This window comes from Echeneis naucrates, chromosome 23, assembly GCF_900963305.1.
Source record: "Echeneis naucrates chromosome 23, fEcheNa1.1, whole genome shotgun sequence".
Taxonomy (NCBI): Eukaryota; Metazoa; Chordata; class Actinopteri; order Carangiformes; family Echeneidae; genus Echeneis; species Echeneis naucrates.
The window spans coordinates 14,590,220-14,654,979 of record NC_042533.1 but is presented as its reverse complement, the minus strand read 5'-3'; the positions used below and the strand labels follow the sequence as shown (position 1 = coordinate 14,654,979).

Sequence of the window (64,760 nt, the reverse complement as noted above, 5' to 3'; positions counted from 1 at the left end):
AAGATGTTAATGCTAAGCTAAATTTAGCTAGCTAGCTGCTACACCAGTCATTGACAGTCACCTCTCTGGAGGTCTCGGCGGACTGAAGGTTCGTGAGTGTTGCACCCGTTTTTATACGGCACAATCATTCTGGAATTCAGTTGCTACGACTGAGCAGCTTCGTTTTATTTTTCATATCATTTGTTTAATTTTTGCATTATCTTGTGTTCATTACGTTTTGTGTCTGTTTTTCAATACATACATATTTTAAGATGTGTTTAGTAATGTTTAGTAATGACCCACCAATTTATTAATGACTTGAAAGACTTGTTTAGGTTGTAACTGTCTAGTTAGAACCAGATGCTAGAGAAATCAATCAAAAAGGTGCCAGCAGTGCCATGTAGCTGCCCTATAAATATATTTGGGCACGTGGCATAATGTCACTTCATGTTTTGGTAAACCCTCAGTGAGTGATTTGTTATTTCTTCCCTTGTCTGCGCATGCGCGCCACAGGCTCAAGTTCGTTAATGAGCGGGTCTTTCTACCGCACTGGCCTGAACATTCCCCTTTTAGGAGGTGGCCTTGTGGGCAGTGTGTGACGTAGTCAGCATGTAGCCATGTTGTTGTGAATAAAGCCCCGGTCCATGCGTTCAACTACACCTCCTCTCCTCTTCTGTGTGTGCGAAATTAGCCGGGACTGCTAGTAACCAGCGTCAATGAGCCAAGCTAAGGTGAAACGAGACTTAGCTTTTTAACCAGCTATTCCATACTACATAGCCGTAACTACAAGGAACTACAAAGCTGTGGAAGTAACAGCAGGCTCTGTGTAGAAATTACTGATTCTTTTAAGACTCATAACTATGGGTCCATGGATCTTTCATTCATTATTCATGTGGTTACAGCAGTATCATGGCCAATGCTGTTATTACTGGTGAGAGGAGCTATCTGACATTAGCACGAAAGTTAACTTTAGCTATGTAGCTATGGGATGGATGTTTAATTAGCCTTTCCGTTGGAACAAATTCATACACTGTGGCTCTTCAATGACCAGGTAGGCTAAAGTGAATAGCCATCATAGAATGAGAATATTTAACTGATAGGCAGGGCGCAAATGAAGTAATCAGTAATATCATCTTCAGAAGGCTATGGCCCAAAAAGGGTGCTCAATAGTTTAACAAAAGCAAACTTGTGTATTATATGCCAAGTGAAGAAAACTATGTCACTCTTCAGTGTATGAAAGCTGTGCTTTTTAAGTCATTACTCAAATGACACACTGGTTCCAATGAACGAAATGAACAAATGACTTGAAAAAAGATTTATTCATATTACTGAAAAAGATTAAGAGACCTTTCCATCTCTGTAACTCTCTCTCTCCCAGTCTCATCTATGTACACTTTCCACCACCCCGCTCTCCCTCTTTTTCACCCGGCCCTCACACTCCAGCCACACACACATATACACACCATGCACTTATGCAACAGTTTTGCCCTTTTTAATGAGATGAATGTTGGTGTTATGTTCCTATTCATATGTCCTCAACTTAAAAGTTGATGGACAACATTAATTGCCAACAATATGTAATATTAAAAATGAACCTGAGATATATTTCAGCTTCCTGTATTTTTTTTCTCAAGACAGATTTTATTTCATCTTATATGGCCTTCAGATATTAAAGGCAGAGTGATTTTGGTAAGACTTGTTTAGATTTGTCATACATGTCATGTCGTTTGCAATAACATTTGCATAAAATAGCTAATTTGCATTTAATTTTAATGGCTCAAAGAATGTCAGGCAGAATGGTTGGCTCTCACGCATGTTCACCTCATCCAATCTGTCAAAAAAGTTAGGACACCTTTGGCCTAGACCAACAAGCTGATGGGCGCAGGCAATGTCAGCTATATCAAGATGACGTTGTCTTTGAACCTTTTTGTTTTCTTTGTTTGTTTTTTCACTCATCAAATTAAGTATGCGGTTCACAACCACTAAAACTACACGTGGCCAAAAACCATTCCAATCTAGTGAGGTACCTCCAGAGGCCGAGCTCCTGATTCTTTTTGTTGTCCTCAGGTGACCTCACCTATGAAGCCTCGCCCTTCTCCACTTCTGATTGGCAGCTTCCAGTCCAGCAGGAAGGCTTGGCATGTATTTGAAACTCTGCCCTGTATTTCCCCTCCCGCACAACACAACCTCAGAACATATGGGTACCTTGAGGAAAGGGCTCCTAACGCTTGTTAATGCTTTAGGGCTCATCACACTTGCCCCCAGGTCCCAGAGCTCCTGTCCCCAGAGTGGCTGGAAAGTATTTGACCCCTGTTGGAATTAAGGTAACTTATCACTAAAAGCACCTCATGCTTATTAAGTTGAAATATACTTCTTTTTCCAACAGCCATTATTGAATGTGTTCATGTACAATGTCTAGAATTGAATAAATATATCAAAAACAGCAGGAAACAGTGAAGCTACATATAGACAGGAATACAGCTCATTCATTCAGTCTCAACAGAGTCATCACAACAGCAATGTGTCTGGTTCTATAAAATTTATATAGAATTTATTAGTCTATATAAAATTATACTTAATAATACTGCATTATGAAGTATAACACAACTTTCCTGCTGAGTAATAATGATAGTCATAAAAGAAAAACTGTTTTTCTAAGTGTCAAAAACCAATTTAAGATCCAATTATTTAGTTAATTGACAGTCCACAGTGCAGATCAAAATGCAAATACATCCAGGGTATTAAAATACAAATATAACATGTTCAACTAGGATTAAAGTATTAAAAAAAAGACTCTCAGACTGATGAGTCATTGACACATGATGAATAAACAGAACAATAAACAGGAATTGCCCTGAATACAGTCAGTCTGAGGAGAGAGAAAGTAGTTTTAGCCAGGCAGATTGGAAAAAAAGACTACAGTACAGTGCATAGATACAAGACAAACATTTGGGGAGAAAAATGAATGAATATTGCTAAAAGAGCAGAAGTTACTTCAAAGTACAATGTTTGAAGGACTAAGAATATAAAAACATGTCTGACTTGTTTTTGATTTGCTGGAATTCCCCGTCATCAGGTTCAATTTGGTTTCAGTTTCTAGTATTACCACTCTGCTGTTATGGCTCACTCCACTGACATCAGCAAACATGGATACAATATTAAAATACAAAAAAATGGCTTAGAAAGGGCACTTACTTCCCAATTGCGTGCCTTTTTGCATTCTCGCTCAAGGGATCATTCAGTGAGCACTCTCATACAGAAAGGTTACTCAAACTCCAATAGGTGAAAGAAACATAAACAACAGACGATAACATGAATACAAAATGATTGGTAATTTCCAACATGTGAGCATGCTACGGGAATTTGACTCCAGTTTAACAATCCTCTCTAGTACTGACATAATTATTGAGATAAAGGAACTTTAAATAAAGAAGTAGTGCAAAAATTTTCAATATAGAAAATTAGGCAGAAATAGACTATATACAAGAGTTATGAGGAGGAGTATACAGAGTATACGATACACCATGACGGTTGTCTTCCCTGGTCAGCTGCTCTGTGTGTTTATACAATACATGGTAAAAGAAATAGAAAGCCAATGCAAAAACGAACAATCAATTCTGACTGATGTATGTATCAGTAATAATCATAAACTGATAACTTGCTGCTGTAACACAATAATTTTCTAGCTTGGGATCAATAAAGTAAATCTATCCATCTATCTATAGAACAAAATCACGAGAGAGACACAATGACATAAACAGAAGAGCACACCACAGGAAGAAGCTGGAGAAGAAAAAGAGAGGGTGGGAAGGTCAAAACAATCATAAGGGCGACAGACAGTGGGCCATGATACTAATAAACTGTAGGGGCTGAATGGACCACCCAGCCGTGGGGGTGTTGATCACAAATGAATGAATTCCGAGCCTGATCGCACAGGTCTTTCTGTGGTTTCTGAGAAATGCTGGAGATTCAGGGAAATACCAAAAATCGTCCCCATTGCACTGGGAGCCAAACCTATTTGGCCATGTTTTACCCAGTTACACCGTAACGGAAATTAACGATTGGCTGGCGTCAGGCAGTGGGCGGGCCTAGCGCCCTCGATTTAGAGCTGCTCCCTCATACTTTCACTTTAGCTTTGCTCACGGACTGCGACGGAGATACGTCTAACCGAGCACCTCACAAACAAAAAGTTCATCAACAATGAATTCGCTGCTGTGTCTTTTTATCGTGGCAGCTGCTTACAGCGCAGTGAACGCCAAAGAAAGTAAGTACTGATTTTCCACTAATTGCACTGATTTCTAATCCAGTTTAACGAAGAATAGCTGAAGTCTTGTCTTTAACAAAGATTTGTTTATGGATGAATGATTAAGCTTTATTTTTCTGAACAGTATTTACAATGTAAGACAAACATTCTGAAATTTTGTGAGAAAAACGAAATAAAACGTGCTGGGTTTTTTGTTTTTTTTTTTTTTTTTCATTTGGTGGAACTCCCCTTATTATTTTGTTTCGATTTCCTGTAATGTCATCTCTCCTGTGACAGCGCCCTCCTTTGGCAACAGTGTGATAAACATTGACTCAGGATCAACCTATAAAGTCTCAGTGACATAAATGTTTAAACAGTCACAAAGGAGCAATTAAACTATTATTCTGTCACCTGATGTTAAACGGGGAGGACACTCTCTGTGTTTGTGCAACAGTTTCACTTTTGTTTAAATGTGCAAATTCATTATTTTTTAGTTCGAACAAGCAGGTAAAATAAAGCTGTTTCAAAACAAGTATAAAGTAAAAAAATCTATATTTTAATGTACGTCTTTTTTCGTTTGTTTGTTTTATTTAGTTTTATCCAAGAAGTTGCATCAGTTAAAATGGCTTGATGTAATTTCCCTATTCATGTATTTTTTATTTTTTATTTTTTTAGGCCCACCCAAGGTTCAGGTGTACAGCTATCAACCAGGAGAGTATGGGAAGGAAAACACTCTGATCTGCCATGTGAGCGGATTCCACCCTCCTGACATCACCATCGAGCTGCTGAAGGATGAAGTGGTGATCCCTAATACCAAGCTGACAGACCTGGCCTTCGAACAGGACTGGCACTTCCATCTGACCAAGAGTGTGTCTTTCACACCCTCAGATGGACAGAAGTACACCTGCAGAGTCACTCACAGGAATATGAGGAAAGACTATGCCTGGGGTGAGTTGAAATCAGCAAGGAAACAAAGATCGTATCAGCATGAGATACAGCCAAATTAGGCAACAAAGACAGGGATAAGAACAATTTCACTCTTTAGAATACATAGAAAGCGCATAGATGTGACGGGTTACTCAAATGCCCTCAAAAGGGTGAATACAGTTCCAGTGTTATCACCATGATTCAAGAAAAAATACTTCCTTGTAGGTCTGCAGCAATTATAGGTATCATGTGGCAGGTCAAGAAAAGCAATGTCAAAAATGTTAATGAACGTGGAGGCAAGATTTAGAGCCATTAAAAATTAAATTCAAACCTTGTTTTTGTCTTTGTTGTTACAGAGCCAAACATGTAAATGTCAACGAATGCCCAGTTTGGTAAGTTATGTCTTCGCTGTACAGCTACTCCTCCATGCACTGTGAGAGGGGGGGTCGTGTTGGATTTTACCACAGTAGATGCTGATTTGTTGAAGATGCTATAATGTCATTTTCTCTCCCCAGTGTATTTCCTGATGTTTTGGCCTCAGCTCCAGCAGAAATTATTCTTCACATCTTCAATCAAGATCAAGATCACATTTACTTCTAAATTTCTCACTTTACCATAATAGCAATATCTAACCCGGGGGAATGTAAATGTTAAGTAACATTTAAGACAGCAAACATGGGCTGCAGGTCATTTTCTTCTTCTTTTTTTTTTTTTTTTTTTTTCATGTAATTTACAAGTATATTTCTTAGAGTGTTGGCACCTTATTTTCCTTTGATAATTAAATTATGTATATGATGCTGAAGTAATGAAACATTTGTAATATTTTGCATTGCACAGATGCAAATGATGACTTTACAGGTTTTTCTCTACCTAAGTCATACTCTCAATTTGTAATAAATCAGATTGATACATTATTGCGATATAGCATAAATAAAAATGTGTTAAGTAATTTCTGTTTGCCACTCCACAGACATTTGTAAATTCCTTCCTCTAAATAAAATCTTTTAAAAAGTGTTGATGTCTAATTCATTCAAATGCCAACATCTACAGCGCAATTACTGTCGAGATCTTGATCAATCTAGCATTTAAGGGCTTGCTTTTTTAAATAATTGTGTAGACAAGTGAGTCCCTCAAATGTTACCTTCCTCAATGCATTGCAAGTGTGATGGTGCCACTGGGTGATCTAATACTGATCCCATATCTGCCTTATAAAGGATGTGAGGTGTAATTTCTCATATACTGTGAAAGGTACAGTACATTTATAATTTGGGTAAAACGTAGAAAAACAAAACATGTAGAATCAAGCCAATTTCTCTCTGGATATTAGGTGATGGCAATACTAATTGTCCAGCTGGCCGGTCCTCAGCCTGCGTTTGGCCCATATCATATTGATGAATATTGATAAAGTTAGAAGATGAGTATGTACCAATATTGGTCCAGATGCGGATCTACAACCTAACTTTCAATATATGGACAGTGGAAATAAGATAATACTGGGGCAGAAGCAAACAAACGGGCTCAGCAAAGGGCTGTATATACTCTGTATTCTATATTTACTAAAATCGTTTTCAATTAGATGACTACAAATATGCTTACAAATACAAATAAGCTTTTATAGTTACACCTTTCCTTCTACAGCTGAGATTAGGTGAAGGTAAGCATGACATTTTCAATTTAAAAGACAAAAGTTTCAGGCATCCCGTCAGTACACTTATGTAAAGACAACATGGGCGTCGATAGATAACGCTGATGGGAATGAAGAATGAACGCTTGCAGATCGAGTTCAAATGCGCCACTGAGCAACATGTCGGAGTGATTTTTCCTTAGCAGCAGCGTTAGCTTCTCCAATTGGGCATAAAATCTCAATGGGCGGTATTATAATCTTTGTCAACCCGGGGATCTTTTCAGTTGGCTGGGCTAAAACGGTCCCATCGCGGCTGCCCGTTTCACCGCCTGAAGAACCGCCCACCAAACCCGTCCAGGAAGCAGCCGTGACAATAACACACACATTTGCTTTCGATTTGTGATCTGAAGACGTCTTGACGTCTTGTTTTCTTCAAACAAAGACATCCAACCATGGAGATGTGGCAGTTCACCGTTTTCCTGAGTTTGATTGTCGTCGTCGGCTTCTCAGCAGCCAGAGAGCGTAAGTGAACCACCGTATTCTATATACACTGAGAGATTTGCGAATGGCGCTGCGTCACGGCAGGTTCTCCGTTTAAAGACAGGCATGGCCTCTGGCTTCTAACCAACAATCGACTGAAAGCAGACTATATTTGAGTTCATGTCTTCATTAGCTTCTTTCTCTTTGTGTAGTTCCTCCTAAGGTTCAGGTGTACAGCCGTGATCCCGGATTTTACGGCAAACCGAACACCCTCATCTGTCACGCGAGCGGCTTCCACCCTCCAGCAATCTCCATTGACCTGCTCAGTGGCGACACGGTGATCCCTGAAACCAAACAGACTGATTTGGCCTTCGAGGAGAACTGGAGCTACCATCTTACCAAACACGCACCATTCACTCCGAACAAAGGACACCGCTTCGCCTGCAGGGTGACGCACATGGGGAAGACCAAAGTTTACTCATGGGGTTTGTGTCTGACTCTCTCTTTCATACTGACACGACCATCGCTATTTACAGCACTGATATATCAGGTTGTCCAAGGTTTACCCACGATGTCATCATTCAGCGTAGTAAGAAATAAATACAGCACTGTAATATATTACACTACCAGATTGCTATGTCTACCTGAACACACTTATGAATCACAAATATCACTTGCATGTATAGGTCTTTTTATCGCTCAGGTATTAATATTGGACAAAAATCATGATTTTATACAAAGCAAAATCCAGGAAAGCAGTGACACAAGTGTGAGCATCTTTTTTTTTCCTATTACATCAAAAACATAAAAAAGGTGTCAAAGCAAAGGCAGGGTCTGTCGAAGAATCAAACACAAGAAGTGCTTGGTAGCTGTAACTGATGACTGAATGTTTCTGAGCATGGGTGTTCTTTCTCTCTCTCTCTACAGAACCAGATATGTAAGTTCTCCGTTCCACCCTGCCCTAGGTATGTACCATACTCATCAATGTCGTCAATCAATTCAGTAAACAGGTAATCTGTGTAATAACTGAGTGACTTAATACCTTCCTTCTTTGACCACAGTGCTTAGACTCCACCTGAAGAAGACGAATGGAGTTGTCGCAGCAAATATTCATGGCTTGGTTTGAAGTCACAATTAAAAGCCCTAAAATGACTAGTTCACATGAATGGATATGAAAAAAGGACCACAGACTCAACAGCATTGCTGACATATCAGCAAACATTCATATCTCGGAAAAACATTACAATCAAGACATCACTTGCAGAATTTCCCTCCAGGGATTAATGTTGTTAATTAATGATTAATGTAGTGTCTGAAATAAGACAGAAACAGCTTTGTAGCTCAAAAATAATGTGAAAAAAGTTTAAAAAGGAGAAATAAAAAAGAGTTCAGTCTCTTTAGAGGTTAATTTGTGGTTATTTTAAGTGGGTTAGTATGAGGTGGTCAGTTGTTGGTTTGTGTAGATTCAGCTCAGCTCAGAGTTTAGATCAAACAGCTGGTAGTACCAGATAAGGTGAGTGATGAGCTGCTCTTGAGATGGTCATCAGAGAAAACATGTTTTAGAGATTTGAAAATGGACAGAAAAAAGCTCAAATTACTCCTTTTGTTATATTAGGAATATTTTAATAAGATATGTCTTGCCATCAATCAAACCTTTTGTTTTGAAACTTTTTTTTTCCTCATCTGTTGAGCCAGTGTATGACTATGCACACACACTTACACTAATAAAGTGTGAAGCAGTATGGTAACTCAGCAGTTGACAAATTGCAGTTTGAAACAAAAGTGTAGTTTGTCAGCAAGATACAGTAGTGACAATATTCCAAATCTAGCCTCCACTGAAAAAGGTGTTATTTTTTTCTGTGCCTTTAAGTATCTAAAACATGTTTTTCAGATGATACAGGGCCTCCCTGTGGCTTCTCTAAACTGGTTTAAAGGTGAATCTGAGGAAAGTACCTCACACAAGCTCATGTCAAAGTGCCCAACAGCTCAAGGGGATTTTCAGGTCTATCAGGCACAGTAGACACCTTTTTATATTATCATGAATGCTTGCATTGCTGTGTGTCAATGAGGCTTAGTTTAGCGGTTTTCATAATATTGGTCTGGGGAACCCCAAGGGTGCTTGAAGGGGCTCCATGGGGTCCCCAGCAAAGGAATCATATATTTGTACTTTTCCTGGATCCACTATAACATCAATTTATCAGATCAGATTGGGGTTTTTGATCAAATTTTTGTCAGCTTTGGGGTCTTTAATGTCAAAATGTTACTAGTTTAATATATATATATATATATATATATATATATATATATATATATATATATATATATATTAATGAACTATTAATTTGCACTGTTTTCCAATTTAAATGATCTGACATGATTGATAATGTATTACTCTTGCCTCCAAAATGAACTCCCATGTTGTTTCTGCGCTACTATTTATCTCAACACAAACTGTGTGTATATGATGTGTGTATTGTAAATACATTTTATGCTTTTTTGCTTGGGTAATTAAAGTATGGAAAACTCTTAATGTTGAGCTTTTTGAAAAGAAATGTGATATGTCTGTCTGTCTGTCATCATAGGACAGAGTTCCACAAGGAGTTGTAGAACATTGCATGGCCTCAGAGTGTAACTGTCAATGCTGGGAGGATTTCTGGTTGGCCAATCACAAAACAAAACACGAAAACATTTCTGAAAGGTTTGGAACTGTGGTCCTTTCTCGCGATGGAATATAACCTAAATCATATATTTAAAGGGGAAGATGACCAGTCAGCTGACTGGTGATGGGTATACAAAGAGAAGCCTGTGTCATATTTACACTGTGGTCGAAAGAATGGATTAAGATCACAAGGAAAGAATTTCAGAGACAGACATGTCACCAACACAGGAAGAGGAGAACACACATGCAGTAATCAAAGCAAATAGGAACAGGGGCAGTGACGGTTTGAGGGGGAGCAGATGGGCACAATGTCTCAACACGTGTCATGTTATCATGACACGTGTTGTGTGTGAGTGCTTGGTGAACTAGATCCACGTCTCAGACATAGGCTTTTATTTAACACCTACAGTGAGCCTCTGACTTTATACTGCTGCCATGTGCTCATCAGCCATGTAGACAATATAGTGTAGGTCTACAGAACAGCCCCGGTGCACTGAGACTTGGATTCCTCTGAGGAATAGACCTCTGAAAGTGAGCTGTGGTACCTGGACCAATATATTAGACGTGGAAGTTGTGTTGTGGAGCCTCCATGAATCTGGACTTGCTGGTCCAGTTTATCCCACAGATGCTGGACTATATTAAGGATCTGAGGAATTTGGAGCCAAGTCAACACCTTGAACCTCAAAGCATTTCTGAACTATTGTTACAGTGAGGCACTGCTGAAAGTGGCCTGAATCTGGTCTGAACCAGGTTTAAGTCAATACTACTAGTCAAAGTAACATCCATGTTGATGAGCGCGTTCACATAAAAAGGGGCGTTTATGCGTCATTTGACGCCATTTCCGCAGAAAAAATGTCCGATTGCTTCAGCCAAGAGGCGCAGATTATGATAATGGAGAACTATGAGGAGTTCAGACCGATAAAGCAAATCTTCCACGTTCAAGGTGAAAATCCAGTGCAGTTGTTACGTTGATGCTCTTTGAATTTTTCCAAGAGTAAACCGAGTCGTAAACTTGAACTCCAAGCTCATCGATTGGCTCTACCGTTTCTTGCTAACGTGAGATTGGCCGCTCCCGCTGTCACTCCATCTGATGAAAACAGCGCCTGCACTTGCACACCGGCGTTTCCAAGGAGAACAGCGCTGAAACGTAGCAATAGAAAACTAGAAGAACTACTAGAAAACACAGTGAACTGAAAGAGTTTTATTCAAACGTTTATTTTCTTTACATACTTGCTTCTGTCTATGACAGCCTTGTTGCCTCTAGGCTGTAGTGTTGTACATATTTTGAACTTCATATTGTTAGTACCCGTACTCAAGCCAGTTGCCCCCCCCATCGATAGATGGATGGATTCTGGAAGGAGGAAGTGTTGCTGGCTGACTAACGGCTGTAGGTTTGTTTTTTTGTTGTTTTTTTTTTGTACCAGAGTCTGACTGACTCACGGGATTTGGAGACGTCATCTGTCACCACGCCATGTGAAACAGCTGCAGGGAGTTTCCGCATTTGAGCAACAGTTGCTGTTCACCGATGTATCCGTGGCCGTGTGTCACAGAGGCAGCAGACTGCAGATGGACACCTCCACTCTCCTCTACGATGTCCCCCCAATTGTTGTCGACAGCCTGTGCCGAATCCTGGACAGCGGGGGGGACAGCCTGGGATGGCGCGCACTAGGTGAGAATCCACTCATTTAGTTATCATTAACTAACAATCCTTCATCAGATCAACGAAGCTCTATGGAATGTAGAACTTCAGCACTCATTGTTTTGTATGTCATTATTAAATCATTCTAACCGCCCCGTCTACACCTGCTGTAAAGCTCCTTGATGTGACTTTATTATGAGTTGGCTCTATATAAATGAATCTGATTTGATTTGATCTATATGCACGTTCGTTTTAAAACGGCAATGCTGTGGCTATGTCGGTAAAGGCAATGGAAGAATGGCTGAACACCTGTTCATATTTATGTGCCCACACTCCTTTCTATCAACTTTTCCCGGCCTCCAGCCAGCCGGATCCTACCCAGTCAGTTGGAAGTTCGCACGTTGGAGCGCTTGGAGGCTGCAGGCCGGAGTCCAAGCAGGGAACTGCTGTGGACCTGGGCCCAACAAAATGCAAGAGTGAAGGACCTACTAAGGGTGCTGCAGGACATGGGCCATTACAGGGCCTTGCAGCTCTTCCAGAATTCAGCTCAAGGCCCCTTCCCAATGGCTAAAGGCAAGTACAAACTACAACAAGTAGGACTATGACTGTTAACTTATTAAAATACATGAACACAGATTCTGACTGAATGCAGGGCGCTGTTATTTTTAGATAAAGAGAGGCAGAAAAAGGAAGAAATAAAAAAAGAAGAACAACTTAGTTGCCATTTGCACACCTTGCACACTGTCTGGGTACACAGGAATTCTTGTTTAGGAGCTCTGAGTCATGCCAGAAAAAAAGATACATAGAAACGAGCAAATATGTAATAAATAATCAAAACAACAACAACAAAAAGGAAAATAAATAAAAATAAATTAAAAAAAAGGTATAGTAAAAACAAGCTTTGAGAATGAGGTACTCTATATTCCAATAATTCTCAATAATGTATCTCTCTAACTGCTGTGTCGCTGTAACTCGGCGTGTGACAAATAAAACTGCTTAATTTTGTACCTCAAACGTAATAAAAATAATATGATTATACATTAAAAATACACTTAATATACTTGAAGAATACATAAACATACAATTACATTTTGGTTATCCAAGCCTCAGCTGATACAAAGCTATATCTTCACCTTAATGTTAAGGAGGATGTACAGTGAGGTTAATGGGATGGCATAACAAATTACCAGTCATTCAGTTTTCTTCTTGTAGAGGGTTTGGTGATAATTGGAATGATGTGGACCAATTTGTTGGTCACTTGAGGCTGTAACTATACATGAATTCTTACGTAATTAAGGGAAGACCGTTGTTTTGTTGCTTTTATAAAGAGTTTGATTGGATGCTTGGTGTATAAACAAACCAGTGCAGAAAAAAAGATGTTGTTTGGGAACATAGCATTGAAACGTTTGTCTGCTCCCACCATTAAGGTAGTACATATGTAAATAGCTCACAGATAATAACTACAATAACCATAATACACATCATTTCAAAGGGCTTACCAGGAGGATGACAGATGATAGATTTTACTGTCTTCACAGGGTTTGGCTGTGTTGGTGCACAGTGCTGGAAGAACCCACAGCAGTGTGCGAGTTGAAGATAAATCACATTACACAGCTCGCTCTTGGTTCTTCTTGGCCGTGCATGCCTGATGTAAACAAACCACATAGATTTGATCATCATGAGAAATGTTTTTTTTTTTTGTTTGTTTTTTTTTTTTCAGAGTTACCGCTGTGCCCCAATGTCACAGCCGCAGACATTGGAGCTAAAATGGAGGTTAGTGCAACTGTTGAATCTATTCAGCCTTCAGACTATTGGGGGCCTAGCCTACTTATGAGCTGTTAAAGGAATTAATGACCATGCTGTCTGTATCTTTTCTGATTAGGAACTGCCTCAGCCAGAGGTTAGCTTTTCAAGTCAAACTTCAAGCCCCAGTAAGTGAAGTTGACATAAAGTGAGACATGCTACACACCAATAAAGCGTTGTTTTGCTTTGAGTGAATTACTATGATTGGTTTCCAGCCTGTAATTTTGAGTCTTTGTGAGGGACAGTGTGATGTCACACTAATATGTCTGTGTTTCAGTGTCCACTGAAGAAAACCAGTCCCCTTTTATCACCTTCCAAAACATCAAAGAGGGAACCAGAAATTTCCATGAAGAAATGAAAATCTCAGAGGGTCATTTTTCTCACGTCTACAGAGCACAGATTGGAAATAAAACATTTGCAGTCAAGCTTTTTAAACAGGTGATTTTCTCTAGTTTCAAGTCTTCGATATAACATAATTTTTGCTTTTTTAAATTATGGTCTTATTTAGAGGAAAATAGACTGTAAAGAAGGGGATGTATTAGGAGTTGTGGCAACTGTGGGATTGACTGGACCACCCAGTCAGGATAGAGTACAGAGCAGGTCAGATCCAGCCCTCGCTTCTCCTCAGTTCCACCTTCTCCTCCAAATATGGTTCCTTCTGGTTTCAATAAACGAAGATGGCTGAAAGACAAATTCCAAACTGGAGGCTTCCAACAGCAGCTCACAGACACACACACACAACTGTTATCATGTATTGAAGCAAGTCCGTCTAATGTTAAATATTTAAATTGTTTTAGCATGTAGTAAAAGTGAATGTTGTGTTTTTCGGCTGACTGAAATCTTTTCCACATCTTTCTCCAGATAAATAACATGTCCTGGAAGAAGCTGTGGGATATCTTCACTAAAGAAATGGAAGTTCATCATTTGTATGTGCCAACGCCTCATATTCAGAATACGTTGTGTGTCTGACACAGTTTGTCCATTTTTAGTTTGCTATGTGTTACACAGGTATCAACATCCAAACATCTTAGACTTGTTGGGCTGTCTTTCTGATGAGGGCCATTACTGCCTGCTCTATCCTTACCTCCCCCATGGATCACTTTCTGACAAACTACACTGTCAGGTAAGATATTTGATGGCCTATTGCAGTTGTTTATCCTGTGATCTGTCCGTTATGAAGTCATTGTAAAGCAAGTTCCTGTTTGTGTCTTTGTCTCCAAGCCATAGCCCAACATTTTCTAGGTAGTTCTTTCAATATCAGAAAACAGGAAGTACACTTGTGGTTTAAATATGATCGGTGGTTTTGTGTTTGCATGTTTTGGTGATATTTTCGCAATGACAACTATCCCAGTAATATTTTGATGTTCAGTGGCACTTTCCATCTCATTGATAATAAATAGTGACAAAATCTCTTCTGCCTGTTGGATTCAGCTGCCATGAGTTTGTTTTGCCTGTCCTTTGTTAATGAACAACACCTTCTTGGACGATGTGTGATGTCCATCATCTAAGCACACACACATACCTAACTCTCACTTTACCTACATTTTGTCTTCGTGTTTTATGGTCACAATGTCTTCTATGCCACTTAATGTTTGTCATTTATTGTGTTTTTCTCACCATTATAAAAACAAAAAGTTGAAGGAATATAATGCAACTATACATTTGCTTCAATATAACCTTAAAATACAGAGGATTGTGCGGCCTTTAGTCCAACTTTTGGCTATAAGTGCCTGTTCTTGCATTATGTACCTCGGGTTGTGTCTTGAGCAGGTTCTGATATCCTGTGACAGTGTGACAGAGTTCCATGTTTGTGCTGACTAGCATTCATTTTTTTTAGCCTCTTTCCCAGGTTTCCAATTGCTGCACAGGTCATGTGTTGTTCCTGCCTGTGAGGGCTTTTACATCCATTTTCAAGTAGGCTTGATTCTTTCAGTTCTATGAACGTAAATGGTACATTGTCATTGTACAGGATGGAGAGAACCCTCTGTCTTGGCAAGAGCGTCTCGCCATCATCAAGGGTGTTGCAAAAGCCTTGCATCACCTCCATACAGCCCAGCCCTGTCCAGTGATCTGCGGAAACATCTCTAGGTAATAACCACCAAACACACACTCACTTCACTATTAACTCACTCCAGCTCTAGTCTTGGAATGCACAGAAAGTGTGCTCCACCCCAAGGACAAATGCAGATATGTTCAGAAACTTGTCCAAGTCTTAGATTAGTTTCACGTTAACTTAAATGCATTATATTCTTTTTAAAAGGGTTGTACCATTGAATGTATTTTGGGACCTCCACTCTTTGCCATCTTTTTCATCTGTGTTGTATCTCTACTATCTGTGACATTCAGAAGTTGACACACTGTCTGTGTGACCTTTCTCTACAGTGATAGCATACTCTTGGATGATGCCCAGCAGCCCAAGCTGTCTAACTTTGGGTTGGCTCGTCTACGTCCTTATTCAGCCAATCCAAATTGTACCATCACTCTCAATAAAAGTTTCTATAGCAACCCGGGATACCTCCCTGAGGAGTACATCCGAGATGGAAAGCTTTCCTTCAGCCTGGACGTTTACAGCTTTGGAATGGTGATTGCAATTCGATTATTTACAGCTGGGTTTTTACATCATCAGATTGTCATTAGGGGTGAAACTAGAGCAAGAAAGTCATCACTCATCAAAGACTGCCAATGTTCTCCAGCTACTCTTTATCTATGGCTGTGTTTGTGTCCTCCTGTGTTCAGACCTCCCTGTGGTCTTAGATTATGAATCGGGTCTAGGTTCTATATTAATACAGTGAAAGTATCAAAAGGTTATGCTCACACCCTGTATTCAGAAACTGAGCCTTAAAACCAGCTATTTGGACTTCTGGAACTTTTTGATGTCATAAGAAAGCATTTTAAAAAAAATTTATTCAAAGGGACACCTTTCACAGTAAATGTTTATAAATGAGCTGCTGTCAATATAAAATTATGAAAGTTGTGCATCTTTTTCATTCCCATTAAACAGATTTTCTTGGTTTCAGGTCATCATGGAAACAGTAACAGGACGTAGAGTCATAGAGGACTCACCAAAACAAACTCTGCTGGTGAGTCATCACAAGTAGGAACTTTTTATGTAGCCTGCTCTATATGCTACACACACCACTTAAAGCTTTTACACACACACACGTTTTTATTGATTACATAATCTGATATTTTAATTATTTACATTTGCATTTCTCCTTAATGTTTCATTATCTCTGCAAGCTTGTGATCTCGCTGATCTAGACCTCCTGTGAATTCCTGCATCATGAGGGTTAAGATGAGCTCTTTTAAAGAGTTATATATGTTATAAGTGTAGAAGGTTTGCTATAGTGGACAGCGATTCATTAAACATCAGGATTCATGACTCACAGTATCACTACCATCAAGTCACATGAATGTACGGTGAGTTAAACCAATAGACTATGTAGAATACAATGTGATTGTCTGTCATGTTCCTCTTTCAGAGAGATTTGCTTGTCTCTGAGGTGGAAGACAGTGGTGGTGTGGACTCTTGTCTGCAGTTTTTGGATAAGGCGGCCGGGCAGTGGCCGACTGCCTTGGCGCTCAGCCTTCTTTCTCTGGCGTTGGACTGCACTGCCAGTCGCCACCGGCAAAGACCAATCATGGAGGCTGTAAGCATTAATAATCTGGAACAAAACACACTGAGCTCAAAGGTTTTAATCATAAGCATCATGATGGCAGGTATATCCACTCTGCTGCTGGGGCCATTTCAGTAACTGTGGATAAGGTAAATGCTGTCATTCTGTGTCCTCAGGTACTTCAGAAACTGGGCCAGCTACTTCCTCCGCCCCCATGCCCATTTGCAGACCAACCCCACAGTCTGGATAATGGAAGCCCCAGAAACAACCTTCAGAGCCCGGTGTACTCCATACCTGTGGAGCAGGATGAGCAGCAGAGCCTCTGTGCTCCTCCAGCAGAGGAGGGGCCCTCTGAGTGCAGCCAGTCTGAGGTGACCTATCTGAGTGAGGCAGCAGTAGACCTGTACAGCAGTTGGCCTGTGCAGTGCAGCTGCGCGGCTGAGACAGGAAGTTTGGCTTGTGAGGACTGCAGGGCCAACGGCTTCACCGCCTACCACACAGAGAGTCCTCAAGGTAAGGCTTTTTAAGATACTTGGTTCTTTATCACCTGGATATGAGAAAAGACAGATAGTCCACAGATACACAGATTATCCAGATGTAATCCTCATTTGAGCCTTTGTCAGGACTTTCTCTTACTGTATGATCCCGATCAGACCTGGTCAGAATCAGTCATTGCGATCATTTACAAAGTAATCAATTGTTGTGTTGTGTCATTTCAGGTGACTTCAGTGTGGTGGAGAATGAAGCCAAGCAGAGACTGCGGACAAAATTGAGTCTGTATGACAGGAGGTTGGTCAACACAGGGGAGCTGCTCTCTGACATGGGACTACAGTAGAGAATAGGATCCCTCCCCCACACTGTGACACCTAAAACTTTTCTCATTTAGAGGCTGAGGCTAATTACCAAAAATATAAAATAACATTGCCTACTTCAGTATTATAGTAGTATGTTATCAGAAAAGCCCCAGTACATCTTTTAGTTACTACCACCATTTAAAAAGCTAAGATTACAATATTACCAATACTGCTGTTACTACTAATGTGTCATTGAGACTCTTACCCAAATGTAATATATTGAATATATGTAATATATGAACCTATTATAGATTTGAACAATTTCACATATTTAATTCTAAAAACCATCAAACAAACATAAAGAACTTTGCTTTGCTTTGGCCAACTCAACTCTGCTGTGTTTCTCTTTATTGTCGAAGCTAAAATGTGGATAACTGCAACACAAAAACACACCTAAGCAATTGTGTACCTGGCGTGACAGCTTGATGTTTCGCCCCCTTTTCCCCCCTCTAAGGTGAACCACGCACTGTGACTGAGTTGGACAAACTAACAGAGAAAGTTTATTTTGGAATGCTCTACTTTTACTTTACCCCTCCAAACAACACTTTCTTTGAAGTCTGTTGGTAGAGAGGAATAGAAGGTATTTTATTCACTCTGTATGACGCAGTAGTTCTGTGCACAGTATGACACAACTTCAGAAAGGTCAGCCAGGATTTGGGCAATGCTGGAGGGAGTGTGGAAATACGCAGGCAGATCATTTTCACATCTTCTGGGACTGCTCTACTATTAGACTGCTGGTTGGAACCAATAGGAATGTTTTATGCAATAATGGTTTTTGAGATTAAATATGCCTTTTCTACAATACATCTGGGGAATATTTTATCCACAATCAATTCCAGTGAAAGAAATAGAGGCAGTAAAAAAGTAATAATGAGAAGGTGGCTTTCTAAAAAACAAGCAAAAGGGAATTAAAACCATATAAGAAATGTGAAATATGGAAAAGCTAACTTTTTCTCAGTTCTGCCTGGGAAGGGCTTGGGAAGCACCAAACTGCTCGAACTTTGGGCTTGTTTGTTTTGTTTTGGACTTGTGATGGAATTGTTACATGGGAGGATCTATTTCTTTGATGTTGGTACAAAAAGCAGTCTACTGTGAAAATGTATGTTTTTCTTAAAAAAAGGATTAGGAAATGACTATAATGCTGACTTAACCTACTTAAGATTGACACCATCTATAGCTGTAAAAATTATACAAATGTGATTGACTGACCTACTTTGTTGTTATCTTTGGACTAATTTGTTTTTCTACATGTATCAGGGCTTTTTCAGTATTATGTGTGTGTTACATGCTTGAGAGATTTGTATATACGTTTAAGTTTTTATTTTTTTATAGTCAAAATAAAAATCAGAATGACCTTTTGTTGGTCTTTCCTCCACCACACCTCAGTCCTCAGTCCTGACTTTGAGGCCTAACCACCATCTAAACCTCACATAGTGACTCCACATTATGCACTGCCACCTCAGAGGCATAAACACAAGCTACAGCAGTCTGACAAAATGTATTTTAATTAATTTTATTAAAAGTCAGCCAAGGAAATAAATGAAACAAATTAGATATTAAGATTTTTTATAAATCATTCACAGAGAGTCATCTTGGACTTCTGGTTTTCATGTTAAAGTCACACCGCCAATTTAATTCAGGGTTACATCCAAAGTTACTACAACAGACCTGACCCTTCCTAAGGTCACCACATTATGGGTATTACTGTTACTATGATTATGAGAGTATATGTAGGATATTGGTAGTATCAGCATTATGTATATATAATTATATATTTGTCTATATTTCTTTCTCTATCAGTCTGTCTTACTGATATTATCCAAAATTCACTGCCTCATATTCTCTCCCCACTTTTGTAATATCAAATGTCTGCTTCAAATGACTATTTACCCTGTTCACCTTCATCTGATCAACTTAATTAATACTAAAACAAGCAAATGTCATTTTTTACACCACTTTGACGCATCTTCATTATCTTCGCATTTGATGAAGAGAAAGTCAGTGGCACACGCTCCTGACTGGGCTGCAGTATTATACAGTACAGTGAAGTCACCATCAGCGGCAGTGATTGCAACATGCATGTCTGCAATTTTCATTTAAATTAAGCAGGTAAACTTTTGAAATTCATACTAATGAACATGTGTGTATGGACTTTTTGCTGCGTGAATGGAAGACACTAATTACTCCTCATAGCTCCAGACTGTGAGCATGCAGCGGCGCCTTCTCCTGGATGAGGGTGATGAACTCGTGTTTCTCCAGGCAGCCTCTGCACTCTTCTCCCCATGAGGACAAAATTTTCCTCAGCTCCAAAACTCGCAGCTTCTTCAGCCCATTGCTGCTTAGGTCCTTCAGCTGAGGCTCTACAAAGAACAAAATTCAAAGATTAACTTGTGTCCATCCAAAAAAAACACACAGTAATGAAGAATCAAACTCTGTTGTGTATTTTGTGTACCATATCTAAGCTGACAGATCTGGGTGTCTCTGCTGCTGAGGCGCAGACAGATCTTCTCTGCAGGGACATGGGAGGCCAGAGGTCGAGACACTGACGCCGTCACACGTGTTGCTGCATCAAGACTTGCTCCCAGGTAATAACACTGGGATGACACAAAGACACACAACTCAAATCTATAGCTCATGATGAGCAAAGGGAGAACATTGAAACTTGGCAAAGAAAGGCCCCAGGCAGAGGGATCAAACCCACAACCTTGAATATCTAGTTGCAAAACAGCACAACTGTGATGTGTGTAGAAGCTAATGGACACTACCCTGAAAGTGCTGGTGTTAAAGTGCCATGTGCTGCTGTCTGAGGCTATGGCTGGACTTCCTGCCTGGAAGGCTGAAGAGTGTGCGTGTGTGTAAAACAAAATAAACAAGCCCTAAAATAAATAGTCAAACCAATAAATACTCTTCGTGTCCATGTTGTGTACCTGTGCCTTGTGAGTGCTTGCTGCTAAACAGACTCTATTAACAGACTCTATTTATATCACATTAGGACCATGAATGAGCTTTCTTCGCATAGGAAGAAGCAAAATTTTGTTGGGATCTTTGTGTAAAATGGAGCTTGTGTACAGGGATGCTATGTTGAGCTGTGATTCGCTCGTCAGATGCTGAACCATTTAACTGTCTGGTTGAGAGAACTATAGCTCCTTCAAGACAGATTTCTAAGCTCATATCTCATGTGTCCATGTTTGTCCCTGGACTGACGAAGCAACCAGCAAGCAATCACCCTTGACCGTGGACTGCACTGTTGTTCCTCTGAGAGTAAGTGACGAGTGACAAGATTTGAGCAACAGCCACAAGTTCCTCATACAAGTTTCTGAACTTTCCCTCCAGCTATAAGCACCCTTGACATTAATTTTTATACTTTTCAATTTTAGAGCAAGCTTTTAAACTAAACATAAGCCTTCTGAGTCTGTGTGATATACCAGACCAGAAGACCCAGTCTCCACTTGCTCTTTTCTAATGTCTGCATAGGACACAGAGCAACACAGTAATGACTGTGTGTTGATGGCCAAGGATTTTTGCTAATAAACTCACAGATGTCCTAGTGTCAGGAGAGGCGCTTCACCTGGTTGTGTTACTTCATTGTTGTTCTATATATAGGTGTATTGTCATCCTTGCGCAGATAATGGATGGATTGCCAGCCCCACCCCTACTGTGCTGCTCTAGGTGTCTAATCTGATGTTATAAAATAAGACAATCCTTTATTAGTCCCTTTGTGTGGAAATCTCATCTATACCACCTGTACTCTCCTGTCATTGAGAGCCAATAAATCACACTAGAAATGAATCTCTGTTACTGTATCTACACGGCAGAGATTGAGGTTTTGTGTATGCTCTCACCAGCCTTGCCTCTTTCCCCTGGGCCACGCTGCAGGCCTGGACCAGCTCTTCCTCCACCAAGGCTGGAGTGAGCTCACTGTGGGCTGAGTTCAGACTGCCATAGAGTCTGTGGAGAAAGGTCACACACACTGCACACCAGTTCACCGTCAGCTGTTCATCAATCCTGCTTATTTCTGCATTTTCAGTATACATCACATCTGTTAGTGTGTGTGAGCCATGAATATTATTCTAACGCAAACACGTCGGTGATGCACGGCCCGGCCTAGCTCTGAACTATAACTAAGGAAATTAGTGTGAATGAAATTAAATTGAGTATCCTGACATGTTCACTCAGAGCTAAAACAGCATTTAAAGGTTCCATGTTTTACATTATACTTGTGTGTCTTATCTGAAGTGTTGATAACCATAAAAAAACATATGATTGTGTTTTACTGAACCAAAAACCTCACTGTAGTTTTACAGCTCCTCTCTTGGCGTCCTTTGATAGGAACACCAGGTCAGTAAGCCAATCAGAAGAGGCTGTGAGGGCTCTCTCTGTTTGGCTGACTGCTGGTTAGCTGAATCAGATTTCAGGGAAACATGCAGGGAGACCAAATCCTGCAAGGCTGGATTTCAAGGCAATGGGTGGCTTAGAGCGGGTCTGAGGGCAGTGACTACTTTGTTGTGACATCACAAAGTTCCAGAAGTCCAGACAGCTTAGTTTCTGGATACTTGGATACATGCTGTGCTCTGTGGACTAGACCTTTGATATTTTCCCTGTATTAATATAGAACACGGACCTGACTCATAAGACCACATGGCCATCTACCTTTAGACTGTGTAGACCTTTACTATGTCGGATCTCTTGCTGTAACAAGGAATGTTCTGAAATGGTTTAATGCTGATAAATGTAGTGCCTGGTTTGGGGACATTATCTTTCGGACCAAAACAGAGTTTTCTCCATACAATACGTGAAAACATGTGTGAAATAAAAATGTATTCATTTGTTTCTTCATCTCTTCTGGAAATCCCCAGAAATTAAAACCTAACACAAGATCCCCGATTGCAACTCGTGTCATTGCAAATGTTTTCGGCAAACCTCAGAGGTTAGATGGTCCACCGTGAGCGCTTGAAGGGCGGTTGAGGGTTCGACCACAGGCGTGCTGACGTTCGACTAAAGTTTCGGTACCTGAACACAGCAGTCAAACTGTGGGCAGACTGAAAATAACTGTGTTCACACCATGCAGTCTAACCTTCACAGTTGTCTGGTGCAGAAAGCGTGACGCCTCTGAAAAACAGAAGTACCGCAAGAGTCAGGAGCGACATGGCAGCAGTGATCGTTATAATTAGCCTCGGTTCTCTCCAGCTGACAGCCCACTCCCGGGGGGGGGGGCAGGGCACCCATGAGCCCCAGCCCACACTCATCAGAGGAGAGCTAATTCAGGCCCACAACAAAGTCTGATTAATATGATTGTTGCAGAATGTCTGCACTTCAATCAGCATGAAACATTAATCGTCCCAGAGTAGAAGTTTCAATTTTCTATGAACTCGTGTCTCAGTTTTCTCCCTCGGCGAATCGACGCAAAACCTCTCGGTTATAGTTGTATTTTATCTTCTAATGAGCATTGGCAAAACATCGGTAATGTTCATTCATTACACTTCTACAGTACTGGAGTAGACTCTGGGTGAGGGCGGGTTTACCCTGGACAGATCGCCAGTCCATCACAGGGACAGAGAACCAGTCACACTCACACTCAAACCTACAGACAATTTGGAGTGACAAATTTGACAACTAGGAGAAAAAATAGTGTCACCAGTTAACCTAGACACGCATCGTTGGACTGTGGGAGGAAACCCACGCAGACACGCCGGCCTCAGATTCGGGAATTGAACCTGCGACCTTCTTATTGTGGGTGCTAACCACCATCCCGTCGTGATCACATGAAGTGTGAACTTCCCAGTATTTGTCTTTTATTTATTTATTTTTGCCAACGATTAAAAAAAAAAAACCCTCATTGTTTTTATTGTTGGATCATCAGCATGACGTTGTTTTGCTGTTTTGTTGACCGCCTCAATATGTGCATCACTCATTCTTGCATGATGTGAGGTGTGCTCTGGACGGATCATTTCTTGATAAAATACAGATGGATAATGAAATCTCTCAATGTCTCTCAATGCATTTTAGCAACTAAGTTTGTATGTATTTGTTTAAGAAAAAAGACCGAGTTTCATAAAGCTGATCATTTACAGATCTATTGGATATTAAAGGATTTGATTGTTGTTGGCGTTTCCGGTGCGAATCGTGAAGCATACTTCACTACTTCCGCTTGTACTTTCCAGGTGATATTGCAGTGAGACGAAAATTTCCCTTTTAATCATACCTATGACAAAATGGAAGACAACTATATGAGAAATAATTGATTTGCGAGAGCATGCTAACTTAATCTTAACTTAATTTAAGACTACCGAAAAGGAAAATGTATATTTCAGTATTCGAGTTCTGCCAGTTCATTTAGCTTTGGAAGCCTTTGTTGTGAAAAGACCGTCCCGGAAGCTGTTGATGGGAGCCGAACCCGACCACTCACACGAGTGAACAACCCTTTCCAGCACAGTTTCCATCATGGCAGCTATAGGAGTTCACTTCGGATACACATGTGCCTGTGTGGCGATATTTAAGGTGAGTTTCATCCGCCGGCTTTCGCCACACACCGATCCTCTCCTTTTCTGAGGAAATGTTGCTCAACTTAAAAAAACCCCCATCTGAAACAGCTCCGGAAGTAGGTGTTGTTAAACTCCATAAGTGAATACTATGAATGAAGTCATGTCAGGAGTGATGGCGGCTCCGCCACCTTAGCCGATGTAAACACACATGCCAGCAATAAAAGTCTTCTTTTATATTTAACCCTATTGAGGACACATACGTAGTGTCAAATCCTCTAACCGCTACAGAGCGTAAAAGGTCCCCTGTGTTACTTTGGCCGGTGTAGTGTAGCTATAATGCTACAGTCACATGTGGTCTGCGACATGTCATGATTAAAATCTTTTCTTTTATTGATTAGTTAATCAACAATGAACGTGGCTAGCTCCTTGAGGGTGCACTATGTACGGACTTCATGTGTTTTCTTTGTGTCTCAAAATTCTGTTTGGTTCCAGTTATTTTATTTTATGAAGGGGAAACCGAGTGAGTGATGGAAATGAATTAGGCTCCATGTAGCTGATAGTAGTATCAGTAGGAGGCATTGCTGTTCAGATGATCATTTGCAATTACAGCTGCAGTGCTGGATTATTTAAAATATCTCAATCTTAAAAGCCACCTATCCTTGTCCTGTGACTTATTCTGTCCCAAGTAAAAATGGCAGCATGCTATACAGGAGCACAGGTGGACTGGTATCTAGAGGATGTCCTAATTAGGTACCCCCTGCATTATCGAAAAGTGATCATCATCATCAAAAAGAAAACTTCAAGTGAAAAGTCAGATGAATTGTGTGTGTGTGTGTGCAGGATGGGAGAGCTGATGTGGTGGCCAATGATGCAGGAGACAGAGTAACTCCAGCTGTGGTGGGCTACAGAGACACTGAGCAGGTACAGCCTGTTTCACTTCCCTTCACAGTTCTTTTCTCCGTGATCTGAAGGCTGTGCCTTCTGTCCTCTTAGACTTGGTATGCAGCTTGTGCTAGCAGACCTCTTCAAGTCAGGTTCATGTTGTGAGTGTTAATTACTGTCAAGACTGGGCTACAGTTTCCAAGGTTACAAAGGTACATATACTAGACATAAAATAAATATATTTCAGCAAAAATATATGGATTAAAGTTGAAACATGAAATGTAACTCATTGAAACATTTTGGGAATAAGAGTTTTGCATTTGTAATTCTGCTGCCTATTGACTGGGTTTTTTCTTCTGCAGATTGTTGGCATTGCAGCAAAGCAAGGACGGGTCCGTAATGCTGCCAACACAGTTGTCAAAGTCAAACAAGTGCTGGGGAGAAGGTGATACACATTTTCTTGTTTATGATATTAAAGCTACAGATTAATCTTCACTACCGGTATGTTGACTTGGTAATGTTCAGGCCAAAGTAAAATGTTAGTAAGTAGAATTTGCGTCAATATACATTGAAAAATAATATATGATAATGCTAAAGTTGATTGCTGGGTTTGGAGGCAAGCCTGATGGCAGTTACTGGTTTGATGTCAAATCACAAAGTCTCTGTGGACCGAGACCTTTGCTACTTTCACTGTATAAATACAAAACCAACACCTCATTTATAATTAAAGATTTGGAGGTTAAACATTAGACTATATGAGCGCTTTAATTTTGCCACACTTCTGGGTACAAAATGTATCACAATCAGCAGTCTGATTATTGACTTGAATGTTTCAGAGGATGGTTATTATTATGATAAAAAGGACCTGTAATCAATACCATCAGTGAACGGATATGAGCATCCCATGAGTTCCTCTTGTTGGCAGAGATGCAGTATTTCTCTGAGTAAGTTCACAGTCACCTTACGTTTTTCTTTTCTGTTGTCTCTTGTTGGTCAGTTTTGATGATCCAGAGACGCAGATTCACAGAAAAGAGACAAAGTGTCAGGTGAGTCTACCAGATCCTCAGTATGTATTTCCTAGCCCATGTTTTATCCATAAAAATATTTGTCTATAAAACCAATTTATCATGTAATTCAACTTTGTTTTTTCTTCACATCTCATATCTTCAATTGAACATGTAATGTCTTGTTAGCACTTTCTCTGAGTTTAATTTTGAAAAGATGCTTTGAATCAACAACAACTGACAGCACTGGTAAAGCAGTTCATCCTCAATCTGAGCAGTGATTGTCATTTTCAGGTGGTGAACAAAGCAGAGAAGCCTTACTATGAAATCACAGCAGGGGATCACCCCCAGTATGTTGCTCCAGAAGATGTAGCAAAACTTGTCTTCCACAAAATGAAAGGTAACACGCACACATGCACACTATGGTGGGTGATAACTGAGGCCTGATGAATGGATGTCTTGTTCTGGACTCCATTAATAAAAATAAAGTTCCACTAGATCCTCCCACAAGCAAACACCTGGCAACAGTAGACTGGAAAACTTCCTTTAAGAGGCAGGGACCTCAGATAGAACCAGTCTTGCATCAGGCGGAGACATCAGCCTTGACTGGTTGGGTAGAGACAACAAGCAGAAGTAGGAAAATACAATAAACATGCAAGCAAAATATTACAATGTGTTGTAATGTGGTAATGCAAATACACTAACCAATTGTTCATTAAGGTAATTACTTATGTTAATGGTGTCAGGGGGCTTAAAACACAGCCAAGTAGGTCCGCCTGAACCACATACATGCACCTGAGACCTGCACTATGTTATGACACAAGTGTGTTTAGGCCTATCAACAAAAATTAAGTTGACTAATACTTTCTGTTTCCACAGAAACGGCTCAGTCAGCTCTGGGCTCTGATGTAACAGAGGCAGTCATCACTGTGCCTTTTGAGTTTGCTCATGCTCAGAAGCATGCTCTGAGGTAGCCCACGTTACAATCCCCTCAATGGCACAGTTTTGTTGAGTCGCAGTGACTCTCTTTCCAATTGCAACTGTAAGATCTAACACTGTGTGTTTCTTTGGTGCAGGGAGGCAGCTGAAGCTGCAGGGTTCCATGTATTGAGGCTGATCCATGAGCCTGCTGCTGCTCTGTTGGCCTATAACATTGGACAGGAGTGTCATTCTGGAAAGAGGTAGAGTGCAGCTCATATGGGCCTTTTAACAAGATATGATTCTCGATTGTGATGAATGTTTATTTACGTAATTGCGTTTTTATGCTCAAAATTAAGTAATTAATTCAAAAGAAGTATATTGTGCATTTTCATTCTGAAACTAATGCAATAGGAAGAAGTGAAACAGCATTTGAACACTTTAAAAAGGTGAGGTGTTTTCTAGCAGTAGTAGTAAACTTTCTCTTCACATGGTAGCAGTATTTCTGGAAAATCTCAACTTAAACAAAATTATAACATCAAATCAAATATAAAACCAGTTATTTGAAACCAACCTGTGATGATACGAAAATTCAGCCTTGCAGTTATTACAAATAACTCTGGTATTATCAATTCCACTGTCTCAGAGAGGTTTTATAATAGTGATGTCAATTTTAGAGTCTTTACCTTTCTCCAGTCTTCTGTTCCCACCGGTTATTTCATTGTCCGGTTCAAATGATCACTATAGCAGTCTTAGGCCCAGCCCAAAGGCTCTTATTGGTTGTGACGCACATTTAAACAAATCTCAACTCAGTAGTGATTAACATTCCATGTGCCAATTGCTGTTGCTGATGGTATCAGTGTCTTTCAAAAAGCTACCCAAGAAAACAGTGCAAACAGTAAGTTACATGTCCTGAAAGAGTCTGCAGCTTTTTTGTCCTGTCATGTGATCATTTATGTTCCGTATTATTTTTTCTGGTTAACTTTTTGTTTGTGTAATGTCTCCTCTTAATGGAGTCATTGTGACATCAGGGTGAGTCACCCTCATAATGATCTGCAATTTTTTGTCAGCCACGTCCTGGTGTATAAGCTGGGTGGGACGTCCCTGAGCGTAACAGTGCTGCAGGTTAATGGAGGGATGTTTCGGGTCCTCAGCACCCATACTGACCACAGCATCGGAGGAGAGAGCTTTACCCAGGCTCTTGCCCAACACCTGGCTGCTGAGTTCAAACGGTAGATCCCTGTTTCTTGTTACTGATCCTTCTGCATGCTTCTTTAAAAACGCACCGTGGTACACTGGCAAGTGATTCAACATGAGAAAAACATCAATGCGATGCAGCAGGAGGCCATAGAATGTTAAACCCCTAGTGTTCTGCGGCACAAACAACTTCACCCCGGGATCAATAAAATAAAATTCTCATTCGGATCAACTCCCAGTGGCATATGCTTGAGTCAGTCCTCTTTGAAACACTAAAGCAATAGTTGACAGCGGCTTCACTAAGCAATCTTCTGTGTAGCTTAAAATTTTAATCGACAAAGACTTGTTTCTGATTAACAGTGTGGTGTTAGTGTGAACATTAGCTGTTAGTTAATACAAAGTAAGTGGTATCAGTTTGATGCATATGATACTTGCCAATATCAGATTCTTAATTTAAGGCGGAATATGATAATTTGTGATAGTTGTACCAGAATCTGAACATTTCTCACTGTAATTTACTTTGTATATTTCAATTAAGTATATAAGATGTTTCGCTCACACATAACCACAAATGCACTCTTCCATGCTGTCTTCATGTTGTTGGTCTGTGTTTGCTCTGCAGCACCTTCAAACACGACGTGAGCAGTAATGCTCGGGCGATGCTAAAGCTAATGAATGGAGCAGACATGGCCAAACATTCTCTGTCCACTCTGGGATCAGCCAACTGCTTCGTCGACTCCCTGCACGATGGCATTGACTTTGAATGCAATGTCTCTCGGTAAGCTTCTAAGCTAACACAGAGCCTTCTTGAAAATATACAAGACTAATATGTAGAGATAAGAGGAAACCTGCATTCTATGTAATGACCATCAGGGCAACTCCACAGGTAGCAAATAAGACAGATTGTATTAAAGTCTATGTTAAAATGGCCCTATTTTCCCCCTGCTTTATTAGTTCAAAATGTTTTTCTGATGAGTTTATGGTCTAGTTTCAAGTGTTCAATAGAAAATAGATCATAAAGCAGGGGAAAAAGGCTGGCTGCTCTGAGATTGACAGACTGTGGTCCTACTCAGTAGCTTTAACCAAATATCAGGCTCCTTTTATGAAGGACTGAGGGCACACTCAAATCGTATGTGCCATAGTATCACAAAATAGTATTACAAGAAAGGATTTAACTGCGCTGCTGGTTAACAAGCAAAAATAGGTAGAGTTGTGATATTGTGCAGCTTTATTCGAGACACACATTGTATGGAGCTAATGACATTTGTTGGTAGAGTCCAGGTGTTTTTTTTTTTTCTGTTGTTGTTTTTTTCCCCAAACACACAACTTAATTCTTTTGTTTCCTCAGAGCTCGATTTGAGTTGCTCTGCTCCTCACTCTTCAATAAGAGTATCCAGCCAATCAGAGCCCTGCTGGAGAAGGCCGGCCTCTCAGCCAGCAGCATCAACAAGGTGCTTTGCGTGAAGAAGTTGAATGATCTGAGCTAAACAGCGCTGTGATGTGCTTGTGATGTGGCGTGACGTGACGTGACGTGACATTTTTGCTTCAGGTAGTTCTCTGCGGTGGGTCAGCCAGAATCCCTCGTCTGCAGCAGATGATCCGCGAGATGTTTCCAGATGTGGAGCTTCTCAGCTCAGCGCCACCTGATGAGGTCATCGCTGTGGGGGCAGCACTGGAAGCTGGTTTACTGGTGGGCAGAGATGGCCTTGGTCCAGAGGAAGAGTCTGTCACAGTGGATGTTTCTGCCACTGACATACTGGTGAAGGTACTGCTCCAACAGACAGCAAGGACAAGAGCATGTTTCCATTCTGACTGGATCCAATAATCATGAAGTTTCTCATCTGTTCTGTCTCTCTCTGTGATGTGTGGCTGCTGCAGGAGTTGGATGAAACCGGAGCAGAGGTGTTCACTGTTCTCCTTCCGTCTGGCACGCCCCTCCCTGCCCGAAGACATCACATCCTGAGTGGGGGAGGGCAGCTGTCTTCGCTCTGTCTGGAGATTTACCAGAGAATTGTTAGAGAGGAGCCAGAAAAACTAGCTAAGGTATAGAAGATCACCAACACTAGGATCAAATGTGTGTCTACATCTTTGTCCTGACTTTGTGAGCAGTGATGTTTTTTGAAGCCACATTTAAACCCGCATCTTGTATTTGGCTCTGGACTGGTTGTATAGGACAGAAGTCATATACAACTGTCAGGCAAAAAACAGTTTGGACCCACAACAAATAACCTAAAAGAAGTCTCACTTAATTGTGAAGGTGGAGCCGTGTGCAAATTAGATAGGAAGGTGACGTGAACATTGTATATCATTAACATCTCACAACAACAGTTAGTTGCTCTTCTATAGTTGAATACGAACATCAATTCTTCAAATGTTAGTACAGTATCCTTTTTATTTCAAGAAACTAGATTTAAAAGACTAGGTCAGACTTGTATGTGGTCAAATCTTCATTTTATAATCACATTGTCTGAACAAATCTATGAGCTCACAGCCCCTAATCTGGATCAACAATAGTTAGAGATCAAGACCCCAGAAGGTGTAGCTGACAGTGTTTGTCACAAAAATAAATGGCTATTTTGATGCTCAAAAGGTCCGGAAACTTTGGAAACATGCCATGCCTCTTGAGAATTTCTATATTTTCTTTCTTATTCATGCAGAACTGGTGCAGCTGTTCCTCTCTTTACATTTTACTGCTTTATTAACTAAAAAATATGTTGGAATCTCCCACATGTATGCATGCACAGCTCTGAAAACCCACATCATGCACAGAAAACACTGAATGTAGGTCACTGTGATGGCAACATCAGGCTCACACCACAGGTTTAGGTTATGCTAGAATTAGACTTCTTTTTTGTCATTGCACACACAAGATGCAATGACATTAGTTCAGCTTCCACTTATGGTGACCCCATCCAAAATACACAAAGGCACACAGACATTCATTTGAATGGGAAAGTGTGTTTTTGACTGGTGATGTATGTACTTAAGAGAAAAAAAGTCTGTACAAGAAAAATACTGTACACTTTAAAACTTGTGGTTGTGAAATGTTACCTCGATCATTTGCCTGAAACCGCACACATCCTGCAGGTTGTACTTTACTGGCTGTGAAGTCATAAATGGGTTTTCATAAGTCAAGTTATTCCAGTCCCAGACACTGCCTGTGCTCATCAGTTGTTGCCATCTTCTTTTGTGTGTTTGCTGTTGTGGACTGAACCCAATGTCTTGATAGAGCTGTTCACATTAGAGTGGTTATAACTCCACACACTATAAATCCATTCATAAATTCAAAAACTGTGGTAGGTTCCACCTTCATACTCCTCCTTGGTGTGGGCTATGGAAAACAAGAAGGATATTAATTGAACTTCTCCTTGCATTATTGAAGGCAGTGTTGCGGTACTTTTCAGATTCTCTAACCTGGAAATAAAGAAGAGGCTCAATCAGTTATCTGTCACATTATCTTTGATGATTTATCTGTTACTTCAATACAAAGTGAACGTGACAATAGCATACATAACAAGGAGAGCATAGACACAGTATCTTGTATCTCTGAGGTCAAGGCAGTGCAACTGATAGATGTAATTTTTATCACTAACATTTGATCTGCTGGTGTGTGTGTTGTACAGATTATCTTGAGAGACCTGCAGCCCGGAGAAGAGAACCACGACATTGATACTGTGGTGACAATGAAAAGGTATCTGCCGCTCCAGGGTCAGTGCATGGAGCTGTGTCATGTGACTTCTCTGTGTTCATCATTGTCTCTGTGTTCGTCATTTTGTTGCAGGGATGGCTCTGTTCATGTTTCCTGTGTAGAACAGATCACTGGAAGGTCAGAGGTTGTCACCATAGCAGCCTCATCATGAAGCTGCTGAGCTTCAGTTCACAACAGTGTCAGTGCAATGTTTTTGTTTTCCATGTTTCACTTAATAAACAGAATCAGACTTATAACCTTCAGGGATTTTTTTTTTTTTTTTTTTTTTTTTGGTGGGGGGGGTTTATACATTGAGTGAAGAGTGAAGAGCAATACTATGACAACACTATGTATCACTGATCATCCTTCCTATAAGATCCTGATGGGAACCATGTTGGAAAGTGTTAGTCGCTATGGAGAGAATATTAAAAAAAAAAAAAAAAAAAAAACTCCTCCAAAATACAAAATAATGAAAAAATTTGCAAATGTTTGAAAACAATAAAATAAATGCATTCATTTGGAAATAAATATGCAATCACATTTAAATACATTACGCATAAATGAAGCAACTGTTAAATATAAATGTAGAGATGTAAAAAATACAAAGGAGTTTTTCATTACCAAAACTCATTTATTGAGCATTTATTTATATAATAATTTTTTTATGCATATAATAATTGCCTTATTTACACTTGTCATTTTTAACCTCCATAAATTCCTCTGTAGAAATGACAAAAGTTTTATGGTATTACTATATTTAAACATGCATTTTACAAGAGTTTATAATGTACTACACCTGTTCCATGGAACCCATACTCAACTTGCATTAGTCCACACTGTTTAACATCAGGCATGAAGGAGGGGAAAGTGTCGTTGGATTTCAGTAGCACTTCATGAACATATGATTGCATCAGTTAACATCCCAAACAGAACAACAAAAGCTACAGCTTTAATAGTGCCTCCACTGATTCCTGGTCCTCAGCAGCCATGCTCAGGGACAATGCGACATTTCAGGATCTTCAGGTAGTTCTGGACCTTGTTGGAGTCTCGGCGAAAGCAGTAGAGCAGGTCATAGTCCCTCATTAGGTGCCATTCAGCACTGTCGGATGGCAGCAAGGCTTCGGGAGACACCTGGCTGCTGACAGAGTTACTTATTATCCCCAGCATCTGCATCTGAAGTACAGAGGAGATGCGCACGTCAGACTTTTACATGCTGTTACAGTAGACGCAATACAATAAGAAGCCATGACAGAGCACAAACAGCACAACTTCAACAAGATGAGGAACTTGGCTGACTGGACAAAATAACAGGAACACTTGCCAGTATAATGGGTCATTTTCTGAAGATGTTTGAGGAATATCTTTTCTTGTTCATCTTAGTTTTATGTTTTAATGTATTCAATCACTTAGTGTAAAATTTCAATGTACAGTTTGTACTGATCCGGAACAATAAGAAGAGCAAGAACAAAAGAGTTTAGTTTTTTGTACAGAAATGTACATATTGAATGTCCAAATATGGCACACAAATACATGTAAGACATGAGCACAAAATAGACATAAAAATCATATATAAACCTATTAGAAATTCCTATTTAAAATATTAAAATGCATTTCTAGCCCTTAGAAATGTGTATTTTTAGGTTTAAATGCATATATTTTAGACATGTTACAGAAATATACATCCACACCTGTTTTTGTATGGTGATATAAAGTAGGTCCAAAATCTGAGATGATTTTACTAGAATGTTGTAAGCCTGTTTAAAACTAATATATATTTTGAAGAAAAACATTAATCAGCATAAAGCAGTAATATGTTATATGATATAACGATCGCTGCACATAAGTTATTTTATATCCATAAAATTCCCTGGGTACATATATATATATATATATATATATATATATATATACATATATATATATAGACACATTTGTTATGTTGAAGATTTTCAACTTTGCTTCCTGCTGCATTTACTAGGACTACAAAACCTGATGACAAATTGTGACACATCAACTTCAGCAACAAAAATGATACAAGCTGTACCTTGTCAGCCACTTTCTCGACCCCTTTGCGTAGCTCGTGCACCATGTCGCTCATCTCTAGAGCTTTATTGGAGCTGAAGTTGTTGAAGTCATGGTTGTGAGCCATCCCCTGGTGGAACCGCCACAGAGGATCCCTCCACGCCATCAGGAGCTTCAGGATCACCTCCGTCAGCTCCTCCCTCTACATGGGCAACAGGACAGGTGGACACATGAAACGTTTGGATGTCAATTCCAACCCCAGGTGTGAAAGTTGTGTGAGTGAAGATGAACATTTGTCACTGTCAGAAACATCAGCAAAAACATTTAGTATAAAGTCAGCGTAAATAAATCATATGAATATAAACAGCATAGGTGAATATGAAATGTTTCAAATATCCATGCGGAGTTGCACATTGAAACCTGCAAAGGATGAGAGAAAACTGCATTCTTATTGTAAGTCTACTGAGGACAACTTGTGTAAGTGAGAGGAAGTAGCTTTTAGAGAGGTTCACTCACCGCCATTCTCTGGGCATTCTCCTTGCCATTTGGGGTGAGGATGGTAGAAGTGTGACAGTTGCGACTGACCCGGCCAATCTGGTTCTTACTGGGCAGGAAGTACTGCTCCTGAGAGGACAAACATAGAGGCACAGATGAAATGTCAGACCTCATTTGTCCTCTAAATGTTAACTCTGGCTTGAACATAAAACTGATGAATGTGAGATGGTAGAGTGTGTGTGCCAGTCGTATCCAGCAAAAATCAATCGATCCAGTCATATATTTTGCATTGTTTGACAATTGAGCAGACTCACAAACTCAGAGTGGAGGTCATTTGAAATGCCGTGCATCCTGGCTGAGTGTTGGATGACCCGGTCAAAGAGGTTGGCCAGGGAAAGGGCCTGGCACCCAGTCTGGGCATTAGTGCAGATAGGTGCTGCACCTATGCTGGTCAGGTTTCTGCAGAACACCAGACAGACCAAAACCCTCCACACAGCAGGCACTGGGAGAGACAGAGGGAAGAACATAGGAGATAAAGGACAACCCTGCTGCACTGAGAAAAACATCCAAAACACCCAACCCATATGTTATTGTTAGAATCTAATTAGGCAATATGTTTGAGAAAGAATGGAAAATGGATAAAATCAGGATACAAATGTAGTCATTTACAATGGTGGGATGGGTGGATGCAGAGAACAGGAAGACATGCAGACAAAAGTGATGATCCTTCGTGCGGTGTTGTGTACCTGATCTGATGTATCCGAGCATCCTGCAGGACACAGAGGAGCCTTTGTCTCAGAGCAGACGGTGTAACTGCTCTTCTACTCAAAGACCACTGCAACCTCACCATTTCACTCTTACACTTTAATATCTAGCAAAAAAAAAAAAAACGAGGGAGTGAGGCAGAGAGTGGGAGAGAGAGAGAGAGAGTCAGTTAGAGAGAAAGAGAAACAGACTGAGTGGGCGGAGTTAAGTTATGGGAAAGGTACAACATTTATAATCATCAGAAGCTACTATCCTGTCCTGTGAGTCACATGTAATTACCACATAAAAAATATTCCAGACTGTCATAACTCCTCAGCCTGTGACATCATTCAAGCCTAATAACGTCCTCCAAATATATGTGTGTGTGTGTGTGTGCTCTAAGTCATATAGAAAATCCACATTAATGAAAAATCCAAGGTTTCCTAGAACATTATCCAAAGTGACCCCACCTTCTTCCCACAATGCATTCTGGTGCCATGTCTTCCCCAGGTAAGAGATATCAACACGATGTTAAAGAAAACCTGATCCATCAGACCAGACCGCTGTCTGCCATTGCTTCCCAAACATAACTGTGATGTTCTGTGTGGCCTGTTAGCTTTCTGTCAGAACCTGCATAAACTTCTTCAGCAGGTTGAGCTACAGTAGCACTTCAGTTGGACCACACGGTCAAGCCTTAACTCCTCACGACATCAATGAGCTTTGGCCTTATTGGCTCAGTGGTTTTCCTTCACTGGGCCACTTCTGTTAGGTCTCGGCCCCAGCTGACCAGAATCATCGCACAGAGTTGCAGTGTTGACTCAGCCATCTGCTCATCACAGTTTGGTTCTTGCCAAAGTCTTTCTAATCCTTATACTTGACGTTTTTTCCGGTAATACATCTATAATTATCTATCTATCTATCTAGCATGGAAAATTTACATAATTTGTAAAATGAAACTACTCTTCTAGCTTGTAATTTATTAAGTTTATGAAAGAATAGCTACGATTTAAGATTCCTTTCAATGCAAAGGTCACTTAATGCCTGGGCTCTGTCGTGTGTGTGTGTCTGAGTCCGTGACTTGTCTTGATGACGTGACCTAAGGTTGCCTGCTGCAGTGATAGCGTCACCAGCCTACAACGTCATTCCAACAAAGCCTCAGTGAATGGTCTGTCTGACAAATCTGGGCAGTTTTGACACTTGAGTACCTGAAGTGAAAGTTTATATGTCGTCCAGGGTGAGCTCGGAGCACTGTCGGTCCTAACAGGAAGAGAAGTGTAAGCCGGTGATTGAGCTATATAGAAGCTCAGACTGACAGTACAGGGCAGCAGTGAATGGATGTCATGTGGTTTAGAAAGCCAGTTGAATGACGTCAAGCATCCAAGCAGCAGTATTCAGTTCCTCTCTGTTTCTGTGTTTGAAAAATATCATTGGATGACTAATAGAAGCACAGTAGAAAAGGTCACAATAAAAATATTTAAAATATTTTGAACAGTTGTTTTTTAGTTTGCATTAGCAGTAGTAAAGGTAACAGTCTTGACAACAATAGTTGCATTAGCTGTGTTGGTTAATATTCTATATTTTCCAGATTTTGTACCAAAATAAAACACAATTTGCACGAAATGTGAAAGACAATGCAACATCGTGGAGTCTGACTGGTTTGCATATATATGCAAAAATATAATAATTTTATTATAATACTATTAATTATGCAAATACTATTATTATTGTATTTTATTGATGTCACTCCATTATCCTGTTTTGTTGCATCGTAAACTCGTTATCAGCATTTATTCCCTAACCTCATCTTGTTTTTTTAAATTATTTGTCCTGGTATAGCCCATCAGTATTTTAATGTGTCAACTATGTATATACTACATAGCTGTAATTTGCAACCTCCAAATGAAACCAATAACTTAAAAAAACCTCCAGCCCAAGTTGCTGGACAAAGGATAAAGATATTCATTTATGACATATATCAGATTGCCACGCTTCTAATAATAACCCAACATTTCACTTTAGCTGGATAAAAGCAATAATATCAGCCCACTGTAATGCCAGTGGTTTGTGAGTAGAATTTGACTTGAGACTGGAACTTATTAGTAAAATGTTTATTGTCCGAGAAGTGGGATCATTTTCACATAGACATCAATATACTCTGACTTCTTATTTCAATCAATCAACCTTCCTCCTAATGGTCATTAGATAAGATAGTGGTTCGAGGCTCTTCGAGTCTTTGAATCAACATCCATATGCTTGAAAGTTGGCACATTTTTCAAATCACTGAACCCACTAACTGTGTGGATTATTATTCCTTTTTTTTTTTTTTTTAACTGTATTTAGTATGATTTTACTATTACAATTGCCCCAGACGTAGAAGATGTGAGAGGTCATGGGATTATTAGTCACTCAATTAAATGATGGATGAAAATATGAAGAGGAAGAGACTTTTGAAATGAAATAGCTGTACACTCGAGTCAGACACCATGGTTGAAGGATCTTTAGGGCAGTGACTTCAATGCACTGCTGCAGTTGTACATGCAACCTTTAGTTAATGAAATTTTCAGAGATGACTCCAGGCTGGTCCTCCACGTGATTCTGTTGCACATTCGCATAGACACACGCACACAAACACACACACATGGATTGCACACACACAGCAGTGTGCGGTTGTTGGGCAGATGGCCTCGTGTTGTCATATTCAGGCTGACCTGCAGAGTAACAGGGTGACTGTTACAGCTGACCCATGGGCCAGCACCTTCACAGGCTTTAACCTATTGCTCCCTTTTTACAGCACAAGAACTTCCTGTATGAGGACAGACTGTCAACTAAAGCTACTACAGTACAATGTATTTTCATTCATCACTTTCTTTTTCAGCGAAACTAGGAACCCAATAGATTCTCTTAGTTGTGTCAACAAGTGTAATTTATAATTGATTAGTGGCAATTTTTTAACTGTTCACTCAAAATATCCTAAAGATAAACCTGTATGTATCTCTCTGTATCTGTGGTCTGGGGTGAAGTTTAACACCACAGTGCAAGCAAGAAGAAAAGACTGATGAACAGACTTTATAATGTACACTTACTACAGGTATCTGCCCATCTATCTATCTATCTATCTATCTATCTATCTATCTATCTATCCCATGATATATGCATCACTGGTATCATTGGATGACTAATAAAAACACAATTGATCTGCTGGTGTGTGTGTTGTACAGATTATCTTGAGAGACCTGCAAGATAGTGATTACAGTAGTGATTACACACACACACACACACACACACACACACACACATATATATATATATATATATATATATATATATATATGTCATAAACAAGCTCAAAACGGTGGAATTAATTGTTTATTGCTTATTTTTAGCCACCCCTGTGTTATGATTATTTACAATGCCCAGCAAATTCGATAAAATACAAGATGACTGTAAAGAGGCAACATTTCATTTTCTATGTTGCAAAATGCTGCTCTGATTTGTAAGAAGGGATATTATCCCCTATGAAAGTAGGATAGATAGATAGATAGATAGATAGATAGATAGATAGATAGATAGATAGATAGATAGATAGATAGATAGATAGACATGTAGAATTTTTTTGAGTTAACTTGTTTAAACAGATTAAATATGTAAATTGCCATATATGTCAAACAGGTTCATAATGAATATATTTTCATAGACCTTTTCCTGGGGATAACACTAACCCTAACCCTCATAAATGTTAATAACTACTGTTACTGTCTTGCACTTAATTTAATTGAAGCACCATTAAGTGTTTCATAGCCATTGACCAGTCATTAGCTGTTGACATCAGGGAATGAAGCAGTTGAGACTGTGAGCCATGGACCAAATGCCAAAGGATTGGTGAGAAAATGGAGCTGGGGAAAGAGGTGACTGGTGGATGGAATCAGTGAACTGGTCCAGGGTTACAGAGGTGTGTTTATTCAGATCTGATACGTGCAGCAGAAGAGTTGAGAGAAAGTTAGCAGACTGTTAGCAGCAGCATACTGTACATATCAGGTTCGAGTATTAGATCACCCAACGTGCAGATTTATTGCAATCATGTAGGACAAGGCTGAGTCATTACCAGGATTTAGGTCTTCTTAGGTTGAGCCGAAGCATTTCAAATATTTAAAAAAAATCAATAAATCATAATTAATATTTCATTATTTGTCATTGAGATTATTACATCAGCAAGTTGTCCAAGCCGGCTCGTTGGTCTAGGGGTATGATTCTCGCTTAGGGTGCGAGAGGTCCCGGGTTCAAATCCCGGACGAGCCCTACTTTTAATGTGAACCCCAAATGATCAACGATCATCAGGAATTATAACAGCTGTCGTTCTTCGGTTACAAAGACAGAAAATGAAAACCTGATGCTAAACTACTTCCAACAGTCTCTTTTCTGTTGTTGATATTTTACATAAACTCTTTTCAAGGCAATATGATAACCATATAAATATATGCTATTACAATGTCTCTACACGTCCCCAATTTATACATGTATAATTTTCGGAAGCTGATTTATAGGTTTTATGGTATATCCTCCTGAGACCCAGGGAAAAGAACTTATTCATTTTGACTCTTGGGGGATAAATTAAATGTGGGGCTGGTAAAGAGCACATTTCCAAGAAAAGAAAAAAAAAAATTAAACTCAACTTTATTAAAATTTCATAACACATGCACTGCTGTGGACAACAGGTCATCGTTGATATCGTTGATATCGTTGAAGAACGAAATTTACAACCTTGTTGAATGAAATGAAAATGTTAAGTACAGCATTCAAAATGCACTTTAATTGTTGTCTTGCATTGTGCGAGCATACAAAGACAAAGCTTATTATTGAAATGTGTATATTTAATGTGTATCTCTCACTGTTTTTCCATGAAAAAGTCCGACATGTCATAAAAAATACACTGTTATTGTTTTCACACACAAATTCAATTCAGCCAATTTATTAAATGTTGTGTTATGTAAGTTAATGTGTGTGTGTGTGCTTTTTCTTTTCTCCCCCTCTTCTAGATGGAGGATGTTTGAGGTGTTTCCCTGCATATTTGCCGACAGCTTCCTCTGTCCCCTCTTTCTGGGGTTTCAACACAGCATCTGAAAAAAGTTGGAAGACAAAATGGGGAATACTTTGACATTTAGACTGGAAAAGCTGAGGGAAAGAACCATCAACCTTACAAACTCTACCTCTTGACCTACAGTTACCCCCTGTTAAATGTTCCATTGTCTTACAATGCCACAAATATTTTCACTTCAAAAAAGGTCACAAGAAACAATTGGGAAAATTCTGCTGTTATTTTCATCACTTTTGCGAACTACATGCTAACTGGCAACGGGACATTACAGCAATTATGCTAAACTAAGTTAACGGTTACAAAACGTTTTTTCTCACTCATCTAACGCTGAGAAATACGGTGACTGACTCAGTTTCATTGACAATGTGTCTGTCAGCTAGCTAAGTTTGAAAACTAATCTAAGGTGTTTGGGAGCCGGGCGGCGCCGGCGTGCGTGACCAAAACCTACTTAGAACCTATTCCTGTTGTTTCCTCCATCCACCTTAGCAACATAGAAATAACAACAGAAGAAATATTTGTATTTCTTCGTCCTATATATATATAGATTTTTTTTTAAATTAAATTCTTGTATGCCACATAATGGCCCCACAGGGGCCATTGCTGGTCACTATGGACTCAGGGGCCGAAACCCAGCCCTTATAGATGCAGAAAGTCAAGCAGTCTTTTATTTTGAAAACAGCGGACAGGAAATGGTTGGCATGGAGTCTCGTTATGTTTGCCGACGTAGAAAGAGAAAGTTGTGCTTGTTTTAAATGTCTGCGTGTCTCAGAGATACAGCGGGTAGAGAAATTGTGTTTAAAAAAAAATCACGTTTACGTACAAAAGCACGACACGTAACCAGAAGCCTGACCGCCCGCGCGTCACAGGCAGGCTCAGAAAGGAGCGCCCCCGTTACGTTCGGTGCGTCAATATTTGTTGACAACGTCGTGAAGAAAGATGGCGACGCTCACAGCAGCGGAGCGAACTACGGGCAAACTGACGGACGCCTTTTCAACCCCTGTGTACAATCAAGATGGCAAGTCCGTGTCGCCAGATTCAAGGACCCTGCAGGACGTTGTGGTGGATTTCCTTGAGAAAGATGTCGGCGGTGACCTGAAGTCCTTGAAGAATGTGGGCAACCTTCTGAAAAAGCTGATGGAGGAGAACAGCGTCCTGGAGGATCAGGTGAGCGCTCAGCAGAGGCCGCCGCAGGCTATGTTTATGTGAACCCCGGACCACTGGAGACGGCCCGTGTCCTGTACATGTCGTTCACAAAGCGTCCTTGGCCTCGCGGTGCTTTTCTTTGGACAGCTGTCAGAGCCATCCTCAGCTCCAGACCAGGACAGCTTCCCTCATCAGTCTGCTAACCCTAACCCGTCTACACCCTGGGCTGTACCCTGCACATTTTTAGATTTCATCACATTGGTGTGCTGTTTCAAAGCAATTTTACACAACCTAATGTGTGGTGCTAAATTACTAAATTAATGAAGGCCATCTTCCTATTTCTGCTGTGATTGGACCTTATTATGGTGAGTCACATATTTGGCCCACAACTGACAAATGTCCTCTCTCAAATCTGTAGTTCTTTTTGACATCAACAGCAGAATAATACACTAAGATGACAGACACACACACACACACACACACACACACACACACACTCACAGTGAAAATGCAGTCCATTAATGTTATAAACGCTGTCCAGTTGACATTGTATATGGCTGAGGTTTATAGGTTGTAGTGGTTGTAAGGGAAAAGCCATTTCAGCTGGCCAACCAATACATAGGTTATGAAAGTTAAATCTGCAGTCAAGTATGGTTTGTCTACGTTGCCACGACCCCCCTGAGAGCCTACTGCCGCTGCTGTAAACACTAAGTATTGTTTAGTTTTTTCGTTTTTTGCTGAACCTTGATTCCTTGATTCCCAGTCATAATTCCTTAATGACTGTTTCTTTCCATTCAGTTGCAGCTGCACCACCTGGTCCTTACCTAATGAAAGTCAGCATTATACAAGCTGACTGTTTTTTGCAGTGAAAAGCCAGAAGTATTAACAAAGATTAGAATGTGACTGCAACACATGTATTTTGTTGATGTATTTTGTGTGTCTTCTTTCGATCAGGTTCTGTCAGTCTCCAGCTCTGTGCCTCCTAAAGTGTCTGCAGCGCTGTCTGCTGCTGAGGAAGCCCGCTGCTCCTTGGAGAACCTGCAGAAGAGGGAGCGACTCATCTCCAACACACTGCACCAGGTAGTCGCCAACAAGAAAGGCAATTTTTATTTAAATTATACAACTAGTCCTCTGTCCAGAACCACTCTTCCAACCGGAGCCGTTCCTCCAACCTGAGCCAGTCTTCTAAGCTGAATCCATCCTCCAACCTTAACCAGTCCCGTAACCTGAACCACATCTCTAACTGTAACAGTTCCCCCAGTCATATTGTGCATTTCTAAGATATACTCTCACTTTGTCTGAGTCCAACAGGCACAAAGTTTGAAATATATCTCAAAGTTAAGCCTTGCCCTGTCTTCATAAGACAGCAGTGGGTTAACAAGCATGTATTGTAAAGGAGATGTTCCTCTGATGTCATGCTCTGATGTTCCTCGTATTAATCATGCTTGCACATGAATCTACAAAGCTCAGAAGAGCTTAGTTTGTTATTGATGGTCATCATCTTTACTGCTACTGAGAATTAAACACCACATATTCATAAATCTGTTAATTTATGCTGTCCTTTTTCTTGTTCATGATTTGGTCTTGCAGCATCTGCAGGGGGCCCAGCCTTGGATGGATAACCTCAGCCAGACGCTCAACCACGTGGACACCATAGAGAGACACATGAAGTACCTACGCTGCCTTCAACACATAGAGGAACTTAGGTACCGTAAACAAGGGAAAGGGGCTGAAGAGACTGGCACTGATTACTAAAAAAAAAAGAAAGAAAGAAAGAGATAGAAATATGAGCAGAGAAAGAACAGAAGGTAGAAATAATTCTATGATTATAGTTTAAATCTTTCATGTGAATACGAGTAAAACTAATCCAGAGATGCTAATCCAGCATCTGAATAGATTTGGTAATGGAGTTGAATATTTCAATGTAATTGAAAAGAAACTGACGATATTTGCAGTGGCAACGAGCTGAACATCGATCCCTTCAACGAGGGCACGCAGTTCAATCATAACTTTTTCTAGAACCCTGCAGAGAAAGGGCAGTGAGACATGCTGAGTTTTTCTGTGACCTTTTCAGAATGGCTCTCCCTGCCTTGTCTGCTGTGTGTTGACCTAAGGCAGATGTAGTAATGTGTAAAACGTTGTGTGCCTGCAGTGCTGCAGTCCAGCAGTGTCTGATGACCAGCAGTGTCTGGGAGGCCATAAGGGCAGTGGACGCCATGGCTGCACTGGATGCTGGACTAAACCAATCCCAGTGCTCTCACCTCCAGGACTTCCTCCGAGAAACACTTCACTTCTGGCACAAGATTATCAAAGACCGGCTGACCATGTACACCTCCACCACCCTCCCACACAGTGTTCCTTTAGTTCATACTCACACATACTGAATCCCTGTCTCATTCTAATTATTCTGGGTTTACCATCTGAACTAACGCCTTCTCTTTAATTCCTCCGTAGTGACTTTGAGAAAGTATTGACTCAGCTCCATTGGCCGATCCTCTCCCCCCCGACTCAGTCCTTGACTCCCACTACCAATGGTCAGGAAATCAACAGCCAGCTGGAGCTTCTGGTCACACAGCTACTGGCATTGCAGACCTCGTATCTTTCACCTCAGGCACTTTTTTTCTCTGTAGACATCTGCCATTTATATCTGTTGTCTTGACACAGACATATGCACACGCACAGACACACAAAGATATTGGTCCTGTTTTGGCTTGGAATCATCATGTCCATGTCTGAGCTGATTGTGCATGGACAGCTCGTTAAGATGTATTGAGGATGCTCTTGAGAGCAGATCCCTCAGACCACATTCAGAGGTGGTTTGGGCCATATGTGGCCTCAGTCTATTAGCATCCATCCATCCATCTCTGTTTCCGGGTCACAGGGAGTACACCCTGGAAAGGTTGCCAGTCCATCACAGATTCTGTTAGTAGTGTGAATATAGTTATGGGAACACACTGGTAGACAGTGTTCTCTGCTGCCACCTGTGCCTCTGTCCAGACACACTTCAGAATGAACTGTATATCTTTTTCTGTTTAAGAAGGCAAAGTCTTTATCACTCTGACTACTTAGTAAAAATCAAACAAACAAACCAAAAAAAAAAAAACAACACACAAAATAATCACAAAAAATATCTTCTTATGTCCATTAATACCAATACTGAGATACTGTAACATATGGGACCTTCAAATCAATATTCAGAAGTTTCAGAAATTCAGTTTGAACTAATATTTCGTTGTAAAGCGGCAGCACAACAAAATGCAGGGATCTGAACTTATTGGCTGAACTGTAGGAAGATATGGGTACAGAACATTGTCTGTGCTTGTATCTTTAACTTTTTCTGACAGTGATGACCTCTTATCCACGAGGGCTTTGACCTCTGGTCAGGGTGTACCGTCTACCCAGTCTGCGTTGTCGACCACGCCTCCGTCCCAAGCTCCTCCCCTCTGCCTGCCCATCCAGATCATGCTACAGCCACTCAGCAAGCGATTCAGATATCACTTCTATGGGAATCGACAGACCAACTCCCTCAGCAAGGTTTTTAAAACACAGAACACACATCAAAAATACAACATACAGACCTGAACCCTTCTGTTAATATAGTAGCCACAAAGGAATACTAATAATTGCATTTAATTGCTGAATTATTGTGAATTAGGTGAGAGTTTCCTCTCTGATCCAAAACAATAAGGAATATATTTGGAAACAAAACACCCAGTTATTATTTTTAAATATGACAGTAACTAAACTTCCTGAGTAAAAACAGGAAAAAGGTTATTAAGAGAAAATGGCAATTCCCCCATCAGTAGGTCTCACTTGAGCTATGGACATTGCTTGGAACAAGGGGCAGATGGGTGTGTTCTTGTATACTTGGGATGCACCATCCATGAGAACACAAGATGTCAGTAATGCAAGGCGTGGTACCTTTGATTAGATGATGGACTCTGTAATTTTTACCACAGGCAACTGGAGGCTTATTGCTCATACCAAGGAGTATTGAAAAGCTGCAAAACCTCAAACTCCTCTTGTATCCGTGCTTTTGCAGCCTGAGTGGTACCTCACACAGGTGCTGATGTGGATGGGGAACAGCGCAACCTTCATGGAAGAAAAGATCCAACCTATCTTGGATCGGGCTGGGACTGCCATCAGTGCCAGGGTACGTTGTTCTGGGATGTCTATTTTTGTCATTATAAAATTAGGTATGTTTATTCTAGTGAGCAGTAGAGATTTTTTAATTAGTGTTAATGTCAAGTCTGCTGACAATATGATAATAAGTCACTGCAACATACTCACCTCTTCTCTTTGGGTTGAATTGGGCATCTCATTTGTGTGTGTGTGTGTGTGTGTGTTTAGTGTTTAGTGTTTGTTTATACTTGTATAATAGTGTGCATCTTGAAATTTTGTTTAAACTTTAAATTGATATTAGTTGCTTTGGCTGTGCTCATACAGCACTTTGGTCAACAGGTTTTTTATAAATGTGGTCTACCAATAAATTTGACATTGGCATTTGACATTTTCTGATTTGATATGAACATTGCCTGTGATTAAATGATTAGAAATTCAATCGTCCAAGTTTCAGGTAACTGTGTTTCACACTAATAACCTGCAGGTGGAGCTGTGTCGAGGCCTCTTGTCTCTGGTTCAGGACAAAGTGGCCATCGATGCGTCCCGGTTGTTGTACGATGATGTGCTCTTCTGTCACCTGGTGGAAGAGGTGCTGCAGTTTGAGAAGGAGCTGCGAAGCAACCAGTCCTACCCAGCAGTGCTGCCCGGGCTGCTCCATCTCTTGTTGGAGGATACAGTCCTTCAGAAGTGGCTTACTGTGGAAAGGAAGAGTAAGTTGTTAATTATTAGGGTAAATAATATTTCTTATTACTATATGTGTGATTATGAGTTAAGGGTATGGTTTAGTTGTTATTTATTACACCTCCCCCCGGGACTGCTGGAACAGACATTTGTTGATGGATTGGCTGTAAGACTGTCATCATTTTTGCCACTACGGTATCTCATTAACGCTAGAGAAATAGCTTTTCATACAGCACAAATAACAAAGATCAGTTTGCTGGGTCAGGAGGCTCACCCTTCAGAGCCTGCATATGAAGACCAACAGCATCACAGCGCCTTCTCATTTCATTAGCACCTTCCAATGCTGCTGAAAAACTTTCCTACTTGTCCGGGGCCCAACCTGTTCCAGGATAAATTACATACCAGTGATGAAAACAATATGGCAGTAAGGAGCACAGACAGAACTTGATCATTCATATTACTCATTACTCATAGTACTAAATATAAGTGTTATTTTTCACCTTAGTTCATCAGCTCACAAAGCCTTAAAACCTCAGGATTTTGTGGGACAAAGTCACATGTTTTTACAGTTGTGAGGTAACAAAGGAGAAGTTCTATGGTGCAACATTAAGGGTGAGCAGAGCGCTTGATACACAGCGAAAATCCTCTGTAGACCAGACCAGGTGATTTTGGCTTGGCCTTTGTGGTCCTCAGTGTCATAAGTAAACAATGGTGGTCAAAGTGAGACAAAACCAGTAACATGAGGCAGGTATTGTCAGCAAAAAGTATTTTTGGCCGTATTTTTGTTCAGTATATTTGTTGTTAAACCTACTTACAGCACCAGTGTACCGTTGCATTCATGACTATTGTTATTCTTACACGTTGACAAAACTAACTCCATCAGTCTGTCATGTCATAACTTCCCATAAAAGCATACCACAACTCATGTGATAAGACACACAATATGCCTGGTGTCAGTATGTTTAACCCAGTATTCTTCTGTATATTCAGTGGCGGTAGAGAAAATGGACGCCATGCTGTCGGCTGAGGGAGCATGGAGCTCTCAGTACAAAGACATCAGTGACATGGATGAACTGAAGGCTCCAGATTGTGCTGAGACCTTCATGACTCTGCTCCAGGTTATCACTGGTAAGAGTAGTAACTGCTGTCAGTTAAACATATATGTGTATGATATATATATATAAAACCCTGGTCATTACTTACAGTCAATGCGCACTTTACTCTACTGTATATATATTTTTTTTATTCCTATTGCAAATATTTTTATATATTTTATTCCCTATATGTAATGCTGCTGTTACATTGCAATTTCCCAGTCTGGGATAAATAAAGTATCTATCTATCTAATACAGCAGGTATTTGGAGGTTACTATATGGTAACTTTCTTTTGGAGAGAAACCCGACAGTTCGATGGATGAATAAATGAATAAAATTTAACCCACAGTCCCACAGAAGTATCATGAAGACCAAATATGACACTAAACTTTAAGAAAGTTTTACCATTAAAGTGAGATTTCAGACATGACTTCAATAAAAGTGTGTAATTCAAAGACACTTACACAGATTGTGATGATACTTTTCCCCTTCCAAAAAAGCTTTTGTCCCATCAGTGCAAAACTTATCAGTAGGAACTGGCAGGAAGTCCCTGCCCTCTGAACTGATCACAAGTCAACATCACTAAGACAGTTTCAGCCTGTGTCAACTTAGCTGGGGATGAGTTGTGTAAGTTATAGTACCGTGCAAAGGTTTTGGGATGGTGAGAAAAAATAAAGTAAGAATGCTTTGAAAAATAGAATAATATACTAAAATTAAATATTGATTTGATTTAGATTTCTCTTCAGTTCAATCATTTTGCATTTTGCTAAATGATACAAATAAGCGATCAACACTTCAATCAGTTATCAAAAGTATTCTAATTTTACAGCATTTTTTCACACTTGCCCTAAATCTTTGCACAGTACTGTAGTTAAATGTTTTTACACCATGTTATAGGATGGGAGCATCCTAGCCTGCTGCAGTCACTCACAAAATCTATGGATAAAGCCTTAATTGTTGTCACAATGGCTGTGACTAGTGTAACAATTGTAACTGATTCTAAACCTGTGTAAGCCCACATGATGTTAACTTTCCTGTGAGACTCACCTCCATACATAAGTGGCCATGTCCAGCTCTTTTTGGAAGAAGAGTTAGAAAGGTTCAAGGTGCCTGCAGTCAATTTTAGCCATTGAACACACAAGCTTGGGCATGTGTGTGTGTCCCCATATAAAATGTGCTTGATTCCTATTTACCTTTTCATCTTGTTGCAGAACGATACCGGGGCTTGCCCTGTCCTTCTGCACAACTGAAGTTCTTGGGTCTACAGAGAGAACTGGTGGATGATTTCCGCATTCGACTCACCCAGGTAAAGATGACAAACAGACTCGGGTATTAATAATGAAGAAATACTAAACTAATAAGAGACAGCCAATGAGGTATTTTAGGGTTGAGTTTGTGATTATGAAAAAAACACAGAGAGCATGTGGAAGCAAGATATTAGGTAAATCCCTGTCACACTTAATAGAGAAGAATCAGATCAAACTCTCATTAATGCTTTTTTATTGTGTGAATCTGGAAATGTTGTCCTCAGCCCACAACTCACTCCACATTGACACCAGTGATATATCTCCAGTGTGTTTACAGGAAGACTAGGTTTCAGCTTATTGTCATAACACAATCTCTTTCCAAACATGAAGTCAAACATGATTAACACCATATAATAAGCTATATTCCCCAGTGTATTCTCAGTAAACTCTAACATTCTAAAACACATTTACAGTATGGACCATTGTATTGTTATAACAAGACAAGTTTGGATGCCATTACAGTATAATGTGAAAAACATATGTGTAGAGGGAAAAAAAGTTCAGTTTATAATGTGAGAGTGATATTATATTTGTATTTACACACTGAATTCAGGGGTAAATGTTTGCCTTGTTTTTGTTTTGTCCCCAACAGGTGATGAAGGAGGAGTCCCGCTGTCCCCTTGGTGCCCGCTATTGTGCTATCCTTAATGCTGTCAACTACATTTCCACAATTCTGGGAGACTGGGGAGACAATGTGGTGTGTGGAGGCGTTAATCATATTTGATATCTATTCACATACATTTTGCCAGTTAGGTCACACTTTTCTGAGTAAATTTTAGCTTTGAACACATTTTATAATGTTTTAAATTGTTAAAATCACAATTTGATTCAGAACAGAAAAGTAAAGAACTTCCTTTTCATGAGGGATATATACATAAATACATCAATAAATACAAAATAAAACAATGGATTAAAGACAAAATGCTATTGCTGTATTTTTACATTTATTTGTTGAGTATAAAGACACAGAAATACAGAAAAACAAACAATTTGTTTTCCCCCCCATGCCTTTTACTGCCTTTACATCTGTGTTCACCTGCTCCTTTTTTTCTATTGTCAGTTTTTCTTACAGCTGCAGCAGGCAGCCGTTTCACTTGGTGAGGAGGCCATACTGGGAGATCTTGGAGTGATGGAAGTGGGCCGCCTGGCTTCACTGGAGGGCTCTTTATTCGAAGGTCTGCTGGCACTGCTGGATCGACTGAAAGGAGACATGATGGGAAGACTGTTGGAGTGGACCATGAGAGAAATCACAGAAAAAACCAAACCATATTGCCAAGACCGGTCAGACATCAGAGACAGTTTGTGTTCCCCTTCTTTCTTGTCATAGTCTTACTGATCATTGGCTCTCACTTGTTTTCGTCTTTCTAGATGGTTGTCTTTACCATCCCAGCAAGACCAATCCACCATGACCCTGTCCAGTTCAGCATGTCCCATGATGCTATGTGTGAGAGACAGATTATTGAACCTTAATCAGGTGCTGAGTCTTTCTCTCTTCCAACTAGCCTGGCAGGGCCTGGCAGAGAGACTCGACAACTTCCTCTACCAGGATGTAAGACATTACCTCACTGAAATATCAACACACTGTGCTTCATAATCATTTGTGGCAGAGTTTTAAAAAACAGATCTCAAAGTAGGTAGATAAATTTCGCCCTACCTAAATGTCTCACCAAACTACCCCAAACAGGTGCAGGAAAGGTCTGCTTCTCATGTTTGCAGTTAAACAACCAATACATGTGATTTTCTAGCAATGGAGTTACAATAAGCTAAACATCTCCCTGTCCCTCTGTCAGGTGATCCTGTGCAATCATTTCAGTGATGGCGGAGCAGCTCAGCTTCAGTTCGACATGACCAGAAACCTGTTTCCTCTGTTTGGTCACTACTGCAAAAGACCTGAGAATTTCTTTAAGCAGTGGGTATATCTATTTGTGCGCTATGCTTTTCATTGTGCTAATACCACAAGTTCATGATGCATAAATGCACATACTTGACTTGACTATGTTTCAGAGAGAATAGATAGCAGCAGTTTAACTCTTGATTATATTAATCAAAACTTTGATTAAAAAAATACAGGCATAGACAAAGAGACCTAATGAAAGGGGAATGATATAATTTGCTTTTACCAGCAGTAAGATTAAATTGTTTCTATCTGCTTGGTCCACAGTGTAAAGGAGGCTTGCATCATCTTGTGCCTGAATGTGGGCTCTGCTATCCTTCTGAGGGATCTTCTGAAAGACTCAGAGGAGACAAGAGACGTGGCAGGTATACAGGATCCTCCACCTGAGTCTGCATTGAATGAGCTGGGGGTTTACTGCTTAGCACCCTGTGATGTGCTGATTCTCCTCAAGCTCAGAGCCTCCTTGCCACAGTGACATCTCTTTTTTGCCAGTGTTTATTACTGGTGAGGAATTGGCATCAGATTTAGTGCCTGTTGGAATTTTCTTAATACATTTTTATCCACAACTTAATCGTCATTGGAGACAAGTCAGTTAATATGTAGGTTACATCGAATAGATCAAGGCTGTTTATGTCAATACTAATGAATAGCCACTTTGTGACATTATTGTGTTGCATCTATTTTGGTGGACCTTCTCTGTGTCACCTCAGTGGACTAACAGCAGACCGCCAATGTATCTAACACTCTGTGTATACAACAATTGTCCACTATCTGTATGCAATAAACCCAGCTTTCATCTTCAGTTGCTGTGAGTGTTTTCAGTGCATTATAAAAGACCCAATAAAAGCCTTTTAAATATTAGTGATCCCATAAATGTATAGCACATCAGTCCTAACTGCTAATTATAACATGATTGTGTCGTCAGACCCTACCGTCCATGAACTAGTCGCGCCCCGCCCACTTTCTGTGACCGATTTCTTCTGTCCTCTGATTGGTCAACAGTTGGAGTTCCGCCATATTCAAAAGTAAAAAAATAAATAACTAAATAAATCACGAGTCTTGGCTGTATTTTGTTGTTCTTCTTCGTCTGTTTAACCTTTTCAGTAGCACATAAACACCACTGTTGTATTTCACTGACATTTCAAATGGGTGAAACCGTTGAGGTCCAAGCTCCTGTTGCCAATTCACAGAAGGCACAAAGGCAGCCAAGCGCCAGGATCCTCAAAAGGAAGTTTTCAGCCGAGGACGAGTCTCCCTCTGAGGACAACACCTGCCGTGTGCGACGGTGAGCCACTTTTTTTTCCTGCTCTTCCATGAAACCAACAGCAATATGTAATGGTCCGCTAACCGCGGCGTAGATTCACAGCACATAGCAAGATACCGAGATCAGCTATGTCATGGCGCCCAACATTAAATAGAGATATATTATCTGGAATATTTAAGTTTGAGGAGAAAATTTCAGCTGCGTCAATGCGCCACTAGATGACAGCAGATACCCGTCCTCCGTTTGCGTTGCATTTCATTTCAGATATTTGAAAGTAAAATATGAAGTAGAGCTGGTTAATAAACTACAGAAATTTAAAAGACTGGTGTTTTGTAGTTCCTGTTACAGTTGTCAGCAGCTTGTCCCTTTGATTATTCAGATGCACCAGCGTGTTTTAAGTCAGATGTTAACGTTTGACCTTTTAAGGCTTCCTACAAATGCATCATGGAATCATGTGCATAAAGAGTCGAATTTATTCATCTATCACATGTGCACACAGTTTGGCATATGTTAATGTCCCTCATGCTTTAAAAAAGCTTTCAGTTTAACAAATAATCATATTAGCTTCAACTAAACCTTAACCTGAAATTGTTTGGCACAGTTTGACAATAGGATAACTTATGACCTGTAAAAGCAGGCGTGTGCACATCTTGTTTAACCTGCTGTTGAATCTGGTCTTTGAGTTTAACGGCCTAAAAATACTTCAAAACAACACTGGTTTGAAGAGCGTTTGAAAGTTTGTTATGCTATAGTAAAATTTGATACAATCCAATAAGTACATTTTACTTTCATACTTATTTATGAAGAAGAGAGACCTTTGAAATTCCCATGGCGGTACTCGTAATAATAGGCCCTATGTTTGTGCATTGTCTTCACAACACTACCCTTTGAATCATCATTCCTCATTCATCATCAAAAAGTTGTATCCAAGCAACACAAACATTTTTGTCCATACTTTTACCCGGGGCTGCCTGGGCTGGGTGTTGTCCAGGTGTCCTGGACAACATTTCTACGCTGAACTTTTTAATGTTACATTCTCAGACTGCAGGCTAAAATCAGAGTAATCAGTGTGTTTTGGAAAAATAAAGCCCTGGGGAGTATTTATGTCAGATGCTTTCCATGTTGTGTGCCAAAGTGTCCCTGTCCTGCCTGGTGCCCAGCTGGTTCTGCAGGCAAACATGGAAAAAACATCACCCCATATTTGACCTCCACCCAATATTTCACTGCAATAAAACAGTTAATGGAAAAAAACACAAATGTCGACTGAGAGAAAATAAGTCTTGATTTCCCAAACATAAAATGTAAGATTGGCAGTGGATTTCTTCATTTCTCAGGGGTCTTGTTGCCCAGCTCAAGCAAAATTCAAATAAGAGACGTTAGCAAGGTTGTTTGAAAGTTTGGCAACTCGGTGATGCAAGTTTGTTGTCCATATAAATCAGCATGAAATATCATGATAAATTGGTGCAATATAAGTGTGTCATAAAATTAAAAAAAAAAAAAAAAACTCATTTAGCAATGTAACATGGGCACTGTGAGGTGATGTTAATGACTTCTACAAGGGGACTGTTTTTATGTGTGTCCTCTGGTATCGGTTGAAAAGATAGAGGAAGGCATGTGGGTGGAGGTGGGCTCAGCAGACTGTTCAGTTTCAGAGTTAGCTAGCTTTGACAAAGAAGGGCAGGGCTTAACTGGATTCTAATCCACTGACTCATGTGGTACACTTCCCCTTACAGGTACAGGAGGTGAATTCACCTTTGTCCCCTGGCTGCAGCAGTGAGGAATGTTGAGTGACTTCAATCACGTATGCATGAAAAAAACAAGACACAGAATAGATCAGGTTTTAAAATAGCTCACCATGAGGGATGCAAGAGTTTGCTGTTGTGGTGTAATACTGTACTGCTTCGAAGATGACTCATTGGATCTTTCTCCACTTGAAAGGTTTATAAGGAACAAAGTAGATGAATGAAACACAGACCATAAATAACACAAACAATGAAAGTGAATCGATGAGTGAACTGCTGTTGCACATGCGCTTACAGTCGGCCTTGGTTTGACTGTTTGCTAGTTATGTTAATGTGCATGCATGTGTCAAATCAAATCAAATTAAATCAGATTTATTTGTATAGCGCCAAATCATAACAAAGTTACATCAAGGCACTTTACATACAGAGCAGGTCTAGACCAAACTCTTTATAAATTTATTTAAAGAGACCCAACAGATCCCCCGATGAGCAAGCACTTGGCAACAGTGGCAAGGAAAAACTTCCTTTAAGAGGCAGAAACCTCGAGCAGAACCAGGCTCAGGGGAGGCGGCCATCTGCTTCGACCGGTTGGGTTGAGAGTGTGTGCATCTTTGTGTTTGTTCAGAATATAAAAAACGGTAGTCCACAAACCTAAAAGCTATTTTGAACAATTATACAATAAACAAAACAATGCAAAACACATTATAACAGCAATAATACATATAATAAAGGATGCAAGTCACTAAAAGGAATAAAAGCATAGCTTTTATAAAGTATGGATGTTTTAACCTGTTTGACATTTTCGATTGTGACTCCAGTCTTACTCAGAAGTATCATCCGACGTGCAACAAAACCTTCATCGGGGGAAACAGGACGATCATTCATCATCATCATCACAAGGAAAAAAAAAAGAACATCAAAAAGATGCAAAAAGGAGACAGCAGGACGATTCACACGGACACAAAAAGACAAAGCAGAACAGGAAAACCTCAAATTAGCCATCACAGATCACTGCAGAAGAAAAAAACACATCATGGACGGGCAAAATCATAACATCAGAAACCAAGAAACTCAAGCGTTGGATAAAAGAGGCCATAGAGATCAGGAAGCAGGTGAGCGGCACCATCAACTGGGACAAGGGAGCGTACACCCTCTCACACACCTGGGAGGGGTGTGTGGCTGGCTTGACAGACTCGGACAGATCTGTTGAGCCGGCCAGCTGATAGATGACGCTTCTGAGGAAGAGTGGAGTCACAGTCAAAACTGTCAAGCAGGTAAAAACATCCTTACTTTTTTTTTTTTTTTTGTCTGAACACAAGAAAAAAGAACAATTAACTGAATGTCTTGATCATCAGGATGCCTGTTTCAATGACATGCCTTGACAGATTTTTGCATATCAATTAAATAATAGAAAAGCAAAAGCTCATGATTATTCATGAAACTCTCCCATTTGAAATCATCAAACTATTTGTCACTTTTCCTTAAGGTTAGTGCACTTCAAAGTCCTTCACTTGGTGAGAAATAAAAGGATAAATCAAGTAATCTGACAAAGAAATAAAATACAGTTAACAACAAGATAAATTAATAAGATAAAGTGACAAAGGATTAAAAACTACATTTAAAACCAGGCTTAAAAGGTGTAAAAATGTATTTTGAGTTTGCATCTAAAAATGTTGTTGAGGACTGTTCTATCAGCTCAGAGCAAAATGTTTTAAATCTAATGTTTTTAAAATTTTAGCATCACAAATAACTTTATAACACGTAATATATATCATAGAAATAACACTAATACACCAAAGTAAGTTTGCATATTAATTTTGTATATTTCTTATGCTTTATATCAGATTATGTAATAGTGTTATGCCTCCTGTTGAAGTTAGTTTAGTTTAGTTTAAGTGGCAAAATGGGATTCAATGAGGATACTTAAACAGAACAAAACTACCCCATCTAGGAGCGTCATTAATTCTGCACTTTGGCAGTTAAATCTGGACAACACCTGCAATTACCTTTAACCCCTCACTTCTTCCTAGAACACCCAAGAAGCTTCTTGTTTTCCTTCTCTCTTTAGCAATTGCTGTTATTCCACAAAACATGCTGTATATGCAGAACGCCTTACAGGAGCAGCAGTGCATACATTTCCACCATGGGTGGTCTCAACCGGAATTCTAAAACCACCTCAGTCAATTAGTGCGTTGGTCCTCAGTTTAACACTCAGAGCTACAAAAGAAGTGTTAGCTTTTAGATTTATTGTGAATGTCTAGCTGAGGAGACCATATATGCAAACAATAATATGCCCCCTCCCACCGTATGAGGGCCAACCTCTTCACTTTACAGTGTGACAAATAATATATATATATGTTGTGTGTTTAGAACAAGTTCTAAGAAATTAAACACGGACTCTGCCAGACAAACAGTTGTTACCGTAAAATGCCCCTGTTCTGCGGCCTGCGGATAGCAAGGCTTTGTTAACTGCTCCCAGGCACTGTCAGTTGAGGTGTTGGTACTAATTGCTTGCAGACAAATTCATAAATGATGCTCTGAGGTCTGTTTTCATTGCAAAGCAATAAGCACTAATTAGGATAATTGGAAGGAAACTGAACTCAGTCATGGGCCTTTTTATGTCAGTTACACATTCTCAGCTTTCTAATCTGTATTTATTGTTTTCTTATGGAAATTGACTAATTACTAACTATATTTAAGTTGTGGGCCATAGGTCAGGCAAAAAATGTGATGATATACTGATGCCCCTAAGTCTAAAAGGCAAGTTGTCATACGCCACCATTTTCAAGACTGAAATTACTTCCTGCCATGGTCCTGATTACAGGAAGAACTATTATTTCAGAACTATATTTCATTATAAGTCAGTAACTCACCACTATTATAATGGACATTGTATTCATAACTTTGCTGTTATATTGAAATTTTTATCCTTGTGTTAAATTATCCTTGCTTCCTTTATATATTTATATAAATGGCAAAGGACTCACTATCACACCAGTTTGCTGCTTCCTGCTTGGAGCTGGAGAAGTTGGCAGTGCTCACTTCACTGAACTTCACTATTTGCACGAACCTAAAATCTGTCTAATCTTATATGGTTGATCTACGTTGAACATTAAGGCTAAAAAATTAATTGAATCTATAAAATTACATTTTTTTTGTTTGTTTATGAGAACCATCAAATGCTGATACTGCACAAGATAATAATAAATTATAACCCAGCTCACCCTGAAATGTGGTTGTCACATATTATATAAATATAAAAGTCCTCCTCTTCATGTGTTCTGTACAATGTGGAACAAAAATGTTCGATCGTGCTGAGATGAAATCACTCAATTAAAGGTTTTGTAGTAAATTAGTATGAATTATTATCTGGCCCACCCTGAAGCATATGTATGAGGTGTTCAAGGCTGCAGGGTATCGGCACTGCTGACTGCTTGACAGTTGCTGTGGCAGTTGATAAATGCCACCTGAAGCAACAGTACAGAGCACCAGCATGACTGGAATGAAGTAGCCTTACGAGCAGCAATTGGCAAACACACACACACACAGAACAAGTGTTTCTGGGAAGCTCAGCATTCTCTAGATGCTCACGGTGTTTTAGGTCCCACCATCAAATACACACATGACACAAATCTCGATTATTATAAACTCTTCTGACACCATTTCTAATCTTGTGAGTCTACATTGAGTCACAAAAGCCAATGTATATAGGTGGCGTGAGTTACTGTGCCTGCAGAATACGTTGATCCATTGTTGTGTAATGTAATTTAAACACACTCAAAAATGTCTTAACATTTCATCTTTTGTTTGCATTTTTCTATGAGTTCAAATATAGGGTCATGGTGCTTTGAAAAATCAGCGGCATCAAAATTCTTCATACTAGTGCTGTTTGGTAAAGGTCTTTATCAAGAAAACTTCCATATTCTCTCTCATAAGTTGCACAGTTCACTTCTAATTGAAAGTATTTCATCAGCGTGAAATTGTACTTCAATAAAAATATGTTTATTGTTTGTTAAAGACAGATTAGGTGCTGCTTTGATGTTTTTCTTCTTGCTGGGTAACTACCAGTTTACTGAGTGCAATGTCTTGTATAATGGCCCTTGGTGCCCTTATCCAGCATAACCTTTTTGTAACACTTAACACACTTAACACAATAATCTCATGCTTTGAAAATAAATAGTTTGACATAAGAGGGATTTACAGTATGCATGACTGCTTTTGGGGGGTGGGAGCGTTAAGCTCGGCCTATCCCACTGTAGTGAGTCCCAAAAAAGGCAAACCTCTCCTCTTTCATCGGGTCCCACCAAAAAAGACACTTGGTTGCTGTCCAGATATCTGGGGGGAGGAAGGTGCCCCTGCTTCAAATGTCACAGGGGACTTCTGTCAGCTTAGTGGCTGATGAGGCTTCTTTTGGGAAGCAAACTGGGGTCATGTTCTCCTCTCCACTCTGACTGGGACCTTTATCTGTCAGCTGTGGTCAGGACTGGAGGACACCATGCTTAGGCTATGGTAGGTAATAGGAGGTGGAGGTTTTCTCAGGGCATCACCATTCTCTGAGTCACAGTTCCAATTTTATCGCCTTATGAATACTTTGAACTCACTAAGTCACTGGCCTTACTCATTCTGTGGCTGGTATTTGAGGTCAGACTGGACTCCACCAGTGGTTTGCATCCACTTTGGGCTTTGTGAAAATTCTCATAACAGTGTTGGAGTCATGTTTATTCATAGTACTGACATCTTGAAATCACATGGAGGCCACAACTGAAAACATAGTGAGAGGTCATTACAAAGTGGCTCTGTACTGATGAGGGTCATTTCTGATGCATTGTGAGTTTGCTGGAATTCTGACCCTTCCCTCTGGTCATGCAGGTCACTGCGAAGAGGAAGCTCCTTCACCTTCCTCACCCCAGGAACACAATGGGACTTAAGTCTAGTAAGTAAAAGGCACTTATTTTACAGTTTGCATATTCAATTAGACCACTTGCAGGACGCAAACACCCATTTTTGCAAATTTATCACTATTCAAAATAACCAATAGCAGATGAAAAAAAAAAAAAGCAGTGAAAAAGATAAACTATTAAGTGTGTCAGGATACAAGGTGCCGCAAGGCACAGCCAGAAGATGCTTGAGTTATTTACACTGGATATAATCTGTGCAAGCACATTCAGCCTGCACATGCTGTATCTCTGGCTTGGCTTCTGTCCTAACATGCAAAGGCTTTTGAGCACTACTTCCCATCATTACGAGGTGATTTGACTTTATACTTTAGTCTTAAAAGTTTCCATAAGGTCCGGGAAATGGTATCACTATTCACCATCAGAGCTCCTCACTAGTCCTCAGCCACTGCGACCCAGACAGATCGTCCAGAGTGGAGAAGAAAATTCCATTGTACTACTGCACTATTTCACACATATAAAACATATAAACATATAAAAGTAAACCAGCCAACCACATTGAATACAATTAAAGACACAATTGTATGTGTTGTTAACAGTATATCAGCTGATATTGGTTTTCTTTTACAGAAAACATGGCAAAGAGATTTTTGACTTTCCAAATCAGCTTTTATTTTCATTTATATGTCATTTCTGCATTAGTTTTCAGTCTTTTATATAATCCCTCTAATGCAACCTATAGTCACAAGCTATTTTAAAATATAATGATCATACATTAGCATATAAATTCTGAAAAGTGTCTCAGCTTTGAACTTTCACAAAAATTAACAATGAAAATCCGACGACAGTTGTTATATAACCATGAGCGTAATACTAAAAAATTAACAGCCCAGTCTTATATTGCATCAGATAACTTGCTGGCTAACTACTTTGGCAATAGGTAAACTGCAAATATATGTTTAGCAGTACCACCAGAACAGTCTTTCTGTCTCCTTGACACATAGATGTAAAATCAAGTTTGTCAAAAGGCCAGAGCCTCCATCACGTAGTGCAACATGGCTGATGTGCTTGTTTTCAGACCGTTTATAATCAAAATGAACACCTGATTATAAAAATACCTTATATCTTGGCTTTTCACGCCAGATTAATGTGGGTGAGACCCAATGTGAAGGCATCGCTCTGGTGCTTTTAAACCTGAGTTCAGCAAACAGTGAATCATACTATGATGACGTTTGTGTGGGGGATGTTTGTGTCGGTAACTAGCACTGTCAGGCAATTTTGTTGAAACCACACCTACCCAAACCCACATTCCTGATGATTACTCTCTGACCTTTTCCTGTTAGATCAGTTGTGTGGAAACATGTATGTATACGTATATGTATGTAAAACACCAGACAACAAATGATGTAACAACAGGGTTACACATTTTGCCATTTAGATCACTAGTTCTCAAATGCCACTACGTGAACCCCTGAGGGTACTCCAGGGGGTATGTAACATTTAAAAAAGTATATATGTCAAAAATAGAAATCAATTCAAAAGCCCTTAAAAATGGTTTATTGTTTTTTAGCTGAGTACTCCCAAACTGTTAGGGGGTACTCGGCTGAATAAAGGTTGAGAGCCACTGATTTAGATAATTAAGAGTCCTGCTACTATCTTGCATTTTGTCCAGTGTTCACTGCTCTACGTTACAACAATCAGAGAGTAAAGTGCAGCTGCATATGCAAGTGAAAATTCAAGTGTGAGAATTTGGGAAAAAAAATGGTGTACCGAGCTATGACCTTCAGACTGCCACAGCACTGGAGCTGCACAATTCCACCTAATAAATTTGAAATCATAAAATGGCTGTGTGCAAAAGTCACAGAAGCTGCAATTGTTTTCAATTGAGATCAGATGTGTTTTGGTGTTTTTTTTTATTTTTTTTAAAGCATTATATTCTCCAAATATGAAGGAATATGTTTGTGTGGTAGACCAACAGAAATTGTATCATCATCATCATTAAAAATGTTTGGGGGATACAAAAATACCAGAAAAACCATTCCCAGTTAAAGTTACAAACATTGGCAGTGACAGGACATATCAGCTGTCTCGAAGTCAGAGGAATGAAATAGATAAATACATCTTTAAATAATTACTTAGATGCTTCATTAATACATTAAAATACCAGTTCATTTAATGCAAAAATATATATAATTATTTCATGGTCCTGTTGCAGTTCTTCATGAATTTATTTTATCTGTCAAACTCACCCATCAAAGTCAGTGGGCGGGGCTAACGCAAATCTAGTCTAAACGATTGCTTTGGACTGAAGCTTGGAAGTCTTTCAAAACATTGTGGCTATGGAGGATGTGCTCCAACTTTCTCTGGCCACAGTGTATCTGGTACCAGGTGACTGGTAAGATCAGTGTATGCTCCTAAAGGTCTGGGAAAGGGTCAGTTAGCTTATTCCCAAAAGTGATGTGTTTATAAGGATGCCAATAGGAGCCAATAGATATGTCTCCTAAATTCCATATTGCCTTGATCTGAATGTCGACCATAGGTTTTTCCATTGCTGTTGAATACTTGATCCTGATGTTATCAGCTCTTTTGAAGAGTGGAAAAGAGCTCTACAGGCCTGAGAACCTCATAGCACAGATGTGTGAATCATTACCATAAGTAGACCAGTACCAGTAAACCAGTTTCCCGGTTTAAATCCTGTCTACAATCAAAATATTTTTCTGAATTTATTTTATGTTTTTACAAAGCACTAATACAGTGAGGTTCATTACCTGCTGCACACCATGAAGCCTACCTGCTTTTATTCTGCTGAGGTGTTCACATATGAACAGGTGGAAAATGTTCCAATGTCAAGAATTTTTTCCTACAAATTATTCTATTTTAAAACCTTGATAGCTTACTAAAGGCCCTTTGCAGATATTTGAGCAGATTTGTTTCAGAATAAATCCCTGCCTGCTTCCCTGGCAGCATGGCGGCATAGTGGTGGTCGTGGGTTCGGTTCGTGGGCCTGGGGCCTTTCTCTCCAGTTTCCTCCCATTGCCCAAACGCATGCATGTTTTGGTTAATTGGTGACTTTAAATTGCCTGTACAGTAGGGGTGAGTGGTTGTTTGTCTCTGTTTGTTGGCCCTGCGAACTGGTGGCCTGTCCAGGGTGTACCCAGCCCTTGCCCAATGTGAGTTGGGATTGGCTCGAGCACTCACTCACAATGAAGAGCAGCTGTCCCTGACCCAGCTTTTTGAAGCTGTATGTATGTCGGGTATTTGTAGATATGGCTCCCAGCCTCTGTGTTAATTGTTTCATTGTAATCAGCAGCCTTGATCCTGCTAAGATTTACTCTAAATGCAAGGCCAGCCTTCCTCCTCAGCAGCTATAAGGATTGAGTGTGTATCAACATCTAATACCTGAATCAGGCACTGAGATGACTGCATTGTTTTTAGGTTCCTACACATGTGAACCAAGACCTTTTCATTTGGCTAGAGACCAAAAGCTGGATAAAAGAAATCCAGCCTGCTCCGATTTCTTATCCTCTGTACCTGAGGAACATAATAACCCACAGAGAGCTGCTGGATCTAATAGACTGGTCTGCTTATGGTTTACAGTCAACCTTAAACAAAATGAGCTGATAAGAAACAGAAAAGAGGGTACAAATTAGACAACGAGCAGCATGACAAGTATGTAGGCATTCCAGTGCTTACAGCTGCCTAAAACACAATCTATTGCTCATCTGAAGCCAGAAGAAGGAAATAAAAGCAAAGGGGGGTGCACCAACATCTCTTTATCTTCTGCCAGCCTTCTGCCTTTGATTCACAAACATGGCAAGCTTAGCTCATCCACTAAAACCATGTGCACCTCATTAAGTTCTCCCTCACCTCCAATTTCACCGTCACTCATAAAGCTAGTGTGCAAAGTGGGCAAAGAAAGAATCGTGGAACTGGCTTCATCTTCTTACCCCCACCCATGCCTAAGGATTTTGCCAGACCTTCAAATAACATTTTAGCCAGGTCTTTAGACTTTGAAGTGGTTTGAGGGTATTTTTATTTACTCTTGACTGGAGCAAGACTGGGTATAGGTGGATTAGCCCTGAGGCAAACCTTCAAAGTAGTCGAGGCAAGCATTCCTGAGCAGTTTGCTGTATTCTCTCAGACTATATCAGACATGAGACCTTGATGGGCTTTCTGTGATGGCAAGAATGTGAATCAGGTTCCAGCCCAGTGCCAAGGTGGAGCACATCAAACCAGACTGCCATTTGTTGGAATGTTAAGGTAATTAACAAGACCAAGACTCGGACCCAGAGCTTTTTGTCTTGTTGAGCAACAAGTTCAGACTGCCAGAGATGTCAGCCTCAAGAGTGGCTCATCTGATAAGAGGCATTCCAGCTTTAATCAGAAGACATGATTTAATGTGGCTGCTGGCTGCTGACACACAGTTGGATCTTCATACAAACATCGATAATTATTGTGGGAAGGATTTTTTTCGCATTACCCCTGATAATACAAAGCATCAGTTGCTGCTTTACAGCAGATGCTCATACATTACAATCAGAGACAACTGCACCATCCCTCTAAGGATAAATCACACTTTGATGTTGCATTGCCAGTACCTCGGATTAATGCTTCTTAATGGTTGATAACATGTTACAGTATATGAAAATATAAGTTGTTTTTTTTTCTTACCACTCTCTTTAATGTTCCACAGGCTTTTGAGTTGAATTATTACAATGTACACAATAAGGTTAAAAAGTCAGAAAGGAATAGAGACTATGACTGTCTGTATGAGCTTGATGGAGTCACAACAATTGTAAATTGTTACAATTTAAAGTCACCAACAACATACAGTGTTGGTTAATTAGGCAGCGTTGTGCTGCCTAATTAACCTCCATCAACCCCCCCCGCCCCCCAATGCCTGTCTCACTCTCTCTCTCTCTCTCTCTCTCTCCCCCACTCTCAACCCAACTGGTCGAGGCAGATGGCCGCCCCCCCTGAGCCTGGTTCTGCTCAAGGTTTCTGCCTCTTAAAGGAAGTTTTTCCTTGCCACTGTTGCCAAGTGCTTGCTCATCGGGGGATCTGTTGGGTCTCTTTAAATAATTTAATAATTTAATAATAATTTATAAAGAGTTTGGTCTAGACCTGCTCTATATGTAAAGTCCTTGATGTAACTTTTTTTATGATTTGGCGCTATACAAATAAATCTGATTTGATTTGATTTGATTTGAAATTGTTATTGCTGTTGTTATTCAAAGTTGTTTGCTTACTTGTAGTTAATCTGAAGTTTGCACCTATGAGTGCTGCAGAGTTAATATGCACAGTTTGTTTTTGTTATGGAGATAATATGTCTACATGATGTGAAAGTCAACAAAATTGTGTGAGATATATTTACCTCAGACTGTCTCTGCTGGGTAACCACTCAGTCCTGTATACGTGGTACTCTGATACAGGGCTATCAGCTAAAAAGATCAGCCTGTAGCCGGTTGGTGTGATACTGACGGTGATGGACACAGGGTCACAGGGTTAGGCCACACTTATGAACAAAAATGATCACCATGCACAAAAGTATTTTAGCTCCATAGCTGGGGCTGATAAGATCCAATTAGGAAGCAGCAATGGGGGATTAAGTAATCTTTTACAAAGGTGTAGACTATAAAACAACCCCTGCGTTAACCTCTCTTGATGATACCCATTAGCTTGTGAGCTGCGCATTTTGATTTGTTTGTTAATTGGCTGTAGCCATGTCCTCATGCTTGTTCTATTTTATGATCTATTTTCCTCCATGTGGGACCATTAGTTAAAAAAAAGCTAAACAAAACAGTTTTTTAAAGAACACTTAAAACTAGAGACTGAGACCATAAACTCATTAGGAAAATAACTCATCAGTATAAAATCCATGAACACAAGCCCAGTGTTTTCAAACTAAAATATGGTCAGTATTGTTTCCAAAACTGGAGTTATGTGAATGGGAGAAGTGGAAAGCAGGGATGACGAGTTTTAAAATTCAGCAGTAATAGTGCAGACCTAGTCACCAAGAATTATCCTACGTGACATTAGGAACAACAAATTCTGCAGCACATGGTGTGACCCCTGTTGAGCCTTGATCTGAACATCAAGGGCCAGTCTGAGATCACATGAAGAGAAGTGTGGCAAGTTCTTCTTGATGTTGGAAAGAATCAACCAGGTTCATTGAAAAACAGGAGAAATTGCTGCTCTTTTAAACAATGCTCACCCCACACAGTGATTTGATTTAAAATTAAAATTTTCCTGCACTTTCGGTGTACCA

The 64,760-nt window shown here is 40.0% G+C and overlaps 7 protein-coding genes and 1 non-coding gene across 8 annotated transcripts; 6 read left to right on the top strand and 2 right to left on the bottom strand.

Annotated features, from left to right (window-relative positions):
• Positions 1-4,112: 4,112 nt before the first annotated feature.
• Positions 4,113-6,163, top strand: LOC115036558 (beta-2-microglobulin-like). Its single transcript, XM_029494768.1, has 4 exons — positions 4,113-4,243; positions 4,898-5,170; positions 5,506-5,541; positions 5,665-6,163. The coding sequence occupies exons 1-3, from the start codon at positions 4,180-4,182 to the stop codon at positions 5,517-5,519; spliced, it is 351 nt and encodes a 116-aa protein (XP_029350628.1). The 5' UTR covers positions 4,113-4,179; the 3' UTR covers positions 5,520-5,541; positions 5,665-6,163.
• Positions 6,164-7,105: 942 nt separating this feature from the next.
• Positions 7,106-9,783, top strand: LOC115036807 (beta-2-microglobulin-like). The gene is made up of 4 exons (XM_029495163.1): positions 7,106-7,295; positions 7,466-7,738; positions 8,181-8,218; positions 8,315-9,783. Exons 1-3 carry the CDS (start codon positions 7,226-7,228, stop codon positions 8,192-8,194), a joined length of 357 nt encoding a protein of 118 aa, XP_029351023.1. The 5' UTR covers positions 7,106-7,225; the 3' UTR covers positions 8,195-8,218; positions 8,315-9,783.
• Positions 9,784-10,759: 976 nt separating this feature from the next.
• Positions 10,760-19,179, top strand: irak3 (interleukin-1 receptor-associated kinase 3). Its single transcript, XM_029495511.1, has 14 exons — positions 10,760-10,855; positions 11,337-11,581; positions 11,915-12,124; positions 13,272-13,324; positions 13,434-13,482; positions 13,632-13,792; positions 14,216-14,280; positions 14,363-14,477; positions 15,324-15,442; positions 15,737-15,935; positions 16,372-16,434; positions 16,837-17,004; positions 17,148-17,484; positions 17,691-19,179. Exons 2-14 carry the CDS (start codon positions 11,479-11,481, stop codon positions 17,804-17,806), a joined length of 1,758 nt encoding a protein of 585 aa, XP_029351371.1. The 5' UTR covers positions 10,760-10,855; positions 11,337-11,478; the 3' UTR covers positions 17,807-19,179.
• Positions 19,180-19,372: 193 nt separating this feature from the next.
• Positions 19,373-22,974, bottom strand: cdnf (cerebral dopamine neurotrophic factor). The gene is made up of 4 exons (XM_029495502.1): positions 22,900-22,974; positions 21,668-21,795; positions 20,278-20,419; positions 19,373-20,185 (listed from the first exon to the last, which is right to left on the bottom strand). The coding sequence occupies exons 1-4, from the start codon at positions 22,970-22,972 to the stop codon at positions 20,013-20,015; spliced, it is 516 nt and encodes a 171-aa protein (XP_029351362.1). The 5' UTR covers positions 22,973-22,974; the 3' UTR covers positions 19,373-20,012.
• A 1,292-nt stretch (positions 22,975-24,266) lies between these two features.
• hspa14 (heat shock protein 14) lies at positions 24,267-32,266 on the top strand. Its single transcript, XM_029495314.1, has 14 exons — positions 24,267-24,323; positions 25,148-25,228; positions 25,552-25,634; positions 26,187-26,235; positions 26,488-26,593; positions 27,073-27,163; positions 27,270-27,374; positions 28,182-28,343; positions 28,931-29,086; positions 29,657-29,759; positions 29,858-30,073; positions 30,187-30,351; positions 31,932-31,999; positions 32,090-32,266. The coding sequence occupies exons 1-14, from the start codon at positions 24,267-24,269 to the stop codon at positions 32,166-32,168; spliced, it is 1,521 nt and encodes a 506-aa protein (XP_029351174.1). The 3' UTR covers positions 32,169-32,266.
• Positions 32,267-32,974: 708 nt separating this feature from the next.
• Positions 32,975-37,742, bottom strand: prl2 (prolactin 2). The gene is made up of 6 exons (XM_029495724.1): positions 37,725-37,742; positions 36,520-36,548; positions 34,828-34,999; positions 34,535-34,642; positions 34,041-34,220; positions 32,975-33,169 (listed from the first exon to the last, which is right to left on the bottom strand). Exons 1-6 carry the CDS (start codon positions 37,740-37,742, stop codon positions 32,975-32,977), a joined length of 702 nt encoding a protein of 233 aa, XP_029351584.1.
• A 1,739-nt stretch (positions 37,743-39,481) lies between these two features.
• trnap-agg (transfer RNA proline (anticodon AGG)) lies at positions 39,482-39,553 on the top strand. The gene has a single exon. It is a non-coding gene; the product is annotated as a tRNA-Pro (tRNA).
• Positions 39,554-41,080: 1,527 nt separating this feature from the next.
• Positions 41,081-51,631, top strand: rint1 (RAD50 interactor 1). Its single transcript, XM_029495144.1, has 15 exons — positions 41,081-41,513; positions 42,447-42,572; positions 43,083-43,198; positions 43,645-43,818; positions 43,947-44,087; positions 44,837-45,026; positions 45,535-45,645; positions 46,099-46,324; positions 47,286-47,423; positions 48,602-48,696; positions 49,290-49,394; positions 49,758-49,978; positions 50,066-50,246; positions 50,488-50,606; positions 50,859-51,631. Exons 1-15 carry the CDS (start codon positions 41,286-41,288, stop codon positions 51,064-51,066), a joined length of 2,379 nt encoding a protein of 792 aa, XP_029351004.1. The 5' UTR covers positions 41,081-41,285; the 3' UTR covers positions 51,067-51,631.
• The last annotated feature ends 13,129 nt before the right edge of the window (positions 51,632-64,760 follow it).

Bases quoted from the DNA above. Each gene is read 5' to 3' on its own strand.
- prl2 (XM_029495724.1), bottom strand. The intron at 35,000-36,519 runs GTTAGGACCGAC...TGCTGTGTGGAG, and splicing joins CGGCTTACACTTCTCTTCCT to GGTTTTGGTCTGTCTGGTGT. The intron at 34,221-34,534 runs GTGAGTGAACCT...TTGCCCATGTAG, and splicing joins AGAATGCCCAGAGAATGGCG to AGGGAGGAGCTGACGGAGGT.
- cdnf (XM_029495502.1), bottom strand. From the start codon at position 22,972: ATGTCGCTCCTGACTCTTGCGGTACTTCTGTTTTTCAGAGGCGTCACG. The intron at 20,420-21,667 runs GTGAGAGCATAC...GTGTCATCCCAG, and splicing joins AGGGGAAAGAGGCAAGGCTG to TGTTATTACCTGGGAGCAAG. The intron at 20,186-20,277 runs GTACACAAAATA...TGTTCTTTGTAG, and splicing joins GATCTGTCAGCTTAGATATG to AGCCTCAGCTGAAGGACCTA.
- LOC115036558 (XM_029494768.1), top strand. From the start codon at position 4,180: ATGAATTCGCTGCTGTGTCTTTTTATCGTGGCAGCTGCTTACAGCGCA. The intron at 4,244-4,897 runs GTAAGTACTGAT...TTATTTTTTTAG, and splicing joins CGCAGTGAACGCCAAAGAAA to GCCCACCCAAGGTTCAGGTG.
- rint1 (XM_029495144.1), top strand. From the start codon at position 41,286: ATGGCGACGCTCACAGCAGCGGAGCGAACTACGGGCAAACTGACGGAC. The intron at 45,646-46,098 runs GTACGTTGTTCT...AATAACCTGCAG, and splicing joins GGACTGCCATCAGTGCCAGG to GTGGAGCTGTGTCGAGGCCT. The intron at 48,697-49,289 runs GTAAAGATGACA...TGTCCCCAACAG, and splicing joins TCCGCATTCGACTCACCCAG to GTGATGAAGGAGGAGTCCCG.
- irak3 (XM_029495511.1), top strand. From the start codon at position 11,479: ATGGACACCTCCACTCTCCTCTACGATGTCCCCCCAATTGTTGTCGAC. The intron at 14,478-15,323 runs GTAAGATATTTG...GTCATTGTACAG, and splicing joins CTGACAAACTACACTGTCAG to GATGGAGAGAACCCTCTGTC. The intron at 16,435-16,836 runs GTGAGTCATCAC...TTCCTCTTTCAG, and splicing joins CACCAAAACAAACTCTGCTG to AGAGATTTGCTTGTCTCTGA.
- LOC115036807 (XM_029495163.1), top strand. From the start codon at position 7,226: ATGGAGATGTGGCAGTTCACCGTTTTCCTGAGTTTGATTGTCGTCGTC. The intron at 7,296-7,465 runs GTAAGTGAACCA...CTCTTTGTGTAG, and splicing joins CTTCTCAGCAGCCAGAGAGC to TTCCTCCTAAGGTTCAGGTG.
- hspa14 (XM_029495314.1), top strand. From the start codon at position 24,267: ATGGCAGCTATAGGAGTTCACTTCGGATACACATGTGCCTGTGTGGCG. The intron at 25,229-25,551 runs GTACAGCCTGTT...TTTCTTCTGCAG, and splicing joins GCTACAGAGACACTGAGCAG to ATTGTTGGCATTGCAGCAAA. The intron at 29,760-29,857 runs GTGCTTTGCGTG...TTTTTGCTTCAG, and splicing joins CAGCCAGCAGCATCAACAAG to GTAGTTCTCTGCGGTGGGTC.